The sequence below is a fragment of the Magnolia sinica genome, chromosome 10 (genome assembly GCF_029962835.1).
Source record: "Magnolia sinica isolate HGM2019 chromosome 10, MsV1, whole genome shotgun sequence".
NCBI lineage: Eukaryota > Viridiplantae > Streptophyta > Magnoliopsida > Magnoliales > Magnoliaceae > Magnolia > Magnolia sinica.
In genome coordinates, this window is record NC_080582.1 from 18,313,498 (window position 1) to 18,385,586 (window position 72,089).

General features: G+C 41.8%; 3 protein-coding genes across 8 annotated transcripts in view; 2 read left to right on the top strand and 1 right to left on the bottom strand.

Annotated features, from left to right (window-relative positions):
* LOC131258110 (disease resistance RPP8-like protein 3) overlaps positions 1 to 2,457 on the top strand; it is a 6,115-nt gene extending 3,658 nt beyond the window's left edge. For 2 of the 6 annotated variants that reach the window (XM_058259182.1, XM_058259176.1), the window contains exon 2: positions 1,376 to 1,961. The gene's annotated coding sequence lies outside the window, so the exon portion shown is untranslated. Of the gene's footprint in view, positions 1 to 1,375; positions 1,962 to 2,250 lie in introns of those variants that run through there. The other 4 variants (XM_058259179.1, XM_058259178.1, XM_058259177.1 and 1 more) reach the window with 4 other exon arrangements.
* A 9,279-nt stretch (positions 2,458 to 11,736) lies between these two features.
* On the top strand, positions 11,737 to 13,560 carry LOC131217412 (pentatricopeptide repeat-containing protein At2g22410, mitochondrial-like). Its single transcript, XM_058212332.1, has one exon. It carries the CDS (start codon positions 11,737 to 11,739, stop codon positions 13,558 to 13,560), a length of 1,824 nt encoding a protein of 607 aa, XP_058068315.1.
* Positions 13,561 to 29,245: 15,685 nt separating this feature from the next.
* On the bottom strand, positions 29,246 to 30,157 carry LOC131217413 (uncharacterized). Its single transcript, XM_058212334.1, has one exon. The coding sequence runs from the start codon at positions 30,155 to 30,157 to the stop codon at positions 29,246 to 29,248; it is 912 nt and encodes a 303-aa protein (XP_058068317.1).
* Positions 30,158 to 72,089: the final 41,932 nt, after the last annotated feature.

Here is a 72,089-nt window from a genome sequence, read left to right on the forward strand (position 1 = left end):
AACTACTGTATCACCCTTCTAGTTGACCCTTCTTTAGTGGATCATTGTATAAATTCACATTGATTTGACAATTTTATATGTTTGGTCAGTAACTTTTCCTTTTTAAATGTGGATTGTAGACCATTTTTTTGTTTGAAGGCCATTCATCGGATGGTCAGCATCATATTATCAGTTCAATTTTTTAACAATGTTCAGTCACAATAGGGCCTACCAAAAGGATTGTTGGACAATCAAGCATGCAACACTGTGGCTTATGTACTTCTATTTTGCTGATTAGTTGCTTTAGTATGAATAGTTGCAGATCATTTTTAGGCTTAAACAAAATATTTAATTTGCAGTCTCTTGATTGTATGGGTGATGCTACTGGGCATGTTTGAGGCAATTGATAAGAAAATTCACACATATGCATGATCAAGCTGCTCATCAGGTAGAGGCCACTATATAACTTCCCTTGCGCAAAATTCAGGCCATCTGATATGCCATACATGTATGTTAAATGCTGACCATCCATTTCATTTCCATACAATTGGCTCACCTAATTTGTGTCCAAGCTGATTCTTGGATCAAGGCATAAGCTGTGGGTGAGGTTTTCTTAGCCCACATGTGTGGAGAATTTCCCAACCAAATGGAGCCACATGCACCAATGTGGCATATGGTGTGAGATAAGAGCTTTCCATCAAGTGGACCACACTTTTTAGAACTTCTGGCTCAAAAAATGTGTTTCACTGCTTTTGTTTGTTTGTCTCTTGTTTTAGAACTTCTGGCTTAAAAATTAAGTCTTTCTTTTTGTTTTGTTTTAATAAAGCATCACCTTTCAAAATAAAAATAAAAATTAAGTGTTTCATTCCTCAGGTGGACCACCCTTTACAAAACAAATGGATATTCAGAAAAAGCAGTATTAACCATCCATTTCCTTTCTATATTGTGCCCAACTTTATAAGTGAAAACTCTGATTCTTGCACGCAAATCATCTGATGGAAAGCTGGGATCTCACACACATTTCATATTGGCATGTGCAGTTGCATGTGGATGGTCACAAATCCACGTGTGCAGACTTTACTCTGTTTTAGGTTTACTTCATATGGTTTTTGACTTGTTTGATCCCATAATATAGTTGGCATTGCAGCATGTATTATGTTCAATGTTTTTGGACTTGTTTGTATTCAATCCATGCTTTAAAGCCATAGTGGATGAATATAGTAATTTCACATCCTGAGGTTGAAATTGATTCATGTTGGTAATATTCCTACAATTTTAAATGTTCTCTATTTGTTATGACCCAAGAAAATCTAATTTGGGAGTACCTTGCCATCCAATCTTTGGCCATCTTTGTCACAGGCAATTGATGTATTATTTTTGGAACTGTCTTTTGTAGGACATTGATCGACAGAAAAGGAGCTTCAATTTGTAAGATTTTTGGAGCATCTTCCATCTATGACAGAGCCTATCAAATCAAAGCTTGGATCTCATAACTAATAGCCCCACCTGTAATGCTCGTCAAGATGCTTTGACCGAAGGCACTAGGAACTTATGCTTCCTGTTTTATCCATGATTAGTTTTTAAAGTTAGGTATATGCTTCGACTTTTTTTATATGTATAGATTTAAGCAACCAAATTCTAGTATATAACTTTTTAGTTTTAATCACAGATTTGATTTCGAGATATATTTCTCGCAGCAGAGATTGTGATGACCTACACGTGCAAAGTGACTAGACATGAAGAATGGTGGAATGGTGACTGGATGGTGACAAGATGTTTTGATGATATTTTTTAATTGTAACTTGAGGATTTATGTATTCTTTGTTATAGATCTTTCAAAAGGTACCAAGTGCTAATATTCATTATATGTTTTGTACTTCAATTCGCACAAACACTTCATTTAACATTCGATTTATTTCATTGTATGCATTTTCTGCTTGTAATATGTTAGTTGCAAATTGAAATAGGAAGCAATTTCTTTACAGTGCAGGCCTAGCAGGGCTTCCATATTTTTTCTTTTTTTTCCTTTTCTTTATATAGCATAATACTCTGCATAACTAATGAGTTTCTACAGTGAGCCCAGATTTTCATTTTTGCACAATTGGGCCCCTTGGCTCAAGGATATTTATCGTTGATATGATGGCAAATGTTCCTAGTCATTGTTTCTATGGCCTTCTCTTCATTGAATGTAGGGTGTTGTAACATATCTTTCTTAATTAATTGTCTATCTGCTGGCATCTAATTGAAGGATTATGTGTTTGGTTTCAGAAGAACAAGGTGGGGCTGTGTTTTGTCTCTGCTTGGGGATATTTGGGTTTGGATTCAGAAAGCTGATGGGTTGTTAGATTGGATTCAGTGAGGAATCAGCTTTGGTGTTGTCAAATGGCTCAGGTAGATGTCAGATGTCTAGGGTGCTGAGTTGATCCACCTGGATGTTGGCAGCTCTATCTGCTGCGTGTGTGAGCAAGTTGTGGGCTGGTGGGTATGACGAGAGGCAGCCGCTGTGCTATTTTGCCTGCTCTGGCTGTTGTTTGCAAGGCTGGTGGCAATTGGTGGCAGTGTGGCTAGTGTGTTTTGTTGACATTGAATGCCTAAAAAAAGCGAGCATTATACCAAAATCGTCATTTAGGAACGGTTTTAAACCGTTCCTAAATGCTTTAGGAACGGTTTAATACCGTTCCTAAATGAGGTGTCGCAGAAAATCAGGAACGGTTCAGAACCGTTTTGGGTGATGTTTTAGGAACGGTTTTAAACCGTTCTGGTGCCAACGGTCACATTTCAGGCAATTTTAGAAACGGTTTTGAATGCTTATTAATGTTACCGACGGTAAGATTTTAGGATGGAGTTTTAATAACAATTTTAAACCCCTTTATTCATTGTATGAGAGAGAGAGTGGGGTATGCAATCTACTTGTATTATATGACAGATAATTACACAAATAGAAGAAAAAGACAATAGAATGATTCACACACATAATAATCTTCTAACTACAGAGACTGTAGTAGCAACTAATAACTGTCTTTGTAGCTAACCAATCAATATAAAATCCACCAGCCACATCCATCCAACTGTCCACCGATCTACTTCAACGTCCTGTCCCTCCATCAATATACCCCACCCAAGATAAGTATAAAATACAACATACAAGATCTGCCATTCCCAATTTTTTTAATTCCATTTATGTCCTTCTCTGCTCCTGGAATCTTCTCAGTACCCTTCCAAGGAAACATCAAATGCATCCTTCATACCGGCCAACCCCTCTTTGAGGGCGGCGTACACAAACTTCGGTATATACTCGATTATCTTATCTTTCATCCTCTTCACTCTTTCCTCTCCCAGCCCTTCCAAAACGGCTCGAATTGAGGTTCTGTTGTTCACAGCCCTTCTATCACCTCACGGCTGTACCTATAAACGTGTTGAAGGAAACTAAACGTGTCAAAAGCACATATGGACATATATCTAACCATAAGGAAATTAGATTTGTGTGCTTTACTTATAAAGGCTGTTCTCTGATAACTCTGGGCTCTTCAACTCTGGCATCACTCCTTCCATCAACAAAGAGATAGACATGACTTTATTTTTAGATGCTAATTAAAAGAAACTGAAAGGAAGAGATGGAAGAAGAGAAGCATACCTTCACCTTGCTATGATCTTGTAAACAGGCTCCCCGTAGAGAAACTTAAAATCCAAGGATAGCAAGCGTTTCTCTAGGATCATACAGTAGTGGTGATTGTCCAAGATCATGCGCAACACGAACCCCTATAGTTTCTGGATTAAATATAAAGAATAACATTCCAGGCCTTTGATGCAGTAGGAATTGTCCAAGATCTCTGCTTAAGAAATGGACACTGAAAAGCTTCTGCAAGTCCCTTTCGCCTTTCATATCTATGCCGACCAGTTTTCTCACATTAATTCTGGCACCATCTAAACCAACAAGTATATGGCAGTGGATGTTTCTCTGTCGCTTTTTCCCTTAAGAAAGGAAGCACCTACCATGACACCATGAGCAGTGCGATCAATTGATATGCATTCATGACCCATCAAAATCTCCCTTTCCCATGTGGAACCTTTGTTTGGGACTTGTGACCCATCACAGGTATAAACATGAAAGTTTAGTTTTTCTAGCTGCTTGAGCAGCAATCTGGTAAGCTTGTGCTATGAGAAGTGTGCAACAGAAACTGGGCTGACTACTCGTTCAAAATCTGCAGAAGAGGAATGCAGCAGGGTGAGTTTCTCAACCATCCATCTTTAACAACCACGTTCAGGAAATAGCTTAAATGCTATGAGCTTGCTATGGCCACTCAGTGGAGTAGAAGTCCAACTTTCCCCTCCTCTGGAACAAAAGTCACACCAATCTGGTCATTAGGTGGCACATGTCATGTTGAATGTGGACCTACTTGATTCTTTTTAAGCGTCCATTGTTAACAATGTGTGGCCAGACCACTTGATTTTTTTTTTCACAGCAAATCTCTCTTATATAGATACATGAAAATTGGCAACAACAATGCAGTGTTAGCCAAACTGGTAGAGTTATGTGTTTGCACAAAGAATCCTTGTTATCCATAGTAGTAAAGTCTTTGTAATTTGTTGTTACGTGTTTCTTCTTTCAGAAAATTAGTTGCATGCTTTCATTAACATATAATATTTTTGAGTATTTTGATTCACGAAGACCTTCCAAAGTTCAATCAAGCATTGATGTTCTGTATTCTCAAATTAGAGTGAACCAAATATAGAAACATCTGTTAATTGATAATTGACAGAAAAAAAAAAAAAAAAAAAGAGTATCATTGTTGTTGTTTAAGTAATCAAGAGAATGTAGCCCATATAAACCAAAATAAGAACTAGTAGTCTTGCTTACCAGTCGTGCAACCACTGGCATAAAGGAAGAGAACAACCTAGATGGCAACATACATAGCAGGGGTGTTTGAAGATTTCAAATATGATTTGGTTGAAGCACAAGGTGCTGGCAAAGCAGCAAGAAATCGGTCCTTGTAGCTGAAAATCAACATTATTATTCAATTACATTCAGATGAAAGATTACAAAAAATTGCATACATCACAGCAGGCTGACAGGCAAGCATGAGTGATTTATGTTTGTTCACATCTTATATAAGGGTGAACTCCCTCACATAGACAATGAGAACACCAAAAAATAATAATAATAAATAAATAAATAAATAAAACAAGGAGATATCCAAGAGGTGAATCATCACACATGTGCCAACATGACACATTTATGTGACATCCTTCATCAGGTTGATCCCACCAATAACATTCCAGGCACAAAATAATGCTGGTCTACTTATTGATGGGCCATGGAATCTAGACTGCTAGTCATTTTCTTTCAGATGGTCCATATTCACCACATGCAGTGGCTAACCACTAACCAGATAAGTGGACCAACATGACTTTAGGTCAGCACCCTGTTTTACATAGGCCACTTCAAGCATTGGCAATCCAGCATGCTAAGAGCCCGAATCCATCGATCCATTATCGAATCAAACAGCTAAATAAATGGTTGCAAGACTAATATTCTTCTGAGATTTATATGTAAATGCCTAAATTGACTCACAATGCAACTTATTGCTTGTACCTGAAAGTACTAACAAAAGAATGGCAGTAAAAGCAGATAAAAATAGATCAAATCATCAACTTGAAACATCTATTTGACATGCCTCACCTTGGATTGCTAATCATTCTAAAGAAATGCTTTTGTCACACGATGATAAACATATACAAACATTTTCCAGACATTTAAAATTATTTTCATGTACCTGAAATCTAAATCTTTGACAGAGGCATGGGCATCAGGCTGATCAAGAAGGACTTCCATACTAGCCACTTGAAAACTCTTAAATGACCATCCTACATTCAACAAAGCTGAAGCGTAACATACCACATTGAAGATTAATCACATTCAACTTAATCTATGCATTCAGACTAAAAATAATGGGATGATGATTTTGCATACACATGCACACAACCAGCTTGCTACATGCTTAAATGCAAGATTGGACATAAAAATAAACTGGCCAAAGACCCACTTATCACGAACAGGCCCTTCTTAACCATGAACTTTTTGATAGTATCACCTTTTAAACATGGAGATGTTCTGACAAACTGGGCCATAAAGTTCAGATGTGACAATCATCACCACAGACAAATCAAAGAAAAACATGAAAAGATGGCATCTTTACAACAAATTCCAGGGAAAAAAGAACTCTAATGGCAGACATGCTAATGTACAATGTTTTGGTGACTAGACATGTGACATACAAAACCATCATCAATGATCCAACGTAGATTGTCCTGATTATAACACTGAAGCACAATGAAAGATAATTGAATACATACTGATATGTTTTTGGGCAAGGAATTGAACCCATTTTTTGAAGCTTTAAGCAGGTATTGCAATTAGCTTCAAGACTTCTGTGAATATGACAGAGAAAAGCAAAGAATAGTAAATCATGAAGGTCATTACCAACATGATGTGAAAGCAATTGTATTTCATAAACACCTACCCTTTGATTGATTCCAATCAACAAGCCTTCGCATATCCACTTTCTCATTATCCTATAAATGTTATCATTAACAAACTATTACTGATTTTCTACTAAAAAGAAACAAAAAAAAAAAGAAAAAAGAAAAAAAAAGAGAAGAAGATTGAGAAAGAAATCATATTGTATGGCATATAAACATCAAGACAGAGCCTAGGAAGGTTTCAACGGTAGGAATTCCTTTTCCCACTATTTCATCTTGTATGGCCCACTATTTCAATGGTAGGAATTCCTTTTCCCACCAGCCACTTGCGTCAGGGGCCGTAGCCAATCCGTTTCCCATACCTGCTCGTCTCTGGGGACGCGGATTTCCTGCGAAAGGCCTTCGCAGAAGTTCCTGCGCTGGGATGCAAGGTGGGGAAATCCAACCCATCCATCCAATTTTCGAGCTCATTTTAGGACATGTGATAAAAAATTAGGAGGATCCAAAACTCAACTGGGCCATACAAGATGAAATAGTGCAAAAAGGAATTCCTACCGTTGAAACCTTCCTAGGCTCCGTCTTGATGTTTATATGTCATCCAAACTGTTTTCTACTATTTGTTGATTTGAGCAGGAATTCAGTTGTATTCTATTAATTTTCTGTTGTAGGTTGTTGGGTTAGTTGTCTTAGTAACTAATCAAAGATCTTTAGCAACTAATCATTATGATTAGTTAAGAGGCTGAGATTAGTGGGATTAGTTAAAGAATTACAAGAATTGTAGGACTTCTTTCCCCGCATTGAGATCAGTTTTGGAATTTTCTAATAGAAAATGACAGAGTTAGAGAAAGAAAGATAAAACTCTTAATCCTTCTTATATTTGAAAGGTGTGAATTGTCAAATCACAATCCAAAACCCCAAAAACTCCTTAAATCCCCTTCCCTTCTCCTCTTCTCTGTGGGATTAATATTCTAGTTTCCTATCGGTTTAAGTTTATTCGGGATTTTATTACATACAAAAGCTTGTATATGATCCAATCTAATTTATAATATACTAACTAACGAGTCATTAATGTTTTTAACCTAAAATGCATTTCTACTTTGATTGGAAATAAAATTTAATGAGGATGAAATTCATTCCAACTAAAGAAGAAATGTATTCCAACCATAGATGAACCTTGTCCCAGCTCCAATTGAAGCATGTATAAGCAGCAAGCGAACTTGCTTGTCCCACTATAACATACATAGCTCAGAGGATACAAAAAATCAAGAAAGGATTGGAGAGATTGCAATTACCAGGCTATTGCAGTTGATGCATCTCTGATTCAGAGGAAGTTTCATCAAACGTTTGATAATCTTCTCATTCTGCTCCTCTTCCTTCCTACTGCTCATTTTCTGCAATGGAATTGAAGAATCCGACCGAAAAAAAAAAAAACCCAGAGATTTCATATTTTCAGGCCGGTGATCAATGGATTGGACAGTTGTGCTCAAAATCTGAGATTTCTAAGGGGATTTAGGGTTCAGATTCGAATGCAGGGTTTGAGAGCGAGAGAGAATGTGTGATCAAATGAGAGAGGAAATTAGAAAAAATCAACATTCTGAGTAAAAACAGGACGAAACCTCTCGCATTCGCCTTTCAAAATGAGATTTCTCACGGAAACAGGCAAAAACCGAGCAATGCAGTTACAAAATCCTAAAAATCGCTCCACAAGGTAACCTCAAAGAAAGAAAAACCGCGAGATTCGAAGTTCCAAAAAGCAGAAAACGTTGAGAAAATCGTCAGTAAGAAGCTTCTAGACTTCTCATCTCAGATAAGAAGATCTTTTTTTTCTTTTTGTTTTTTCCAAACGAACCCTGAACAAGCATTTATTGCAAGATTCATACAATCACAAAGATGAAAACCCAACAAACACCACATATCTAACTCAAAATGCGATCAATCACAAATATATTGGAAAATCCCTAATCTCAACAAAAGAAAGAAAAAAAAAACATTTGTAAACCATCAGATTCCGCCATAGACCAATCGCAACAAAAAGCCTAACCTGACCACGCCCAACACTGCTGTCGCCGAAACCCTAACCGGATTAACGGAACCGGTGGTGGGTGATGATGATCATTTGGGGGTAACGATGGGGGGCGTGCCAACGGGAGGGATTTCTTCCGCTTTTAGACGGTAGAGATTGAAGGATCTGAGCCTTTCTAAAACGGAGGAGGTGCGGGCAAGCTGGGGTTTGGGGTTCTTTTCTTCCTTTTGGGAGGAAGGGAAGGAAATGGTGCTGATGACGACATTGATGAGGATGAAGAGAACGGTAGGGATGAACCAGCTGTGCATGGAATCCCAGATGGACGGCAGTGATTCTTCAAGCATTATTATTATTTTTTTAAAATTTCTAGATGCTGGAGATGATTTTTCCTTTTCTTCTTTTGCTCTGGAGAAGAAGAAAGGGGTCTGAGACAACTGCTGTTGCAGAGATCCTTTTTCTCCTGACCTAATCAACTTGGTGGCCGTACGAATGTTTCAAACGGTGGTCACCCAATCCCCTCATTTCCTTCCGTGAGGCCCACTTGAATTTTCGATCCAACTCAATCTTATCCTAATGTTCTAAAATGATCTCTCAAAACAAATGCACGGTATAGATCTCTCACAAACATCATGGTGGGCCTGATCTTAATTAAGTGTTTAGAAATGTGCCCCATCTCTGTACTTGAGTACGGTTCGAAACCGTTTTGCATCAGAAAGGGCTTAAAACCGTTTCTGAACCAAAACTATAGCCGTTCCAGAACAGCAATTTTGGTGTAGTGGAGAGAAGCTCTTAGATTTGCTTCCTACTCTGCTGTGTAGAGGGAAGCTCTACTGCCCTCTGTTGTTTTACATGTTTGGGAGTTGATTTTGTTTGTCAGGAGTCCTAAAGGTGGTGAGTTGAAGAGTGGTTGCAACTGGTTTGGCAGGGCCTGGTTGGATATTGTCATGATACTGAGGTCGGTCCTTGTTGAATGTGATAGTGCTAATGACAAGCAGTCCAGTGGAATTCTGATGTATGCCCCTCAAGTTTCTGGTCTCTTCCTTGCAGGAGCTGTGCTGTTCAGGCAGCCAGTCCAGATTCTGTTTGAGAGTTTTGCTAGTCAAGGCCTGTTGTAGGTGGGCACTCTTTCACCATCAGTCCTCTGGGACTGTCCACTGGGGAAGGCTTTGTTAGTTGTTGGGCTAGCAGCATCTGATGTAGGGGTAGCTGCTTTGGGAGATTCAGCCAGCTCTTTTTGTTTCTACTAGTAGCTGTATGTTAGCTTGTTGGAAGTGGGATTTTGGTTGTGTTCTTGTTAATGGTTTTAGGCTGGCCTGATTTCAGTTCTTTTTTTTCTTTCTTTTTTCTGGTGAAGCGGGGTCGTGCTGGTGGCCTATGATAGGTGGTTGGTTAGTGTTTTATTGTGGCTCTGGGTTGTTTTTGTTCTTATTCTGTGGTTGTGAATTTGTGAAATTATACAATCTTCTTTTCTTTCATGGAGCCCACCCGAAGGGTTGTACATCCTTTGTTTTTCACACACACACCCCCCTCTAAATTTGTGAATGAGATCAACACCATTAAAGACAGATTTGAGAATCATCAGAGGTAACCAACACTTTAGATGGGTTCCCTGGGAAAACTGTTCAAACATGAATTAGATGGCATACATAAAAATATGCAGTGTTTTACATTCTAGAATAAGACAAATGGGAATCAGTCATGCAGGGAGTAAAAATCTAACAAGTCCTGATGAACAGTTAGTTTGTCGGAAAGGGCTGAATGTGGGTTAATTGAGATGAATAGAATACCTAGAAACCGGTAATCTTCTTTGGATGTGCCTCCTTGGTTTGAATGTCTATTTGCACTCTCTGAAGAAGCTTACAATCAGAGTCATGACTTGGGTATTGTTAAAAGTAGATTGCTCCAGACATCAGTACTCAAACAGCCACAAACAAGTACATAGAAAACTGATAAAAATAAAAGAAATGGAAATGTCACTTACAGAAAATACAATATGAATAGCAAATAATCTCGCGGTGTATTTTCAAATTCATATAATCCCTGCAGAGAAACCAACAAAAGTTGCATCAGGTCAGACTATGCAGAAAAACAAAGGCACCCAAAGAAAACAAGCAGGGAAACCAAATTCCCTGACATATCCCCTTCTGATCTGCTGCATTCCATACAGGCAGGACCCTCCTTTCATTGATCGAGACCGTTCATCCGGTGGACCATGTTGTGAATGGGGCTACATGCAAGAAAAAAAAAATCCACCAGTAATTAATTAAATGTTTGTTTTTAGGTGAATTGTGGATCAGTGCCACTGAGGTGCACATTTGATGAAATCGAAAGGAAACAACCAGTAGTGTAGGGTCCCACCTTAAACCCCACAAGACTGTAGAAAAAGTATACCAAGCACCTTGACATTCAAGGCCGCAAAAGAAGTAATTAGAGATTTCGAATTCTCAAATCAGTAATTAGGAATTTTAAGTCTCAAATCGGGCAATTAGGGATTTCGAATTCTCAAATCAACAATTAGAGATTTCGATTTTCAAATGAGAAATTACTGATTTCAATTCCCAAATTGGTAATTCGGGATTTGGATTCCCAAATCAAGCGATGAGGATTTCAACACCCAAATGTCTATCCATTTTTTCAACTCATCTTAGGGCAAAATGGGGCAGATCAAAATCTCAGGTGGACCACACCACAGGAAATAGTGGTGAAAAACAGCTACCTCTAGAAACTTCTTGGGATCCACAAAAGTTTCGTATCAAGTTGATGTTTGTGTTGTCTCTTCATCTAATCCTGTGACCTTATCAACTAGTCGGATGGCAAATAAATGTTACAGTGGGCCCTAGGGAGTTTTTAATGGTGGACGTTCAATCAACAATGTTTTCTTGTGGTGTGGTCCGCCTGAGATTTGGATCTACCTCATTGTTAACCTCATGCCGTTAAATGATATGAAAAAAATGGATGGACGGCGTGGATAAAACACATAAATCATGGTTGGGCCCACAGCACCGACCAGTTCCGAATCCGAGTCCCCTTTTATCGACGCAGCAGCCCCCACCGCCCTTTTCTCGACGAAGAGAGAGAGAGAGAGAGAGATGGGAGGAGCTGCTGTATAGAGATGAAATTCGAATTTTTCGACCGTTAGCCTGTAAAGTGAAATCCACCCCTCCCTCCTTTGAATGCTCTTCCACTCCAAACCCAACCTTCTTCAATACCTCACCTTTGCATCTCTTAAACAATGCACTCAAATTCATGCACAGATGATCATAACTGGGAGGGCTCGCCGCCCACCCGCAATCTCTCATCTATTGAGATCGCTCGTGGATCTCGACACCTGCAATCTTCCCTACGCCCTCGCCATCTTTCGTCAGATTCCGGGACCCACCTCCTTCTTATGGAATACCATCATCAGGGACTGTTCAAGACACGGCGCCCCGCAAGAATCCATCTCTCTTTATCTCGAAATGTGCCGGAACAGCGTGGTTCCAGACAACTACACCTTCCAGTTCTTGTTCAAGGCATGCGCTCTGTGTTTTTCGTTCAGAGCAGGGCAGGCGATCCACGGCAATTATATTAAGGTAGTTGATGTATCTGATGTTTTCGTGGGGAATTCTCTGATTCATATGTACTCGGAGTTTGGATGGGTTGATGTCGCCCGACGAGTTTTTGATGAAATGGGTCAGAAGAATGTGGTGTCGTGGACAGTGATGGTTGGTGGTTATGTGAAAATTGGAGACATGGGTGAGGCTCGGAGGGTCTTTGATGAAATGCCTGAGAGAAATGTGGTTTCTTGGACTAGCATGATTGCAGGTTATTCTCAGAATGATCTCGCAGAAGAAGCTGTTGGGTTTTTTAAAAGGATAGTGGTGGATGGTGTTAAACCGGATGCTGTCGCGATGATTTCGGTGCTTTCCGCTTGCACGCGATTAGGGGATTTGGATTTGGGCAAATGGGTTCATCAATTTGTTGATAGAGAGAGGATCAACATTACTCAAAAATTGGGTGTTGCTTTGATTGATATGTACACGGAGTGTGGAGATGTAAATGCTGCACGTCAGGTTTTTGATAGAATGGTTTGGAAGATTGTAGCTGCTTGGAATGCCATGATCGATGGTTACTGTAAATTAGGTGATTTTGAAAGCGCTCGTCTGCTTTATAATCAAATGGGCCAGCGTGATCTCATCACGTTCAATTCGATGATCACTGGCTACATTCAAAGCAGTAGCTTCATGGAGGCCTTATTATTGTTCGCAGAGTTGTGGGTTTTGGATTTGAAGCCCGATAAGTTCACAATGGTGGGTCTACTCATTACTTGTGGAAACTTGGGCGCACTCAATCAGGGAAAGTGTTTGCATACATTAATTTTGGAAAGTCTGATTGAGTCAGATGTTTTTCTCGGGACGGCACTTGTAGACATGTATGCAAAGTGTGGGAGTATAGATCAAGCCATATTGGTCTTTAATAGAATGCATGAGAAGGATGTGTTAGCTTGGACCGCGATGATTTCAGGCCTGGCAATGCATGGTGATGGGAAATCGGCTCTCGCCCACTTTTCGATGATGCAAAAGGAAGGGATTCAGCCTAACAGAGTGACATATATTGGTGTTCTAAATGGCTGCAGCCATTCGGGCCTCGTTCAAGAAGGTTGGCAGCATTTCAGTGAGATGACATCTTTATACAACATAGAGCCTGAGGTTGAGCACTATGGATGCATGGTTGATCTTCTCGGCCGTGCTGGTTACCTAGAGGAAGCAGATGAGCTCATCCAAAACATGCAGATGGAACCAAATGCCGTTATATGGGGGTCATTGTTAGGTGCTAGTAGAGTTTATAACAATGTCACTTTTGCTGAAAAGGCAGCAAAACATCTTCTTGTTCTAGAGCCTCATAAGGATGCTGTGTATGTACTCTTATACAATGTATATGCGAGTTCTGGAAGATGGGCCAATGCCACCCAGATCAGGGGCATGATGGAAGAGAAGGGGATAAAAAAGATAGCTGGGTGTAGTTCCATTGTGGTGGATGGGAAAATACATGAATTCACTGCAGGCGATAGATCGCATTCCCAATTCGAGGAAATCTGATTGATGATCGGTGAAATGGCAAAGCAATTGAAGTTGGCAGGCCATGAGCCAGGTACGTCGGAAATCTCACTGGATATTGACGAGGAGGAAAAGGAAGATGCTTTGTTTAATCACAGCGAAAAGATGGCTATTGCTTTTGGGATCATGAGATTAGGGGCCAATCTGCCTATTCATGTACTTAAGAATCTGCGAGTGTGCAGAGATTGCCACTCTGCAATCAAGTTAATTGCCAAGATTTGGAATAGAGAGATAGTAGTTAGAGACCGGAGTCGCTTCCACCATTTTGGAGATGTGTGTATTTCGTGCAAGGATTTTTGGTGAAATCTAACTGAAAGGATTCTTAAGATTGCAATAGCTTACAATTTTTAACTCATAGTGGAACATTCATTGTGGTAGAACATTATTCATCTCTAGTATATGTAATGCGAGCAAAAGAGGACCACTTGCCCACACAATTAGTCTTCTGGGAGTTGGAACTATGAGATTTAATAAGGCATTAGAAGAGATTTACAGCATAGTTGAGAGTATTTAGAGAATTTTAAACTCGGCATGCTTATCAACCAACAATTCGGATGTTACTACCCGTGTTGTGTCACCAAGGGTGATGATTTTACGCACTCTCATGCATCACTCGCATTTGGAATTTTTTTACTTTTTATTTTTTTAAATGTACGTGCATGCACCCTCTCTCTCCCTTCCCTATGTGTAGCCATGTTGCCCACACCCCTTCTCCCCCTTCCCTGTGTGTAGCCATGTTGCCCACACCCCTTCTTTCTCTTGGTGTAGTTCGCATCCCTTCTCTTTGCTCATAGCCCACACCGCTCTTCATGTAGCCTGAATTCTTCCCTCAATTACATGTTGAAAAAGAAATGAGCAAATGAAAGAGGCGAAACAAAATAAAACATAACTTAAAGATAGGCTTGAGGCACATTACAATGTCGCTATCTTTAAGGCAATATTTGCACCCTGCCAATGTTTAAACTAGTTTGTGAGATGATTGTAGCAAATCCGCTTCTAGGATACTATAATATTCCTCTCCGGAACCGGAGAAATTTGGGCTTCAGCCTGCGAAACCAAAAACTGCAATTCTAACACACTCCTACAATGTGCACCTCTTCTCTATATTTTGGAATTTATACCCAGACTTTTTTACTCTTTTGCAATTTACACCCTTGATTTATATAATATCTACAAAAAATTTTGAAAACGAATTAAAACAAGAAAATGATGGAGAGAGGTGATTGTTATAGCGTTGGAATGACCCACATTTTTTTAAAAATAAAATATAGAAAGACACTTTTGAGTCACTTTCATGAAAAGTCACATGGAGTCTTTTCATTTAATTACAACTTTCAACATACAATTTGAATTCAAATTGTTCCATTTCATCAAAAGCCACCAAGATCAACAGTCACTATGGTTGGATTTTATTTTATTTTGGAAAAAATACAACAATTTCCCATTATTTTTCAAAATTAAGAGGCAGAGTATGTGAGTAAAATAAATGTGCAGGAGAAGGTATCTTTTAGACTTGAACCATCACTTAATATAGACACATCAAAGTTGCATCAAGTCACTTAATATAGACACATCAAAGTTGCATCAAATCCTTAGTGATTGTGGTCTTAAACTAAATATTATATGTGACACAACCAAATATGTCACACACATATTTCAAGTAATAGTGTGTTCTAAAATTGGTAGCACATGAACGGTGCTCAATTACGAATTCATGAGTTCATGAGAGCTACCAAAACTCTCGAACATCGGGAAACAACCTCAATTCCAATCACGATATAAGAGAGCCCTTATAAATGCCCTTATAATAATAGCACTATTAAAAGAATTGACTAAGAGTAAATGTTCATCCTCATTTTTATCATTACTTATACTAGCACTATAGATACATCTAAGGAGGAGAGAGCTACCTAGTGGGGTTGGCTAATAGTGAAGTGTGATCTGATAGTGGGTGTACTAACAAGCTAACAATAAAAATAAAAATAAAAATAAAAATAAAAATAAAATCTAAGGAGAGAGCTAAGAGTTCTTGGTGCGCCACTTCACCTACTTCATATGAGGTACTTTGCCTATTGAACCTATTAATTTAGGTTATGTTTCCCTTATCTAGTATCTATGATGTTAACTTAGGTCTCATTTCTCTTTATGTTTTACTGACAACATCTCTTATCAGTCTCTTCATGAGTGGGTTGACTAGATTATATATGGATTGTGGGTTCACGAGATTATATATGGATTACACATTTTGAATTGTTATAACTCCATCACCAAGCATCTACCATACAAAACTATCTTAAACTGATTTCTCAAGATTTTCCATTATAAGTCTGATTATATGCCATTGACAATATTAAACTATCACAATAGATAGAGATAGGACCAATGACGGTATTTCCAATAATAGGTTTTGCAACAATTATGTTTCTTTGCTACTAGCCACGAAAGCTATTACTTTATATTTCATGGTAGAATAAGATATTCAATGCTTCTTGAGTTCTTAAGAAATGCCGACTCTTCCAAGTATAAAAACTCATTCCCTGGTAAACTTGGATTCATTAGAAACCACGATTCACCTTACATCATATTCTTCAAGCCCACTAGGTAACTAAAAAAGTGTAAGGCATAATTAATAATTTCTTCAAGTATCAAAGTAATGTACAAATAACATTTAAAATTATCTAAACTTAGATTGTTGGTAAACTTACTTAAGTTACTTATTGCAAAAGCAATATTAAGTCTTATAGATATCATGACACACATAAAAATACTAATCACCTTGGAATACTCTAATTGAAATATACTACGGTCTTAGTTTATAAGTAACTTAATGTTAGAACAAAAAGAAGTAGAAAAACTTTTTGAGTATCTTTCAATATAATGTAACGGAGATGGTCGTACTGTTCTCATTCCTTATTAGCTTAATACTTAAAACTGCATTTGCTTCACCCATATCCTTCATGTCAAAATTAAATAATAAGAATCATTTGTTGTCTTTTGTTACTTTTAAACATGTGTTAAAGATTGGCATACCGTCTGCATGTATGTATTTACTTTTTCATTATTAGAAAATTTTAAATGGATGTTAGAGCAACTAAAACTTAAATAGTTGATATCCTGATTACTGAAGTATAATTATCGAAGAAGTTAACACATTCTCTTAATGTAAATCTTTTAGCCACTAGTCTAGTCTTAAACCTTTTTGTTGTTTCAATGTCTTAATTTTCTTTTGAATAACTATTTATAACTAATTTGTTTTAATCTTGAAGGTAGATTCATTAGTTTCTATGTCCCATTATATCCATCTCAACTTTTACAACATCCTTCTAAAAAGAAACATCCTAATGTCTAAGGGCATCATTTTGATTTTCCTTATTATATTTCCTTTTTCTCCTTCTATTAGCAGAAGGTAGAAGTCAAGTCCGAATAATGTACCTACTTTGATTCTCTTATCAATTTTACGTTGATGTAGGATAGAATGATCTAATCAAATACAATGCCATGAAATTAGAAGACAGAATAACTAGAGTAATGGAACGAAAAAATAAAGCATGTATGAGGTAGGAATATGCGACAGGAAATGCAATCAATCCCTTAAACGATCAATATGAAAACATTCCCGTATTGTCATTGGGAGTGTTTTTCGTTGCATCCTCTCTAACAAGTATTGCACCTGAGTTACCCGTACCATGTATTTTTATTCAATGCTTGGTCAAATAGTGTGTGGTTTGAGGGTCTGCCAACAATCCTGTCACCTGGTTTTCCATGCCATGAATAGGTCATGGCCCAATCTTCCTATTGGAAAATCGTAGCCAGTGATTGTTCTTCTCGAATGTGGGTTAGTTGCCAAACTGTTCATTTGCTCCCCAAGGCAATTAAGGTAATCCAGAGACACTAGTCAATTCATTGCTCCCCATATCGTATGATCAGTGTTTGCAATCTTGATATTATCGATATCACAGTTCACAGATACAAACCCAGCTTTAATATCAGAAATTCCTAATATTGCCAATATTGTTGCAAGATATTGGCATGCATAGACGATATAGTAATATTTATAAGTTACCATCGGTTAATATGTAAGTGGTATCAATACCAGTGATATCAGCAATAACAGACCCTTCCCTTGGAAATTTTAAAAAAATAAAAATAACAAAAAACCCCTAAAAGTTCTCTCTTTTTTTCCCTCATATCTTTCACTTCTAATTCGTTCCTAGCGTAAATCTCTCCAAACCCTTCTAATTTTTTGGAGGAAAACCAATTTATTTGTGTAAAATCACGATTGGACAGGATTTGAGATAGCCAATTTTGAAATGGTGAGATTTTTTATTTATTTTTATTTTTTTTTCACTTAGAATGATTAGAAATAAGACGAAAAACTATTATTTTGTATGTTTTCATGCAAAATCATGGATTCGAAGCTATGATTTGGGGATCTTGAAATTTTGATTTTTTTTTTTTTTTTAATTTCACCTTTTTGAATTGTAATTAAATTACAGAAAAGTTAATTTGAACATGTTGGAGGTTGATCTACAAATTCATCGAAGTTTAGGAATTTTCTAAAAAAAATATTTTTTAATTAAAAAATAAATTATTTTTTTCAAAAAATCCAATTTAATTAGCGGTTAATTAGCTTTAGCTCACAATTATTTAGGAGTGTTGGTTCATATTAATATCAACTATACTCATAATGTATGAATTTTGAAAATTTTGGAAAATTTTCAAAAAATTCGAAATCTAAAATTCCCTAAATTTGACCCATTTAAATTGCAATTTAGGCAATAGAAAAAGGTAAACAAGACATGTTGGAACTTGACCTATAAATTCATAGAGGTTTGGTATTTTTTAAATATTTTTTATTAAAAATAAATATATATTTTTTATTTATTAAAATCTAGTCAAATCAACTGTTAATTATCTTTGATATCTACGAATTTAGTACATCGAATATGTTAACAACCTACTTAATATTGTTTTTCAGATAGAAAATGTTAGGAGGAAAAGGGGGACAACTCAATATTAGTTGATAGCACGGGACCCCGCTTGTTGATATTAGCCTTAGCTCACAAGTAATTAGGAGTGTTGGTTCATATTTATATCAACTATATTCTTAATGTATGAATTTTGAAAAATTTGGAAAATTTTGAAAAAATTCGAAATCTGAAATTCCCTAAATTTGACTGATTTAAATTGCAATTTAGGCAACGGAAAAAAGCAAATGAGACATGTTGGAAGTTGACCTATAAATTCATAGAGGTTTGGTATTTTTTAAATATTTTTCATTAAAAATAAATAATTTTTTTTATTTATTAAAATCTACTTGAATCAACTGTTAATTAGCCTTGATATCTATGAATTTAGTACATCGAATATGTTAACAACCTACTTAATGTTGTTTTACCGATAGAAAATGTTAGGAGGAAAAGGGAGACAACTCAATATTAGTTGATAGCACGGGACCCTGCTTGTTGATAATCGAATCAGGTCTTAGTGCAATTATTTTGGACACGAAGGGTGTCCTGCGTGATTAGTTGGATAGCATCGAAATGTTGTTGATTATTCAAATGTTCTGAAGGAGGCGAGAGCAAAGATGAAGGTGGTTTTGAAAAGGAAAAAAAAAAAAAGAAGTGAGATTAAAGATGACTATATTGCATATGAGAGGGAGTTTAGAAAGGAGTAAGCACAAACTACGTGAGACCTTGAGGATATATAGGAGGTTGACGAGTATGAGGATGATCCCGACAACATACGCGTTGTTGGGTGTCATTACAAAAGACTATGTTGTAGACTTTATGCTATGTTGGATTCATTATTGGAACTGTCCATGCATGGAAAATAAGGTCCACCAGAGCCTGCATAGTAAGTGGTCCAATGTCTTTTGAATATTATCTCTAATGCAGGGGTATTTTCCCATGGGGCTCGAGTGGGGTCACCTATGGGATGCAGGGGCACAGTCGGGGTGGGTGGGGCCCACGGGGGAGGTCTCGTATTCGAGACTTCTCACCAGGGGTGATTAATGTGTATTTCACACCGAGCTCGAGTAGGGTAGCCCGTGGGATGCGGGGACACACTCGGGGTATGTGCCCAGGTGATGTATGAGATAAAGGGATTAATTCGTCATACTCTAACAGTTCAAGCTTTTAGAGCAAGTGATTAATTGTCCTACATCAAATTGGTATTAGAGCGGGGGAGGTCTCGTGTTCGAGACTGCTCACCGGGAGTGATTAATGCAGAGGCATTTTCACACTAGGCCTGAGTAGGGTCCCCTGTGGGATGCAGGGGCACACTCGGAGTGGGTGGGGCTCACGGGCGAGGTCTCGTGTTCGAGACTCCTCACCAGGGATGATTAATGCGCATTTCATTAATTTTATTTTTTTTTGAGTGGTGATTGTAGACTTTATTTTACTAGTGTTACTTTAGTACTTAAAGTTGTTATTTTAATTATATTATTTGATGCTTAGCTGTTTGATTTTGTGTTAATTTACTAGTTGTAGGTGTTAACTTAATACAACCCAATCTAACATGACTCCTTCAAATTGCATTGGGATTGAGTGTTCAGTATACCTTAGGCCGCTTGGATTGGGTTAAGCTCCGGGCTAACTCCTCTTGTAGCCGCGTTGGGCTTGGCTTGACCTTCAACTTAACTCAACGCACGCAGATTGCACCCCTAGTGTCTACCAAGAATATTGCCTACCACGAAAATTAGGTCAATTGTCTGTTCTAGATAACTTTTAAGTAGCTGGTCATTTCCTAATCAACCATATTTCTAATAGGTATGACCATCCTGGTAAGCGGATGGGATGGATTTTGGTCGAAGTGTTCATGGTGGGCCAGTATCAGATAAACAACCTGAATTCTATATAAATATACCAAGTTGCCACATGTGTTGCAAAGGTTCATAAACACTTGCTTCTCAGTCCTGCCGTGCATCTGTAACGGCTTCTCCTACCTTATGGATGTTATTTTGCTTTCTTAATTCCTTACATGTCCATCTCTACTATAAACAATATTCAAGTATTGTTTAGCCCATTTTACCCTTGCAATTGGTTAAGAGGGAGGGGCATAACTTTTCAATTTTGAAAAGGGAAATAGGATGTGTTTGGACTCTTGACTGTGGGCACTTTTGTCATTTAAATCCTTCCAACAGCCTGCTCCAACATTCCTCCAGTTTTTGTGTAGCGTAGGCACATGTGACAGCGTGGACCCCAAGCAACACAGCTTTGTAGAGTCCATGGTAATAACTTCGTACTTCTGCTACACTGACTCATGTTATGACATCATTTAAAAGAAAGATGAAGATCCAAAACATTGGAAAAGGCACGTGACCTTCTCTCTCCTTTTTCTTTATCGCCTGTTCTTTCCATGTGTGTTGCACATGTCTGACACTGTGTAAAGCTCTAAAATTGTCCAATTTCGGAGAATGTGGACTGTCCATGGCAATTGCCATCAAATAAACTTGGTAAATTTCATAACAATGATCTCTGTTGATAATAAAATCCAGATTACCCTCCACTTTGCACGGAGCACCTCCGAGGAACCCTGGCCCTGGACAAAGGGTTAGCAAAGGAGACCCTGGTTAAGCCGAGGGACCCTCCGATGCCTAAGTCAGGTTAAGGGAATCTAGGTCTAAGTTGAAGTGTAGGGGGAGAGAGTAAGATATTGTATACCTGTAACAATGGGGTCTCATGGTATTTATACCTAACCATCGGATGGTTTGAGTCCTTTAATCTCGACAAGATTTGCTCAATCAATGGGATTTTCAGATCGTGGAGATATTGCACGTAGTCCAGGGATCGTGTAGCGTATCCGTGGGCGAGGTTATCGGTCACGTCTGCTTAAGGCAATTTCTTATATTAGCGTTTGAGATGTCCACATTCCGTCATGGCGTTGGCTCAGGACATCTTTCTTTGGACGAAGATGAGGACGAGGATGAGGCCTCGATTCGGATGTTCTTCTTCAGATGACGATGAGGACGAGGATGAGCCCCCGGCTCGGAAGTCCTTCTTCAGATGAAGATGAGGATGAGGATGAGCCCCTGGCTCAGATGTCCTTCTTCAGATGAAGATGAAGACAAGGACGAGGCCCCAGCCAAGCCATTTCATCGGTGGAAGCTCACCTTGCCCGACCTAGGGTCGTCATCTTGAAATTTGATTGCGCTTGACATGATGTTCTTTTTCTAAGGTCTTATTGTCGATTTGTTAGACGCGTATTGTGTCATGAGTCCGAGTCGAGCGTCGATCTAGACGGAGTGCGACTTAGCTTCATTTATCTGTTAAGCATATTGGAGGTCTTCCTTCTCCTCAGTAGTGTTCATTATTTCAGATACTCTGGTGTGTCCGACCGAGTTAAAAAGATGTCGGTTCTCGAAATTGTAAGGTGCTCAGATCTTCCAATAACAGAAGCCCCCTACTCTTCGAGTTCGGATACGGGCTCGGAGAGCAAACATGTATGGAAGATCAGCAGTTTCCGCTATCACACCCTTTACGCATGCGTTTATTATTATGACTCTTGTGTTGAAGAAACGTGTCCTCGGATCTTTCCATCCGTGGGTCAATCCCCAGCTAATTCATGGTGACGGTTAAGATTTCGAATAATTGCTCGACCTATGGCTAACTGACACGTAGGTCCTGGGAGGTGCCCTAGCGATGCTTCCCCTGCTCAAGCGCCGAGCTCGTCGCTCAATGTCAGAACCGCTCAGCCTGGCAAAGCTCAAGCCAATAATCAGCAGCCACGTATGCTTCGAGGTCGACTCGCGATGATTCGGCTGCGGCTATCAATGCCTAACCATTAATGCAGAGATTTTCCCTTGGCTATATAATCTTCAGCGTTTCAGAAATGCTTCTCATCTCTACATTTCGAATTTCTGTAACTGTTGATTCCCTGAGGAGGCGATTTCCAGCAGAAGCGATTTCGGCCATCTTGAGGTTTCCGGCAGGGTGATTCCTACCGATTAGGGATTTTTTAATGGAAGCGATTTTTGGTAGTCGTTCGGTGAGCATATTTCCTCCCTTCTTTCAGCATCACTTCTTTTTCATTTGCTTCTACGAGATGTCGTCTGATATGGACGTGGTCCAAGACGGTTATGATGACTCTGAGCCAGGAAGCTTGGATGACAAGAGGGGGGCATCTGAAGGCACCTTCAAAGTTGTGCCTTTATAACCTCCGCCCCGAAGAAACAAGGAGGTAGGGGCTCGGACTCGCCGGGTAGGTAAGAAGAAGGCCACCCGAGCCTCTAAAGAAGGGCCTACCGAGATGCCCGCGAGCGGACGAGCCTCGGAGGATGTCCCTGGAGGCTCCGTGCTGACTGAGTCCTAGATGGAGTGGATCCGTTCGAAGTTTGAGATCCCAAACTCCGTTCAGATAAGGGCACCCGAGCCCCTTGATGCCGCCGGCGCACCTGCTGAATGGAAGGTTGCCATCTTTCTCTATGCACTACAATGTGGGCTACGACTCCCCATGCACCTTTTCATTCGCGCCCTGACTGCTCACTTGGGACTGGCTCTTGGTCAGTTTACCCCCAACGCTTGGAGGGTTCTTATCTCTTCCTTCATCATCTGACGTCAACTTGGAAACCCCGAGCTGACACCAGAGGAATTAATAAGCTTGTACCTGGTCAAGCACGGCAGCCACGAGCCATGGTACTACTTCGCGACTCGAGGCAGTAAGGGGTCAGGGCTGGTCATAAATCTCCTGTCTTCTAACAAAGACTAGAAGAATAAATGGTTCTGGGTTTCGGGCGAATGGGAGGCACCGGCGGCGGAGCTTGGAACCTTGGCGACTCGGGTTCCCACCCAATTCGCTACACCAGGTCGGGTATTACACACACTTTCTTTTTTTATACACCTCTCCTTTCTATTGTAATCGGACTAAGGTTTTTCTCTTATTTTTGTAGATTTTTTGAGAGGTTCGCCTCTCCTTACCTCGGACCAGAAAAATCAAGTCGCCAAGGCTAGTGCACGATCAGGAGAACTTCGCTCCTTGTTAGACCTGATCACGGCCACTAATCTCCATTGGTCCAGGCTGTGCAAATCTGAACCGCTCCCCACCTCCTTTAGTAAGTCTTTTTGTAGCTCCTTTGAAAGGATTGGATCTCTTAGTTTGGTTGCTGATCTATTATTTTTTTACGTAGGTATGGCTGAGGCAGCCAGGTCCCAGAAGAGGAAGGCCGCCCCGACTGTCGATGAGATGCTAAGGGCCTAACCCTGAACAAAGACGACCGTTCGGAGAAGGTAGGTGGCACCTCAATGCGAGGGGCCCTCGACCCCAGTTTCTTTTACTGTAGCTCCAGCTGTAGCTTCAATTTTTGTTGCTGCAGTTTCGGCTGCAGCGTTTATTGCTGCTGAGGTCACTGCTATCAATGTTGCGGCTTCAACCTCCGCTATCGCCCCTCACACTACCGAAGTACCCCCAGTAGCCCCCGAGGTCTGCATAGTTGTTCCCTCCTCATCCGAACATGAAAAAAGCCGTTCAGATGGCTAATGTTATGCTCTCCCCCCTCCCCCCCGAGATTGGGAATGATCTCGGCAATGAGGGTCAAGCCTCGGCAAGCAGCAGGACTGGGGCCGAGGGGGCGGCTGAGTCAGCTCTAATGTGGACCAGCAGAGAGAGGTTTGAGCTGAGTTACCATATGTCCTGCTCGGTCCGCTGGGCTTCCAAGCATGCTCCTGAGGAGGAGATAGCTGGCCTTCTCACCAAATCGGACGAATCTTTCATCAACGACTTAGCTTCCGTCTTTTATCGGGTATTTCTGTCAACTTTTCTTATCTTTTAGCATTTACTACTTCCGAATGCTCATTATTTTGTTTTCATCCAGTCCGTCCCAAGGCTCCTTTTGACTTGGGAGAGATTGAGGGAGCTTGCGAAGAAAGACGCTGAGGTAGGGGCTCTTAGGTGTGAGATGGGAACCTTGAGGGATGAGGCCATGTTCCTCTAGATGGAGCTGGCTAAACTGTGTCAACAACTGGATGACGGAAAGGCTCGTGAGCTCTAGCTGAAGGGGGTCATGAGTGATCTCGAGGCTAGTTGCGGTGCTGCTGCCACTGAGCTAACCCAGGCTAGGGCCTCGCTTGCCAAGGAGAATACTCGATTGGGGGAAGTCCTGGAGCGGACCAGAGTGGAGGCTGCAGAAGAATAGAGATGAGTTGACTCAAGGGCGAAGGAGGCTTAGCGAGCCAAGGACGAGGTCTCCTAGGCTGCGGCGGTGGCCGCTGTAGTGGACTCCTTCAAGGCTTCAGAGGAGAGAGCCGCTGAAGCTACTAATTTTTACAATTGTGGCTTCGATGCTTATATTGAAGCGGTCCAGGATCTGTACCCGGACCTTAATCTTGAGTCTCTGCTGCCTGAAGATGCAGGGGAGAAGCCTCTGAAGATATCCGCCCAGATCAGGCCTCTGGCCCTCACGCTCCTCCTCCTCTGACCGCGTAGTTTGGAATATTTTCATTTTTATGGCTTTTTGAACTTATCTTTTTGATGAATGATTTGTAGATATTATTTTTTGATCCTTTGGAAAGGGTGTGTGGATGATGATTTTTCCTTATATGTTAATTCGTAGTCAATTCTTGAATGTTGATTGTTGACCGTTGATTGCCGAACTGGCCTGTTGACAGGTCGGTTTGGTTTGGGGGATTGCTGAGCCTATCCTTTGACGGCTTGGCTCATTTCAATGCCTCTTTGTAGAACTTTGAATCTTCATAATATTGTCATTGTTTGGTCTGGACCCCTAAGGGATCAGCCTCTCCCACGATTGGTGAGCAACTTCTTAATTTATCCATCAATCGGACGACAAACCAACTCCTCTGTAGGGGAGTCGGGTCATCTATTGGCTTTTCCCTCGATCATGAGGAGATGCCCTGTAGAATTTTCATGGGATAACGTACTAACTCCTTTTTAAGGGATCAGCTCGTTAAGTCCACCTCTGCATATGAGAGGGAACTTTTACTTAGTAGATAATCCATTCGTGTAGATGGGAAGAGATGTATTTCATTGAGAGGCTTAAAGGCTAGTCACTCAGAAGCGTACATTTATTGAGAGCCTTAAAGGCTTGTCACTCGAAGGCGTACATTTATTGAGAGCCTAAGGCCATTCCTTTAAGGATAGTAGACTTTCAGATGCTCGGCATTCCATGGGTGGGGTAGTTAACGGCTCTCGAGATCTTCTAAATGATAGGAGCCTAGTTTGGTCGATCGGACCACACAGTAAGGCTCTTCCTAGTTAGGCCCGAGCGCCCAAGCCCCCAGTTCTGCAGTGTTCTGGAAGACTCGGCAAAGGACTAAGTCCCCTGGATGGAACCGCCTGGTCTTGACTTTAGAATTGTAGAACTTTGACACCTGTTGATGTCGAGCGACGGCCCGGAGTTTAGAAATATCTCTGGCTTCTTCTAGTAGATCTAGGTTTGCTGCAATCTGCTCGGTATTTTGGTTCTCCTGATAGTTTCTGACCCATGTTGTAGGGAGACCGATCTCGACAGGTATCATTGCCGTAGGAAAGTGAGAACAAAGTTTCTCCAGTGGACAATTGAGTCGTAGTCCTGTAAGCCCAAAGGATGAATGGGAGCTCCTCGGCCCAATTTCCCTTTGCTTTTTCTAACTTTGTTTTGAGGTGCTATTTGATGACCTTGTTAACTACTTCTACCTGTCCATTGGATTGTAGATGCCGAGGCGAAGAATATGCGTTTGTGATACCGAGCCCCTGACACATGCCTCGGAACTTTTCGTTGTCAAACTGCCTGCCATTATCAGACACAATGGTACACAGAATCCCGAATCGGTAGATGATGTTTTTCCAGACGAAGTTAATCACCTTTTATTCTGTAATTTTTACGACGGGCTCGGCCTCAGCCCACTTGGTGAAGTAGTCAACTACGACGATGGCAAACCTAACTTACCCCTTTCCTGTGAGCAAGGGGCCAATGATATCAATCCCCTACTAAGTAAACGGCCACAGACCACTTATGGGAGTCATTTCTTCTGCGGGTTACCTCAGCACAGCTGCATAACATTGGCATTTGTCGCACTTTTGCACGTATTTCTTCGAATCTTCCCTGAGGGTTGGCCAAAAATATCCTTGTCGGAGTATCTTTAGGGCCAAGGCTCGGCCGCCAGAATGGTTCCCATAGATTCCTTCATGAATCTCCTGAATCACATAATCTGCCTCGTCGGGTCGGAGGCACATGAGGTAGGGCTAAGAATGCCCTTTCTTATATAGCGTACCGTCCAAGACAATGTACCATGCCACTCTGACCCTCAAGCGCCTTGCTTCCAACCTATCCGAGAGGACTTCACCAGATGTGAGGTACCTATAAATCGGGTCCATCCAGCTCGGAGTATCATCTACTGGGTTGACTGGTTTCTTCTCCATCTGCTTGATGCTCAGGTGTTCTATGAACTCCATGGAAATGATTCGCGAGATCTTCCCTTCCATGGCCGAGGCTAGCTTCGTTAAGGCATCGGCCCATGAATTTTCTACTCTAGGGATTTGATGGGTGGTGCAACTCCAAAATCTTTCAATCAATTTTCTTGCATCGTCTAGATAAGCAATCATTCTTCTTTCCTTGGCTTCATACTCAGTGGAGATGTGGTTCACTACTAGCTGGGAATTGCATTGGACCTGAACAGACTGGACCCCCAAACTTGCTGCCAGTTTGAGTCCAGCGAGCAGAGCCTCGTATTCCACCTCATTGTTAGAGGCCTTGAATTCAAGTCTGATCGCGTACTAGATGGGCGTGGAATTAGGTGCAATTAGGATAATCCCTGCTCCAGCATGTTTGGCATTAAACAACCCATCCACATAAAGAACACATCCCAGTTCTGATGTCGCCTTTTGATCATTTGGGGGAACAGGTGAAGGAGTCATCTCGACTTCACTACTGATCTCTTCTTCACTCGAAATGGTGAATTTTGCAATGAAGTCGGCCACGACTTGACCCTTAATTGTTGTCCACGAACGAAACTGGATGTCAAACTCACCAAGTTCGATGGCCCACTTGGTTAGCTGACTTGAAACTTTGGGCCTCTGGAGAACTTGTTTAAGAGGAGAATCAGTCAACATCACGACAGAATGAGCTTGAAAGTAAGGGGCGTAACCTCCGAGCTGAGACGAGGAGACTGAGTGCTAGCTTCTCCAGAGGTAGATATCTCGTCTCAGCGAGCACCATGGCCTTACTGACATAATAGACGGGGTGTTGTTTGCCTCCCACCTCTCTAATCAGGGCCGAGCTGACGGCCGAGGTCGATACTGCGAGGTACAGGAACAGGGGCTCACCTTCTTCGGGTTTGGACAACTTGGGTGGTGAGCCCAAGTACTGTTTCAGTTGCTGGAAGGCTTGGTCGCATTCCGACGTCTATTCTACCTTCTTATGACCCTTCAACTGTTGAAAGAAGGGGATACATTTATCTGTGACTCTGGAAATGAAACGTCTGAGTGCGGCTACTCGTCCTGTAAGACATTGTATTTCCTTGACAGTCCGAGGCGAACTCATGTCGAGGAGTACTTTGATCTTGTCGGGGTTTGCTTCAATGCCTCTCTGGTTGACCTGAAACCTGAGGAGTTTACCAGAGCCAACTCCGAAGGCACACTTCGCGGGATTCAGCTTCATTTGATATTCTTGGAGGATGGCGAAAGTTTCTCCGAGATCTGTTAGGTGGTCGGATGCCTTAACGTTTTTTTACGAGCATGTCGTCGACATACACTTCCATCGTATGTCCAATTTACTTGGCGAACATTTGATTCACCAATCTCTGATATGTGGCCCCAGCATTTTTCAAGCCAAACGGCATGACCCGGTAACAGTATAGTCCCTTGTCCATGACGAAGGTAGTCTTCTATCTGTCTGGAGGGTGCATCACAATCTGGTTATATCCGGAGTAAGTGTCTAGGAAGAAAAGTAGTTCGTATCCTGCTATGCTGTCTACCAGCTGATCAATTTGAGGTAATGGGAAGCTATCCTTCAGACACGCCTTATTCAGATCCGAGTAGTCTACGCAGACCCACCATTTTCCGTTAGCTTTCTTGACAAGGACCACATTCGCAATCCAGTCAGGATAGTGTACCTCCTCTATAAAGCCGACATCGAGTAGGATGGAGACTTCGTCGACTATGGCTTCGTATCGCTCAACATCGAACGGTCTCCTCTTTTGCTTAACGGGTCTGTGATCCGGGTCCACATTCAACCTGTGAACCATGACATCCGGAGAGATTCCAGGCATATCTCTGTGGTACCATGCGAAGACATCCCTGTGCTTTCGTAGGAAGGCTAGCATCTCGGACCGCTGCTCAGGGTTTAACGATGCTCCGAGCTGAACAGTCCTGCTCGAGCTTACCTCGTCGAGCGGTACTTTCTCCAAGTCTTCCACGAATGAACCCTCCGCAGGTCCTCTAGGGTCTAGCATGTTGACGGTGAGTGCTTGCTTCACCGACCCTTTCTTGACTACTATAGCATAACATCTCCGAGCTTCGCGCTGGTCACCTCGGAGGTAACCTATCCCACCCTCGGCGGGGAATTTCATTATCAGATAATAGGTGGAGACAACTGCCCTCATTGCATTGAGAGAAGGTTTACCCAGGATGACGTTATCTATCGATGACACATTGACAACGAGAAAGTCCACCATGAGGGTGACTTGGTGTTGTCCTTCTCCCGCAGTCACAGGGAGGGAGATGGCTCCCACGGAGATCACTCTTTCTCCGATAAAGCCATGCAGGGGGTCTTCACAGGTCTGAAATGGGACCTTAGAACCCCTATTCTTTCAAAAGCCTCGAAGTAAATTACATCTGCTGAACTTTCGGTGTCGATCAGGATGCGGTACACCTTGTAGTTGGCTATAGTCATAGTAACCACTAGGGCGTCGTCGTGGGGATGCTGGATCCCACATGCATCATCTTCTGAGAAGGTCATGCTACACGAACTGACACAAAGTTCTTTGTTCAAATGGATGTTGTGTTCCGGATCGGACCTCCGACAGTAGGCTTTCCGAGCCCTGTTCGAATCTCCTCCTCTAGATGAGCCCCCAAAAATGGTGCGAATTTCGGTTGGATCTTCCGTGGTGTTATTTGGCTCTTCTTTCCGAGAGGTTCTTTCTTCCTTGGTATATCGGCGCAGATGCCCCTTTCGAATAAGGGCTTTAATCTCATCTTTGAGATCCACACAATCAGCTATGTTGTGACCGTGATCCCGATGGAAGTGGCAGTATTTGTATTTGTCTCGATGATCTGGGTCGGCCCTTATACAAACAGGCCAATTCAGAAGTTTGTGCCCTTTGATGTCCAATAGAATTTTCTCATCCGACGTGTTTAGGGGGGTGTAGGAATGAAATTTACCCTCCGATTTTCTGCTCGGACGACGATCGTGAGGGACACGGTCATCTAGTCCTTTGCTGGATGGCTGAGGTTCTTCGTTCCTTGGTCTCTTCCCCTTGCCTATCGGTTCTGTCACTTGAACATTTTTGCGGGCGTTAGAGAATTCCTTGGCGTTAGTATACTTCTGAGCCCTGGCGACAAGGTCTGTTAACGTCTTCGGTGGATTCTTTCCAATGGAGAAAGTGAATTTTCCTTCTTTTAGGCCGCTGAATACGTCAACGAGCGTCATCTTATCGATGTAATCTTCTACCTGCAATGCTTCCTCATTGAAGCGAACAATGTAGTCCTTCAACGACTCCTTATTCTCTTGCTTGATGGTGTTAGGTGAGTATTGGGTTTCCGACTTCTCTTACCGCTTATGAATTAGATAAGGAATAATTGACTCAGATCCGCGAAGAAACCAACGGAATTGGGCTTGAGCTGATGGTACCAACTCCGAGCGGATCCCGTGAGGGTGATCAAAAATCCCCTACACATCATCGCGTCCATTGCCATCTGGATTTGCATCCGTGAACGGTAAGCTTCCACATGCTCGGATGGGTCACCGGATCCAGAGTACTGGATGACGGGAGGTATCCAAAACCTCTATGGCATCACCTCGTCCATGATTGTAGAGGTGAAAGGAGGATCGGTCTCTTCCATCATTGCTTAAACAGCCGCGGGAACCGATGAGGGTGGTTGCTTCTTTTCTAGTGTTAGAATCTTGTTGTTGAGCTCCGCGAACCGTGTTTCCCAAGGATCTTTATTCTCAGCTACTATTTCCTGAGTGTTTTCTATTTTGGGAGTCCTCCTTCCGCTCCTCCGTTCCAGCTCGTGGCGGAGATCCGTCGGTGCCAGGGCCAAGGTGACCAAGGCATTTGTCGGAGCTTGAGTTGCTGTGTTTCGAGCCAAAACTCGAACTTGGGTTGGGGGAGGATTCTGACCAGAAGCCGGTGCCCGAGGGGGTTGACGCGGGGGCCCCTAAGGTCTTGTACTCCTCGGTGCGGAATGACCTTCCACAACCAGACCAATCGACTCAGGAACAAGGTTTTTTTGAGCAAGATGTGGTTGTGGCTCCTGTCATTGTTGCTTCATCTGGTTGATCTCATTGTGCAAGGCTTGTATGTCGCCTTGCATCGCGAGGTACTTGCTTGCCCAATTGCGCCCTAGGGCCGATTCGGGGTGAAGTAATGAAGAAGAACGAGTTTGTTTTGATTCCACAGCTACTAATTTCTTCTTTCTTCTTGCCATAATGCTTAAGAACAGGAACCTAACCTTTCATATTAGATTCCCACAGACGGTGCCAAAAATGTTGATGATAAAATCCGAATCACCCTCCAGTACTCCGCACGGCGTACCTCCGAGGAACCCTGACCCTGCACAAAGGGTTAGCAAAAGAGACCCTAGCTAAGCTGGGGGACCCTCCGATGCCTAAGTCAGGTGAAGGGAATCTGGGTCTAAGTTGAAGTGTAGGGGGAGAGTGCAAGATGTTGCGTACATGTAGCAATGGGGTCTCACTATATTTATACCGAACCATCGGAGGGTTTAAGTCCGTTAATCTCAGCACGATTTGCTCAATCAATGGGATTTTCAGATCGTGGAGATGTTACACGCAGTCCAGGGATCATGTAGCGTATCTGTGGGTGAGGTTATCAAGCATGTCTGCTTAAGGCAGTTTCTTAGTTTAGCGTTTGAGATGTCCACATTCCGTCCCGGCCTTGGCTTGGGACATCTTTCTTTGGACGAAGATGAGGACAAGGACGAGGCCTCAGCTCAAATGTCCTTCTTCAGATGAAGATGAGGACGAGGACGAGCCCCTGGCTCAGATGTCCTTCTTCAGATGAAGATGAGGATGAGGACAAGCCCTCAGCTCGGATGTCCTTCTTCAGATAAAGATGAAGATGAGGACGAGGCCCCGGCCAAGCCGTTTCATTGGTGGAAGCTCACCTTGCCCGGCCTAGGGTCATCATCTTGAAATTCGATCGCGCTTGATGTGATGTTCTCTTTCTAAGGCCTTACCATCGATTTGTTAGACGCGTATTGCGTCATGAGTCAGAGCTGAGTGTCGATCTAGACGGAGTGTGACTTAGCTTCATTTATCTGTTAAGCATACTGGAGGTCTTCCTTCTCCTTAGTAGTGTTCATTATTTCGGATACTCTGGTGTGTCCGACCGGATTAAAAAGATGTTGGTTCTCGGAATTGTAAGGGGCTCGGATCTTCCCATAACAATCCCAATTCTAGAGGTGCTAGGGCGTAGGGCAATGTATATGCTCTAGCCGAGTATCAAAATAATTCCTCTCCAAGAATATGGGAGGGCAGTTTTGAGAGGGAAGAGTTATTCGATACTCGGGCTGCATATGAGTCTTTATACTCAGGCACCTGGAGATGGCACACGTGGAACATGTCCACTCAAGTAAAACCCACTAAAATATAACACCCACCGTCTCTAAGTTACAATTTATTTCCAATAAACGGACGGTGAGATTGATGATACCCAATGAGTCGGCTTACTTGATAGTTGGGCCAAGATGCGCATTCCTACAATTAGATAGAATTGGGACCGATCTGATGGATCTGACCCGATCCAACGGATCCAAACCGATCTGATTCGAATCAAAGGTCAAGATCGAGCCAGATCGAGTTGGCCCAGTCATATCCGACCGTTCATCAGATCGAGTTCAGATCAATGTCAATCCGGACCGATCCGATCCGATTGAATCTGATCTGGAATCCAATCCAATTCGATCCGAATGAGGTCTATTAATAAGTATATATACCTCATTTTTTGTTTAATACCATAAAATGATCTTAAAAAATAGATGGATGGCATAGATGAAATAAATACATCATGGTGGGGTCCACATAACACCAACTACGAGCCATTGGATGGTGGTAGGGGCGTAGTCAACCCGTTGTCTCAGCACATGGCTCTAGGTGTGCATCGAGCACTGAGATGTGACAGTTTGATGTAAGGAGAAGCGGACTCGTAGCGAGTAACTCACAATGGTTAACATGTTAGGTAAACTCTGTGAGGCCCACCATGATATATTTATTTTATCTGCTCCGCCAATCCATTTTAATAGATAAATTTAGGTGTTGAACCCAAAAATAAAGAATATACAATGTTGAAATGGACCACACCAAAGGAAACAGTTGAATTAAACGTCTACCATTAAAAAATTCTTGAAGGCCACAGAAGTTTTGGATCAAGCTTATATTTTTTTCCCCCTTCATCCATGTATGCATGATGTAATGAATACTTTGGATGACAATAAACATCACTGTGGGGCCTATCAAGGTTTCAACGGTGGAAATCATTATCCCCACTGTTTCCTATGGTATGATCCACTTGATCTTTGTATATGCTTCAAGTTTGGGCTCAACCCCTTAAATTAGATGAAAAAATGAATGTACGGAGTGGTTAGAGTACGTACATTCAAGGTGGGCCCAACTGAGTTTACTCAGTACGATAGGAGCCTTCTGCTGCAATCCGATTTCCTGAGGCAGGATTTCTTGAGGCAGAAGATAAAGAAGAGGCGGATTGGCAGCGGCAGGTGTACCACGCACAGTTATGATGTATTGACATCAGCAAGTTCTGTGGGTCCCATCATGAGTTGTGTGTTATATCCAAACCGTCCATCCATTTGGCCTGCTCGTCTTAACACTTGAAACGAAAAATAAGACAGATATAAAGATCAAGTGGACCACACTGCAAAAAGCAGTGAGGGTTGAACGTTTACCATTGAAACTCTTTTAGGGGTCACAAGTTTCGGATCAATATGAAATTTGTTTTTCCACTTCATCCATGTAGTTGTGACCTCATTAATAGATTGGATGGAAAATAAACGTTATGGTGGGCCCTAAGAATTTAATGGTAAAAATCATATTTTTTATTTTTTAAAAATTTTTAGAAGATGGATCCGAACAGTGCCCAACCCAATCTGAATCGGTTTTTTTGACAGAGTCAGACTCAGTTCGGATCAGGCCAACCATGCAACAAATCGGATCGAGTTAGAGGACCCGGCCTTGATGCTTGATCGGATCGAGTTCGGTCCATACATTGAAAATTTCGGACTGAATTGAATTGTACCCAATCCGGTCCGACTCGACTCGATGCCCACCTCTACCTGCAATAAGAAGCTAAGTTGGGCCCTTCGTGATGTTTGTGAGAAATTCATCTCATTCATCTGTTTTGCCAGCTCATGTTAAGGCATGAGCCCAAAAATGAGGCAGATCTAAATCTCAAGTGGGCAGCATGACAGAAAACATGGGTAGGAAAATGCGTACCATTGAATAGAGTTATACACAAGTTGAACAGAGTCGAGCTTGGCACAACTCGACTCACCTTGGCCACTAGCTGACCTAGCTCTAACTTGGCTCAGCTCGGTCTTCAAGCTTGATTGGCCAGCTCGGCTCAACTCGGTCCTCGAGCTTGACTGGCTAGCTCGGGCCAGTTCGAGCTTGTGCAACATTTTCTCAAACACATAGAGTACACCTCCAATTTCTTATAGTATGCAAAACAACAACAGCAGTTTACAGGTATTTCATCAAACACTTAGTAGCTAGCATCAAAATCAATATACAGTGATAGTTTTATCATGTAATGCTTCTTTTTTTTTTGTAGTGATTTGTTTCATATCCATACCTTCCTCGCCACCAACCGATTCTGCAGAGAATGTATGCACTTGAACCAACACTTGATTGAGCCATTTCATTAAACACTTGGCAAGCAACATCAATATCAAAATAAACGAGAGTCATTGAGCTGGTTTGATTCGAGTTAAGGTTCGATCTAAGTTGATTCGAGCTCGGTCAAGCTCGAACTCAGCTCGAATTTTTTTTCAAGCTTCAAAAATCAGCTCGACTCGACTCAAACTCAATTTCAAACCGAGTCGAATCGAGCTTTTTCGAGTCATGATGTTTTCATGCCATCCTAACGATTTACGAGGTCATTCCTACTGGGATGAGCTGAAAGCATAAAATTATTAGCGTGGTTCAAAACTTCCGCGGCCGCAAAAATGTTTCAACAATGGACATTCAATCCTCCATGTTTCTAATTATAAAGTCCACTTGAGTTTTGGATTGGCCTAAATTTTTAGCAGATGTCTTGACATAATCTGACAAAATTGATGAATGAATAGAATTTCTCGCAAACACCATGTTAGCCCCACATAGCTTCTGACCACAGGAACTTGGGAGGCAATCGGCGTCCTTTGGGACAAAGCATCTTGACGACGGATGCTCGTGGATTAATTGAGTCGGGGTAACGGCTTAGTGAGTGAGTCCCTCAACATGGGACCCACGTTGTTGCCGTATGTGATCTCAATTGGACCACACCACTGAAAAAAGTGGTCATTCACCACTTAAACTTAAAACTTCTTGTGGGCTACAAAAGTTTTGGATGACACTGACATTTATATTTTTCCTTCATCCAGGTCCGTCCATGTGACCTTATCAACAGGTTGTATGGCAAATAAATATTATGGTGTGCCCTAGGAACCTTTTAATGACAGGCGTTCAATGATCATAATTTCTTGTGGGACTAGAAATTTGGATCTGCTTGATTTTTGGAACTATGCCCTAAATGAGCTGGAAAAAATAGACTGAGTGGATATATAACACATACATCAAGGCAAGCCCAACGGTTGACTGACCCACTAAGCTGTTACCCAGACTCACCTAATCTGTGCCGCGGACTACACCTTGCGGTGGCCCCATCTTATGCAAAATGCCCTCTTCATTTGATACCCGAACGGTAGAGCTAGCATTTCTCTTCATTTAGCGTGGGCAGCATCAACGATACATGCATATCATGTTTTTCTGACTCGGTGATCTTGAGTCAGGTTAGGACTCGAGCGAGTCAGGGCTGACTCATCCGAGTACGTCCAAATCGCTGACATCGTGGGGTGACTCAGGGTATCAAACCAGATCAGACTGACCCGGACTCAACCGAGTCCAAGTAGTCTTGGACGACTGACATCAAAGTCGGACGAGTCGTCAATCTATGTACTTTGGGGGACCAACTTTTGGAACGACTTGGATCTTACGACAAGTTATGGACGCGTGTCAATCATCTGTTTGCATGTACACCCGTGTATCACTACTCGGTTTGACTGTAATCTCTTAAAAAATAAGAAAGAAAAGATAAAGCTGGTGATTCACTGGACCACTTGAGAAAAGGTATTACTGGTAGGAGGATTGGCATGTGCAATACATGTGAAGAAAGCAGCGAAGAAAAAGGTTCTGGATGGGAGTGGATTAGGCATTAGTGTTACCCGAGTAACATGTTAGTGGTTGTTGCCATGAACAGGGGCCCACCTTATGTGTGTGTTGTGCATTTCCATCAGTTTTTCCATCTCATTTTAGGGCATAATCGTAAAAATGAAACTGATCTAAATCTCTGAATGGACTGCACCACATGAAAAAATGGTCATTGAACACCCACCATTAAAAACTTCCCAGGGCCAACTATAATGTTCATTTGCCATCCGATCACATTGACATGAATAGAATTGGGCATCGAGTCAAGTTGGACCAAGTTAGGGTTGACCCGACTCTCGATCCGATTTTGAAATATACCTTACTCGAACTCAACCCAACTCAGTACGGAGTCCAGCTTGCCTAACCCGATATGAGTCAAGGTTTGGCTTGGACTAATCCGAACCAAGTTCAGGTGCAATGGGTAACCACAGGCTGAAATAGCAACCCAAAACCTATATGCACCTGTTGATTTAGGGTTTTTTTTTTCCTCATATGTATGAGTCGGGTTTCAGATTGAGTCGAGTTAGAACCGAGTTAGATTTCGGGTCAAGTCGAGTTAGTAGGTGACCCGAACTCGACTCGGTTTGAGTTTGGATTAGACAAAGTCTACTCGGTTCGGATCAAAACACCCACTCAGTTCAAATCAAGTCGGGTCTAAATGAGTGGGACGAGTCAAGTCTGCTGAGTCAAGTCGTCCTATGCCCAACTCTAGATGTGAATGAAGGGAAAACACAAATATCTACTTGATACAAAACTTTCATGGCCCTCAAGGAATTTTTTAATGCTCGATATTCAATCCCTCTTATGTGACCCACTTGCGATTTGAATATGCTTCATTTTTTAGTACCATGACCTTAAATGAGATGGAAAAACTTAAGGAAAGCCAGGATATACAACACATATATCAAGGTGGGCCTCATATTTAAGGTAGTGTTTAAGGTAACACACACAAACTTGTTACTTGGGTTACACCTAATATACTCCCATATAGCTGTGTGTAACATGTAGACATAGAAAGAGAAAAATATTCACAATAACTTTTATGATAAGCGACTTAACTACTTCTTATCCTTAACTACTTTTTATCGGGTATCTTAGCCCATTCAAATTTTAAATTAATCTCATTTTAGAAATGTTTTAAAATGAGCTATTGTAATAATGTACCGAGTGAATTTCACAAAGTCATTATGATAAGTTTCAAAGGCCCATTATTTCATGGGCTTCTTAATATAACATTATCTATGCAGGCTACACATAAAGAAGGTCATATATAAAGAAGAGTTCTTTGAGAGAATTAGCCAAACTCTGCTTAAATTATACAACATAGAGATATAAGCAAGCATACTAATGAGATACACGCAAGAAATCATGCCACTTGCTAAATTTAAAAGGGTGGGTCCAGATCCAGGCAACGTGCAACCATAATAGATTTGGTGCGATCTTATATATTGACATTTGTGACATAGGTGGCGTAACCACTTTCAAATGTATTTTGTGTGTTCTCATCCTTGACAAGAGAATGTGGCCCAATCAAATGTCACCATGTGAGAAGCCACAGCCTCACCTAACCGGCTTCATACACAGTATATAGCTGTACACGAGCTGAACCGAGTCGAGCTTGGCTCAGCTTGACTCGGCTAGCAAGCTATTCCAATTTGAACTTGGCTTGGCTCGAACGTCGAGCCTAATTGGCTAGCTTGGCTCGGCTCGGCTCAGTCGGTAGCTCGAGCTAGGTTGAGCCGAGTTCAAGCTGAGCTTGAGCTTGATCTTTCGAGCCGAATTCGGGTTCTAGTTAAGATTTTAGAATTTTAATATATATAATATGTATAACTTATAATTTATTTAAATATAAATATTTACAAAATATTTATATTAAGTGAATCTGATCCAAGGCGAATTGATTCGAACCAAGTCAAGTTCTGAGTCGAGCTCGGTCTAGCTCAACTTGGCTCAAACTCAATTTTGAGCCGAGTCGAATTGAACTTTCCGAATTGAGTATAGCGAGTTAACCAAGCTAACCCGATTCATGTACAGCTCTAATACACGGTTCTTCACGAGTTCACGAGGTCAGGGCCTCACCTAACCGACTGCGCATACATAGTTGCTAAAAAACAAAAAGGAAAAACTTTAATACTCTGGCAGACCTGGGTAAATAATAAACAGACTCTTAAAGATTACATACATGGCATGTGAGTCAAATGAAACCGTCTGGCCTGTTTGGATGTTTCATGAACGTAACTTGCACTCGTTTGATCATCTAACCATGAAAACAGGTAGACATTTACTGAAGAGTTAAAAATAAAGGAACAAAAATTCCATACCACGTGTGCAATTTTGAAGTGCCTGCGTATCAAGCCTCCACTACCTGAGCACGCATCTCCCCTTTGAGTGCGGATCCGGTGTTTCCTGGAGTCACGAACTCCCTGACTCCAGCGTTTTCATTGGTCCACGTCACTGTAAGTGCCACGTCACTAGTTTTTTTAAATATATTTAAAAAAAATACATTTAATGAGAAGTATAATGGAGACGTTAGACATGGACGTGGATTGGCTAGTCCCCCCACCAGTAGCTCCTGGGCTGGTGCCTTAACATTGGTGCATCAGAGTGGGTCCCATCACGCCCATCGAGGTAAGTGAAATGACATTAACAAACGGCGTTATAGCCCGTTTCACCCAGTATCTGCTCAAGATGGGAAAAAACATCTGAATTCTCTCCTGCCTCTCCCTCTCTCAAATCCTACAAAAACCCAAATTCTCTCCCACTCTCCCTCTCTCAAATCCAACAAAAACTAGCATGTCTCTGTTGCATCTCACGGTGTGCTAACCCCAATGCATGAATTGAAGCTCAAATCCAAAGCCTCTCTCAAGCACACCATAGGAGCCCTCCATTGTTCGACAGAAATCCAAACACTCCACATCAGGTCTGTCTGATTCTCTCTCTCTCTCTCTCTCTCTCTCTCTCTCAATTTTATTTGCAACAGCCTAGGAATTTTGGGGATTTGGAGATTTCTCATTTTCGAATGTAGATTTGGTTATTTTTCAGCTTCGTATGTGGATTTTTAGGATTTGGGGATTTTTCAACTTCGGAAGTAGATTTTAAAATTTGGGGATTTTCCAACCTGAATGTGGAAATTGATTTGGGGAATTTTGCATCTTCTTCTTCTTCTTCTTTTTCTTTTTCTTTTTTTTCTTGTTTTCCTTTTTCTTTTTCAAATTGAATGTTGAGGGCTAGTCAAAGTGGCACTCATTGGCCCTGCCTGAAACCCTCTTTTGTATAGCCTTGTTCCCGAGATGAAATGAAATATTCATTTGTCTGAAAAAAGAAAAGAAAAGAAAAAAAAGAAGCGGCACCTACCTGATGAGTAGTCCGGATTTTGAGGCTTGGGAGCATAATGTTATCATGAAATTCAAGTAGGGAAGGGGTTTAACCATGTGACATGTTGGTGGGAAGGAGAAGGTTGCATTTTTCTTTTTCTTTTTCCACCCCTCCCTCCCACTTCTCCCTCTATAAATAAATGAATAGGTATAAAAATGTTTAGGCTTGCTTGTTCCCACAATGCAATCATTTAGAATTCCCCATATATGTAGGTCACATGGCAAAACTTTTGTCTCAGTCCATGAGACTCAATATAGAGGTCGGTTAGAAATGTTAAAATTCCATATGAGTAGTTCTTTTAGATGGTTAACATCTTTGGTCGTTGAGATTCCTTCAATGTGGTCCATGTATGGGGCGAGGTTTTGGAATCATCTGGATCATCATATGGTGGGCCAGTAAGGAAAGCCTCAGCATTTCTGAAATACGTAAGTTATTTCATTTTTTGTTAGAAGATGGAAACACCAAATGGGCTTTGGATTAGGGATGGCACAAAATCTGAAGTTGATATGTTATAGCTTTAAAAGGTTATAGAGCTTTTGTTTTCATGGGTTGGGTTGAAATCAAATATAAATTATGTTTCTCATAATGTGTAGGAAAGGGGAAAGTGAAGAGGATGGTTTAGGGCATGAGGTTCCTGCACCTACTCCTAATGGTAAAGAAGGAATTGACTTGCCATTGTTTTTTTTTTTTTCAAGAATAGGATTTCACTTCTTTCAATCTCATATATATATATATATATATATATATATATATATATATATATATATATATATATATATATATATGAATAGGAATCTTTCTTTCTTACAGGTTTGCTCATTTGGTGATCACAACCATCGCAAGTTCTTTTTTCTTTTCTTTTCTTTTCTTTTTTTCTTTTTTTTTTCTTTTTACAAGTCTGTTCATCTAGTAGTTGTTATTATATTCATGAGTTTGCCATTTTGCTGTTGCAGGCCATTTAAAAGAGGTACTGGAATGTCGTAACATGATGTAAAATGTGAGAATTCAACCCAGTAAGATGAAGATCTTTTTTTTTTTTTGTCGGAATATATATATAACAAGATGAATGCTTTTTTACTTTGAAGGTTGATTGGTAAAATGGATGGTAATTCATTGAAGAGCCAAGCATTTGATGAACCACGTCGAAGGTTAGATTTTGACACTGAAATAAATGTTCAAAAAGCAAGCCAACAAATAGATGACCAAGAAGCAAGTCAACATGTATTGGTCAATGTAGATGAGAATTTAAATGAAGAGCCAGGACTAGGTATGGAGTTTACTTCTGACGAGAGTGCATTTCAGTTTTACAATCGGTATGCTAAGAATACAAGGTTCAGTGCTCGAAGGGGATGGGTAAAGAAAGCAGATGATGATACCACCATACTTAAGAGAAGATTTTGTTGTTCTAAAGAAGGTAAAAAAATATGGCAAAAAACAAGATGAGCCTCCAAAGTTTAGCCGTCCGATTATAAGAACTAATTGCCTAGCATCCATGATGATTAAGCTTCAGATGAATGGAAAATATAGTGTGACTAGTTTGTTGCAAAGCATAACCACAAAGCTATCGCACCAACAAAGGTACACATGTTTAGGTCACATAGAGGCATGGCAGATGCTAAAAAAGATGAAGCAAACAATGTTGATGGCTGGGGAATAAAACTCAGAGCGGCTATAGAATATTTTAGTAGACGATCTGGAGGTCGAGAGAATCTGGGTTTCCAACCCATTGGCTACAAAAATTACTTGCGGAAAAAGCTAGCGAATGAAAGTGATGGAAAGGGGTGATGCAGGGGACGTTTTACAATACTTTCAAAAAATGCAAGTGGATAATCCATCTTTTTTTTATGCAATAAAAGTGGATGAAGATGATCAGATCACGAATATATTCTGGGCAGATGTGATTTCAATAATGGACTATAATGTTTTTGGAGACGTGGTTTGCTTTAATATCACGTACAAAATAAATAGTTATGGATGACCATTTGCCCCATTTATTGGGGTGAATCATCATAAACAAAATATAATATTTGGTGGGGCTTTGCTATACAATGAAACGATTGAATCTTTCAAGTGGTTGTTAGAAATGTTTTTGAGTGCCGTGTCTGGAAAACAACCAATGATAATCCTTACCAACCAAAATGTTGTAATGGCAAATGCAATAGCCTCAGTGATGCCAGGAACATATCATCGCTTATGTATTTAGCATATCTACCAGAATGCTGCCAAACACCTTAGTCATGTATTTAAAGGTTCAATAAGTTTCGAACATGATTTGAATAGATGCATATATGATTATGAGTATGAGGAAGAGTTTCTAACTGCATGAAATACCATGATTTTGATGTATAATTTAATGGATAACAAGTGGTTACAAAATCTATTTAAGGAAAAAGAAAAATGAGCTTTTAGTTTATGAAAGAAATACATTTTGTGCAGACATGAAAAGCACACAACGGAGTGAAAGCGTTAATAATTTGTTGAAAAATTATCGGAACTCTAAATATGATCTTTTGCATTTCTTCACCCATTATGAATGGGTAGTGGCTAGTCGATGATACAAGGAATCCATGACTGATTTCAAAATGAGGCAAAGTACCCTAGTAAATATGTTTCTCGATGTAAAGATTTTAAATGAAATGACAAAGGTGTACACTCCAGAGGTATTTGAAATATTTCAAGAAGAGTATAAGAAACATCTTAGTTATTTAATTTCTAAATGTGGTGAATTTGGCATGGTTGCAGAGTATCATGTATATAATGATAAAGATGAAAGACGTATTGTTAAATTCGACTCTTTAGATGGTACAATGATGTGTAGTTGCAAGAAATTTGAGTTTGTGAGGATCTTATGTAGTCATGAATTGAAAGTTTTAGATTTTTATAATATAAAAGAAGTTGATCCTGAGTATATTATGAAAAGATGGAGAAGAGATGCAAAAGAAGGTTTTGGTAGAGATCATACCAGGGTACCAACAAAAGGCGAGCATAACATTGTTTCAGATGAGCGGTACAAATATTTGTGTAGCAAGCTTCATAGAATTGTAGCAATGGCTGAGGAACATGATGAGTTGTTCAAATTTGCTGATAATACACAAATGAATTCCACAATGAAATGATGGAACGTATGAAAGGGACGAAGGAACCTCCACTAAGATTGTCTAAATCTGTTGATAAAAACGTAAAGATTGAACACGCACACCATGAGCCGACCAAAAGTGAAGATACTAGATGTGCACACTCTAGATGAAATGAAAACGTTGATACTAAAGGTGCATGCCATGAGACAACTGAAAGCATAGATATAGAAATAACACACCCTGAGCCCATTGAAAAAGAAGTTACTTTTGTTAATAGCCAGAGTTCACAAACTGTAAGTGGGATTAAAGTAAAGCCTCGAGTTGGGGGCAACTGTCGTGTGTATCAAAATCCGCTGGATAAAGTACAAAAGAAAAAATCTCAAACTGAATCCGTTTAGCCACAAGCAAATCAAGAGAGACAAGAAACTGCTCAAACACCAAACATAATGCACCCTACTTCATTTTAACCTTCAAATTATTCAATTCCATCTCCTGAACTGAGTCATCTTAATCAGGTATCAATGAGAACTTATTTACTAAATCTTGTCATGTCACATGTATATGTTTTTTAAATTCTTGATTTTTTTTCCTCCATCAGGGTACACATATTGCTGTCATGAGTTCCTTAGAAGTACCGATAGGATCCCATGTAGGATCCGGTCATCATATGGTGATTGGCTACACTCCTGCCTCTAGTGGGTCCATAAATGCACCATTGGTTCAATTTTGATACCAAGCACCTCATTTTAGCATGTTTCAACAAAATCTCTTCAACATTGGACGATAGGTAAAAGTGCGATTTAATTTTGCATATTTCTAATATTAGAGTAACATTCATAGGAGTTGACATTCATGTAAGTTGTGCTCATTAAAGTTTTCATTATTGTGTTTTTGCTATGCTAAACTTCAATTGGTGCCAGTCTGAGTCATTTTAGGATACCTAAGACTGGCCCTAGTGGATCAATGAGTGGCCCTTTGGTTGCTTGTGGCTACCAACCAAGTACAAACTTGTACAAGCAAATTCCCTTAAGCAACCCGCAATTGGCACATTTATGTGAAGATACATCTATAAAAAGTATTGCATTTTAGCAGTTAAAACTGTCAATCTCTATCATTCATAGTATTGAATGAACTTTTTAATTTTCGATACAGTGAGACATCTTATTCATTGAAATTTGAAATCCCTGTATGCAGTTATCATCAGCACCATGTGATAAGAGTCAACTGTTAAGGTGTGAGGAAACAACCTACGTTTGAATAAATAGATTTTCTTTCCTCAAAGTTGAGTGTATGTTCTAACTCTTCTTACAAAAGCCAAAAGATTGCAACTTGATTGGTGGAATCTTTTTACTTTCTTTTCTCTTAATTGAATGAAAGAAAAAGAAGAAGAAATTTTGTGTTTTGTGTGCAAAAGTTTATGATATTAAGGTAGGAAGGGATTGATGCACCATCCATATCCTTCATGGGAATTTTTGAGCTGGAAAGGATCTGATTTTCACAAGCATGTTTTCTCCACTTATGTGGAATTTTGAGATGGGAAATCAAAAGAGATGTTGATTTCGGCTTCTTTGGTGGGAACTCCCATAATGGTATTCAAATGTTCAAGGCATCCATCTGATGGACTACTGCAAAAAATAAAAATAAAAAAATCAAGGTGGTCCATTTAGAAGGTGAGCTGTGATATAAATAGGTTGGCAAGTTACAAAATTTTAGCTGATTTTAGTGAGCACCCATTTTTCCACCTACTTTGCTTATGCTATCCTTACTAATAACAAAAAGCCACATGAAATTATTGAGTCAGAATTTTGTCAATAAATTTGGAGTCAATTTTGTTGTTGAAATTAGTACCATCTGTGCTCATAATAAGACCTTTGTTGTCAAATTTGTCATAGTTGTCAACAATGTGGGGTCAAAACTTCCATAAGACCTTTGTTGTCAAATTTGTCAACAACGCAAAGTCAAAATTTGTTCCTAAATTTCATCAAAAATGTGAAGTTAAATTTCTACATAACAAAATGTCGATGCTTGTTTTTCAATAAGACCTTCCAATATTTTCCATTTTAGCCATACAATAATCATTCAAAAATCTTATTGATGGATAACGAACAAAGTGTAATATTTTGTTCATGATATATCTAATTGAGAAATCATAGTTTGAATTACTTGTATTCATGTATGTAATGTTTTAGTAAATTCTAACTGCTTGTGTATTATCCATTATACTTTACCAATTTGTAACTACTTTTCTACTCTATTTGCATAGAATGCCTTTTATCTGATGATTTTTTCTTGTTGACAATGTTGCAGGTAAATTCTACATGTCTGAAATTATGGTACAAGATGTGTATGAGAAGATTACATTGCTCTTTAGCACTTTTGGGTTTTTAAGCTGCATGTAGCTTCATAGCAGGAAGCAGTTGTAGCCCTCATGGCTCTCCATATAAGACATGATGTGGTTTTCAACAACAGCCCCTATATGTAGCAGCAGAAGCAACATGTTCTTTTCAAATCAATGTGGCCTTTTACTCCCTGCGGTTGTCCTGTGGCTGATGTTGTGTAAGTTTTGGATAGGAGCTACCCTAGTCGTTTTGTCTTGGGCAATTGTGGGTTTGGTGTGGTCTTATTATGGTGTGCAGCTGGTTTCTACGGATAGTAGTTGGTGGGTGTCATTGAAGATTTAGATCAGCTTTGAGGTGCTAGATTGGTAGCTTGTTATGTAGGTCTGTTTTAATTTTTTTAATTTTTTTAGCCATGCATAGTTTTTTGTTTTGTTTTGTTTTGTTTTTATATCTTTTATTTTATTTTTTGTTTTTTATTTATTTTTATTTATTTATTTATTTTTGTACAAGTGCTCTAAATGATAGGTGTGATTGCTGCCCTTTTTGTTGGCATCCGCCTGAATAGTTGTACAGAGCATTTCCACTCAATAATCTTGGGTGGTGTGCTTCCCACCTTTAGAAAAAGAAGAAGAAAGAATGGGTATATATCAATCTGGGCAGGATTTGGATTTTGAATATGTGATTTAGATGTGGATTGAATATGTAATTGAATGATTAACAGGTTGAATGTGGATTGCATGTGTAACTGAATGTAAATGCAGTTGAATTAGATGCCGAAGCAAATAGATTTGGATTATTGCCCATTTTGTTTCATTGATATGATATTTGGGTTTTGTTGTCTTTAATGAGCCCCATGATGCAAGCATTCTTGAATGTTGTCCATATGCACTAGAGATCTAACCTTTTTAACATATCTCATTTTTTGTTCTTAAAAAAATAAAATTAAATTAATTACAATTCAGTTGCCTTAGCCTTGACAATATGACGAGCACATTGAAATATGTTTATACCTGCTCCTTTGTCTGAGTTTTGGCAAACAATCAAGTCCTTTTTGTTGCTTTAGCCTTGTTAATATGATGAACGCATTGAAATATGTAAGCTTCCTAGATGTTTATTTGAAGGTAAGCAGTATTGTTACACAAGCTATGGGTATGTTCTCTCAATAAAAGGGGCCGAACTGCTCACCATATTTTGCAAGAACATTGGAATGCATTCATTATTCAAGTATGCCCTACATCAACCTTGATAGTCACTGTAAAATATAAAACACTTTTAATATGTTGCACTCTCTTCCTTAAGCTATTATTCTGGGACCATGTTTGAAATTTTCATTGATTTGGAGAATATTTGTGTGTGTGCAATCCACAATAGGCCTAACATATTTGACAGTCTGTATCTTCTATCAGTCCTATTTATTAATGTACATATTTAAACAAGTGATTCCCGAGAATTGAATGACAAATGTCATTCCATCATCTGAAGGTTTGTTTTCTTTGGCTTGTATAGATTTATGTCATATTAACAAAGTTCAACTGGTGTGCTCCTCTACCTTTCCTTGAAAAAAAGGAAGACCAGCAACTAAAGTCTAAAATTGCAAAAACCTTATTCCGAGTCCTTAAGAACTACTCCACAACTAATAAAATCAAGTTTCTTATCATGAGAGATGAACATAAAATCTTCAAACAATTCTCCATATCCATTGAAATTTGATTGACAATCATTCCAGGCATCCAGATTGATATGGGACAAGCTAACCACAAAATATTACAACTTCAGATTTTACCAAAAGGTTGCATTTGCTTGAATTTTACATAAGATAAAATTTTCCATTAACCATAATAAATAAATCTTTTCTCAATCAACAACATAAATAAATTAATTATACTACTGCTAGCAAACCATGGACCTCAAAAGTGCACCCCAAAAACCAATATTTCTAAAGCCAAAATTACATTTATAGATTGTAGTTATGATGACATTGATCCAAGCTATTGGACGGGTTGGAATATATCCACTTGTTTTGGGGCTATATCCTGTGATCCAAACTATTGATCAAGAATCCAAAATACAAGTGGAGTAAATAAACAAAATGTAGTGGGCATCCGAGAAAATGGAACTTCCATTTCTATAATCAATCTCTGATGGCACACTCTTTCATTAAAAAAAAGTTCACATATGTAGTTTATAAAAAAAAAAAAGCATTCACCAAGCTTGAATTTGTGGATCATCACTTGTTGCATATATATTCCCAAATAAATAAAAAATAAAAAATCTTCATCTTATTGGGTTGAATTCTCACTTTTTGCATCATGTTAAGACGTTCCAGTGCCTCTTTCAAATGACCTGCAACAGCAAAATAGTAAACTCATGAATATAATAACAACTAAAAAAAAAGCATTCACCAAGCTTGAATTTGTAGATCATCGCTTGTTACATATATATTCCCACAAAAAAAAAAAAAAAAAAAAAGATCTTCACCTTGTTGGGTAGACTTCCCACTTTTTGCATCATGTTAAGACGTTCCAGTGCCTCTTTCAAATGACCTGCAATAGCAAAATAGTAGACTCATGAATATAATAACAATTACTGGATGAGCAGACTTGTAAAAAGAAAAAAAAAGAACTTGAGATGGTTGTGATCATCAAATGAGAAAACCTGTAAGAAAGAAAGATTCTCATTCATATATATATATATATATATATATATATATATATATATATATATATATATATATATATATATATATATATATATATATATATATATATATTGTAAGACCCATATCCTATTTCGTACCATCTTGTAGACTTCAACGATCCTCCCCGTCGAATTTCGGCAACCCTCGACCTGTAATCAACATTTGCCCGCAATCCTAAGTTACAGCCCATAGATGTAACTCAGCTCGACTCGAAACTTATATCCTAGCGACCGCTTCGTCACCGCGGTTCTAACGCCATGCCTCGTGCACTGATCCGATACCTGGGCCAGAAGATGTGGGCCCGCGTTAATTTTAAGGAAAACACCGCACGTGTGAATTCTGAGAGAATCTCTACGATCTATCTCATCAATCAATTAATCTAGTCAAGTATACACCATACCACAAGTACAAGCAACCCATCCCTTTCCCATTCCCAAAGTCAACTCTCTCTCTCTCTCTCCACCCATCCCTTTCCCATTTCCAAAGTCAACTCTCTCTCTCTCTCCACCCATCCCTTTCTTATAACTCCATCACTCCACCCATCACCCCTCACTGCATCTCTTTTCATTCCATCACTCCCCTCTCTCTAATATTCTCTCTCTTCACTCCCAAGCAACAAAAAAAATCTAATGTTCAAGCCTTCCAAGAGCTACCCAAGTGTGGCCCATTTTCCTATCCTCTCATCTCCCATCTCAACTAGTCATTCATCATTAACCTCCATCAAAATTGAAGGCAAGGAGCATAGGAGCCCAAAGAGCTATAGAAGGAGGCCACAAGTGGGTGATCCACCGTTGATCCTTATTTCAGGGCCCACTTATTGTGGGACCCACTTGATGTATGCATTGTATAAGGGAGGACCCAATAGTGGCGGGGTCCCTCCCCTTCACGTCTCTCTCTCTCTCTCTCTCTCTCTCTCTCTCTCTCTCTCTCTCTCTCTCTCTCTCTCTCTCCCCCTTAGGATGGAGTGGGCCCCACTAATATGTGTTTTATCCACACCGTCAATCAGGAATGATGGGGTCCCACCATGAAGAGCATCCGCATCCAGGCCGTCCAGGGCCTGGACGCTGGACATGTATTTTATAATATATCTGATATTATATATATATATAATTTAATATATATATATATATATTAATATAATATATATATATATATAATGATATGAGGTGGGCCACGTGGGGACCCACCAGATTGGAGACGAATTGGCTAGGTGAGCCTCACGCCAGCTACTTAGTTGTTGGCTAGCGTCAACACTATGTGGGCCCCCTTTTGTTTACGGTAAGGGTGGGATCCCAAACATCCGTCCTTTTGCTAGACGGTGGGACACAGCCACATGTGTGGGGTCCCCACCATCTAGCTAGGACGTGGCCCTCACCCTGTTGGATGCGGTACATCCAACCATCCATCCATCTGTCACGCTGGCCACTGGCCACGCTCGTGGACCCCACCTGCATATATGTGTTTCATCTACACCATCCATTTGGACGGTGCCAGGTATGGCCCCACCATGATGTATGTACTGTATCTACATAGTTCAACCGATTGATGCATGTGCTGCATCTATACCACCCATCAATGGGCCCCATGACACCAGTAATTCTGTGGGGCTCGCTAGTGTATGTGTTATATCTAAACTGTCCATCCATTTGGCAAACTCGTCTCAAGGCTTGAGACTGAAAATAAGACAGATCTAGTATCATGTGGACCACACTGCAGAAAGCAGTGGGATTGAACGTCTACCACTGCACCCTCTTTGAGTTACACAAGTTTTAAACCAATATGATATTTGTTTTCCTCACTATTCAGGTCTCTATGACCTTATGAACAGACTAGATGGGAAATAAATGCTATGGTGGGCCCTCTAAATTTTTAACACTGGGAATTATTACCACCACTATTATTTGTGGTATGGTCCAGATGATCCTTTGGATATGATTCATTTTTTTTATAATGCTCTAAAATGATCTCTAGCAATAGGTGAATGGTGTGGCTGGTTTGGGCCTATTTGATTCAGCTCATTTGAATCGGCCCATTTGATTCGGCCCTTTTGATTCGTCTCATTGAATCGACCTAATTGATTCAGCCCATTGAATCGGCCCATTTGATCGGCCCATTTGATTCGGCCCGTTTGATCGGCCCATTTGATTCGGCCCATTTGAACCAGCCCATTTGATTGGCCCATTTGATGCAATTGAGGTCCATGATGATGTATATTAGTCCCTTATGCGAGGCCGTGGGCCCACTGTATGTTTGGCCCTATGTGGGCCACTTATTGAGAGCAATGTTGGTTAAATGACCACATTGGTGGCAATGATGGTTGAACGTCCACATTGTGACCTTCCCTTAGGCCTTGTTAAGCCCATCCTCATCATTCTCTAGTGGGTTAACCTAAATGATTGAGCCCCATTGATATTGCTTGATCCATTATCGGTCGTCCATCTATGGATCCTACCTTGCGTCAAGGTTGATTATCAATGCCGATTATCGATACCGACTAGTGATGCTGATTATGAGTTTGTGAGAGCATAGCATCATGATACATGCTCATACGCATCATCTATATGTTCGTTATGAGATGTGATTGGCCATTACATATACTATAACGTAGGTGGTTTATGGAACTCCTTGATAAGCGGAGTTATTCCACATGAGCACACGGTATGCGCAAGATTGATGCATGATTGGACTATGTGATTCATGTACTTTGCATTTGTATGATTGTGATTACTGTATGCCCTAGCAACATCAGGGCTGTAGACTCCACAGGCATATCGTGGATGACCGGATTAGATACCGAAAATATTGTTTCTATCATCGGAGCACCATAGATGTCCTTAGGTGAAAATTCTTAAACCCGATGGTACCAGAGGATGACTCCAACGTCGAGACCGAGTGAAAACATGAGCGCCCGAGTGCTGAATACCAGGAGGCCGCGTATCCCATTGTGTCGTGGTCGGTTGGAAAGGGGTGATCTCCTTACCCGCTCGAGGATAGGGGGCATTGCTAGGTTGAGTATGACCAGCTCCTAAATGGGTCCGCTATCGATGTGTCGGATAGGTATTGGCAGACTATTGTCTAGGCGGATAGTGAGGTTTCTTATGTTCACTTGGACTGCGTGCCTGGGAAAGGGGCAATGTCATTTAGAGTGTACTAAACCCTGGTGATTATCCAGAGTGAGAACAATACTGATATTGATACTCTAGTGATGAGCTCCAGTGACATGTGGATTCGGATGAGGATTGGTATGCTTGAGTTGCATCTCGGATCGCATGGCCTTAGTATGGCCGGTATCATTCTTGCCTTGCATCCTATGGTCTTGACATGGCTAATAACATTCATGTCTTGCATCGTATAGCTTTGTTACGGTTGATTGCATTCATGGTCTTACCAGTACATTCAGCATTTCTCCGACATTATATTTTGAGCACGCTTATATTGCGCGCACACTTTCACCATCCTCTAAGCTTTTCATAAGCTTATGCATGATTGATGCATGCAGGTAACATTAAGACGCCGCAACAGCGTTGAGATTGGAGTGTGCAGCGGACTTCTGGAGCTTCCGATTTTGTTATTGTATTTCCCTTTATGTGCACTGTACCTATTGTATCTTAAAAGTTTTTTTTATCATAGTGGATTTTGTGATGGTTCTTGGTTATTGTTCATGGGTTATGCTTATGGTTATGCTCATTACAGAATAAATACATGTTGATAAATCCTCCTTGTAGGATCCCAGGATCGAAATCCGGTATATGAGTGCCGGGAACCGAGAATGGGGTACTATGAAGGCTGTTGGCGCCGGATTCAGCAATCGAAAATTTTGTGAGCCCGGTTTCGGAGTTTGGGGTGTGACATATATATATACATACATACATACATATATATATATATATATATATATATATATATATATATATATATGAGATTGAAAGAAGTGAAATCCAATTTTTTTCAAACAAAATAATGGCTAGTCAATTCCTTCTTTACCATTAGGAGCAGGGGCAGGAACCTCACCGATGCTCTTCCCCCAACGGTTAACAGTCTATAACTCCTCTGAACGAGACGGTAACCATTGAACTACCTGTCAAACTAGTCATTTAAGGAGTCTTTAATATATACCTTGAATCCAGTCTCGTTTTCTTCTCTTCTCTGAATTCATTTGTTTTGGAGTTCCATTTCTATCCTCTCTCAAAAGGTATGGTTTCTTTAAAAAATCTTTCTTTTTTATTTTATTTCATTTTTCTTTAATTCAATTTCTCTTGTTAAATACAAATCCTAGATAATCTCTTACTAATCTCATAATTAACATCATCAATTAAAGTTTTCTTCTTGTTTCTGCCAAAAAATCAATCTACATTGTTAGGCATTTGATCAAATTGGGTGGAATCCTAACCCTTCATGATAGCCACATGTGCGGGCAATCTCCGCTCTTCATCCAGTGGGTCTAACACATGTACCTGGCAAATAAAAAATAAAAAAATGAAAAAACCAGATAGACCATACATATACAGCAAATAGGCAGTTATAAAATGCTGACTGACGGTCCACATTCAATGGACGATCAAGGTGGGGTGCGCCCGCCGCGCGGCCCACACAAAGAACAGTCTTGATCTACTCCATGTGCTATACTCATCAGAGCAAGCTCATTGTACATCATTGAAAATTTAGATTGCTTTTAGAACTTTTCTAATATGTAGAATTTTCCATTCATTTGGATTTCTCAGCCACATATCACTAGTAATGTTACGGCTGGCATTTTGGTCACCACACATTGCATTTGTAACATTCCTTCCACAACTGAATTGGATCAGATATATATCAGCTCTCATTGTCGAAAATCAACATTCCTTTTTGCCTGATGTCAATTTCCAATTCTAGTAAGACCTTATCCAACCGATGTGTCTGCAGCTGGGCCCGGCCGCTCTTGAGGGGTCACCATGCTGATGTTCTTGAGCTGTGGTAAATGCATTTCGGCTCCAAGAATGATAAGGTACAATCATTCTTGTTTGTTTCTTTAATAAACTTATTCTGTTTAAGGTCGATCACAAATTGCAAATTGTTTGGATTTTCTTTGCTGAATGGACACCCATATTGGCATTTGGGGAGGCATGTTAAACCATTAATGGATTGAGCCGAACATCGCTTTCAACCCCAACTCAGCATTCGTTGCATTACCAGTCGAAGTTGTAATGCAGTATAGCTGCTAATTTGGGTGGAAACACGCTGTGCCCCTTCTGCCACCCAAAGGTCATCCAAACAGGCCCATCAAAAACTTGTAGGACTTGGTAGCTATTTCACGAGTCTGATGCACTTGAATTTTCAGTTTTCAAGACATTCTTAGTCGATCTTCGGCTCACAGAATTACACCAATAAGAAAACTTTGAAAAGTTGGCTTTTCGTCGCCAAAAGGGTGGGCTAGTTTTCAAGCATATTCAAGTCTAATGACAAATTTGGTCTCTAAACAGATGGTAATCTATGTTTGGCCGAGCCCTCCATTATTCGTCGAATATGGATGTGAAGTCGAACCATGCATCCCTAATGCTTATAGACTCCTTGCTCCTTACCAAGTCTAGATTAGTCATCCCACTGAATGTGGAAATTCCCTAAATCAATTTCCACATTCGAGTTGGAAAATCCCCAAATTCTAAAATCTATTTCCGAAGTTGAAAAATCCCCAAATCTTAAAAATCCACATACGAAGCTGAAAAATGACCAAATCCACATTAAAAAAATGAGAAATCTCCAAATCCCCAAAATTCTCAGGCTGTTTCAAATAAGATTGAGAGAGAGAGAGAGAGAGAGAGAGAGAGAATCAGACAGACCTGATGTGGAGTGTTTGGGTTTCTCTCGAATAATGGAGGGCTCCTATGGTGTGCTTGAGAGAGGCTTTGGATTCGAGCTCCGATTCATGCATTGGGGTTAGCACGCCATGAGATGCAACAAAGACATGATAGTTTTTGTTGGATTTGAGAGAGGGAGAGCAAGAGAGAATTTGGGTTTTTGTTGGATTTGAAAGAGGGAGAGGCAGGAGAGAATTCAAATGTTTTTTCCCGTCTAGAGCAAATACTCAGGTGAAACGGGCTGTAATGTCGTTTATTAATGTCATTTCACTTACCTCGATGGGTTTGATGGGACCCACTCTAACGCACTAATGTTAAGGCGCCAGTTATGAGCACCAGCCTAGGAGCTACTAGTGGGGGGACCAGCCAATCCACGTTCAATAGACACGGGGATGCGGATTTCCTGCCAAAGCCTTTTGCAGTAAGTTCTTGTGCAAGGATTTTGGATGGGGCTCACTGCGAAGTTTGTGATAAATCCAAGCTGTTTATCCATTTTTACATATCATTTTAGGACATTATACCAAAACTAAGGTGTATACAAAACTCAAATGGGCCACATGAGAAGAAACAGTGGGGATTTAGTGACCACCATCGAAATATTTATATGGCCACAAAAGTTTTGTATCGGTCTAATTTTTTGATGTTTTCACTTCATCCCAGTAAAAATGACCTCATAAACGGTTTGGATGGCATATAAACATCAAGACACCTAGGAAGGTTTCAACGGTAGGAATTTCTTTCTCCACTGTTTTATCTTGTATGGCCCAGTTGACTTTTCGATCATCCTATTTTTTTGTTACATGTCCTAAAATGAGCTCTTAAAATAGATGAATGGATTGGATTTCTTATAAACATCATGGTGGACCCCACCTTACATCCCAACACTGGAACTTCCTGCAAAAGGTATTCCCCAGTAAATCTCCGTTCGTCAGAAAGTTTCCATTGGAAACGGATTGGCTACTCCCCTACCACTTGGTGTTATGTGGGCCCACCATGATGTATGTGTTTCATCCATGCCGTCCATCTATTTTTCTAGATAATTTTATGGTATAAGACCAAAAATAAGGTATAACCCAATCTCAAGTGGACCACATTACATGAAGCAGTGTTGAATGACATTGACCATTAAAAGCTTTTTGGGGGCCATAAAAGTTTTGGATCAAGCTTATCTTTGTTTTTCCCTTCATGGGTCTTTATGACCAAATCAATAGTAGTACGAAGTATCACAGGCTATGGAGTCCATCACAAGGGAATTCTATCCAAACCAGTCTATACTTAAATTTGGATAGTCAAACATAATGTGGTAAATTCCCGATCTTAGGTTAGTTACGTGCCCAACCGAAATCCAGCCATGTGATGGTACACGTAACAATAGTTACGCACCACCAACCGAGTAGATAGTGAATGAATAAATGAATGGATATGCAATTCCTGCTCAAAAGTCCACATATCAAGACGGTTGCTCTTTGGAGAAATCACGGGTCTATTACACTCGACACTGACTGCCTCCTCCCGTACAACCTAGCGAGCGGAATAGACCTCACTATCCGCCCGACCAATAGTCTACCAATACCTACCCGGCTCATCGATAATGAACCCATTTGAGAGCTGGTCAAATCAGCCTATCTTACTACCTCCTCACTCGGGCGGATAAGGCCACACCCTCTTCTAACCGACCACGACACGGTGGGAGACACGGCCTCATGGTATAGGCATCGACACTCATATTTCACTCGGTCTAGATGTTGGAGCATCTCCTGGTACCAAGGAGGTTCAAATTTTCACCCAAGGACATCCTACATGCCCACGTGCTAGAACCAAACATTTTTGATGTCCCATCAGGCCATCCACGATGTGTCTGTTTAATCTGGCTACTGATGTCACTAGGGCATACAATGATCAAGTCACATATATGCGAGATGCATGAGTCACACTATCCATTCATGCAGTAATCGTGCGCGTATAGCACGATAATGTGGGCACTCTGTCTCATAAGGAGTTCCTTAAGGCTTGAGACTAATGAGGTAGATTTGCCTATCAAGTGGAGTATGCATATGATGCGATGGGCAGGAATCATGGAGATATACTAAGCATTTTATATGGTGATGAACTATCCTCACAACAAAGATGGTCCTTGATGGCCTGCACATAACAAGTACGGGCCTATCAATGGGCCGTAGAGAGAAGTACAATGCGGATATTTAACCAACATTATCCTTACAATGTGGACGTCAAACCAACATTGCTTCCGAGGCATGGCCCGCCATAAAGGTCAACACATAAACCACGGTGGAAGCACATTACAATGGGCCTCAACCCATGTGCCCTATACACATCACAGTGGGTTTCAACCCACTGGCCTTTATACATCACAATGGGTCTCAACCCATGGGCCCTAATACATCACAATGGGCCTCAACCCATGGGCCCTAGAATACATCAAAATGGGCCTAATCAAATGGTCCTCATATATGTCAAGGTGGCCTTAACAACGGGCCTTATACACATGACGATGGGCCTCAATAACGGGCCCTCATACACATCAAGGTGGGCCTCAATAACGAGCCCTCATACATCACAATGGGCCTCAACTTAAGGGCCCTTATACGTCACAATGGGCCTCAACCCATGGGCCCTAATACATCACAATGGGCCTTGCCAAATGGTTGGACGGTTTGGATACAACACATGCATCACGGTGGGTCCCATGAGGATCGACGACATAGATGAAGTACATACCTCATGGTGGAGTCCATACTAATGGAAGGTGTGGATTACAAAACATACATCAGTGGTTCCATGTGGGGCCCACCATAACATGTATCTACCATCCAATCTATTTAATAAGGTCACACACACCAAAAATAAATAATAAATAAATATTATATTTATCAAGACTTGTGGAACTAGGGAGGTTCCAAGGGCAGACGTTCAATCCTCCACTGCCTTTTGCTGTGTGGTCCACTTGATAGGCAAATCTACCTCATTAGTCTCAAGCCTTAAGGCTAGCCCGCCATCAAAATGGACGGTTTGGATGGAACCCATACATCAAAGGTGGGGTCCACTAACCGTCCAGCGGCCATGGCTGGACGACATGTATAAAACACGTACACAGTGGGGGTTCCACCGTCCGTGGATGGTGTGGTGTATAACACATACATTCATGTGGGTCCAACCGTTCACTGCCTATGGACGGTATGAATAAAACACAAGCATCATTGTGGGTCCCACGTGGGGCCCACCATAACGTTTGTTTCCCATCTAATCTGTTAAGGAGGCCACACATACCTGGATGAAAGGAAAAACAAATTTCATATGATCTAAGACTTCTGTGAAAAACCCCAAATGGGTTTCAATGGCAGATATTCAATCAACACTATTTCCTGTGATGTGGGCCACATGAGTTCCCGATGGAGCTGAGATTTGAAGGGGGCCCACTTCAAGAAGGGGCCCACTAAATCAATGGCTTGGATAACAAACATACATCATGGTGGGGCCCACAGCTGAGGCCGTGGGTCCCTGCCGTCCGCCTACCCAACGCAGCAGACGCTACCTATATATATTATTTTTGAAATCCCGTTTTCTTGCTGTTTTTCATGCGTGGGGCCCGCATCGTCGAATCCACCCTGGCCATTGGTTTCCATGGCCCGAGACGGACCAAACAAGCCCAATATCTGGTACCTCTCGGTGTATAGAAATGGTAGGGCGGTTTTCAACGGTAGAAACCATTGTTTTATATGTTATGGCCCGCTAGAAGATCGGATAGACTTCATTTTTCAGCTCAATGCCTAAAATGAGTTGGGAAATGGATGGATGGAGTGGATTTGATCATTGCATTAAGGTGGGGCTTGTAAGAGTGGCCCTTCTCAAAGGGCTTTGAATCAAGCAAATATTTATATTTTCATTCCACGTCCACCATCCGTGGACACTGGACGGTTTGGGCTTAACACATATACAAGGTAGGCCTAGCTCAGGTGGGCCACCAAATGCATAGTTGGTATGGATAAGACATACACCAAGGTGGGGTCCATCCAAGTAGGCCACACAATCACATCATCACACACATTAGGAAAAAAAAAAGAAAGAGAGGGAGAGAGAGAGAGAGATGGGACGCGTGTGATGGAGGGACCCCAGCACTATGGGCCCTCCCTTTCAAGCATCCAATCATACATCAGGTGGGTCCCAATATATGTGGGTCCACCAAATAAAAAATTAACGATGGAGATTACTTCTCCACTAAGATGGAAGGTCTAGATGACCTCGTTTCAAGCTAGAAGGTAAACATCATGGTGGGGTCTATGGAGAATAGCCCCATCATGGAATGATCATGATAATCAAGGTGGGCCATTGGCCACATCTTAGGGTCCAAAGTGACATCCATACCATCGATCGGTAGGCCTCACTTGGCCCATCATAAAAATATGAAAACTAGCCTATAGAAGCACCCACCATTCAATTTTCTCGGTCCGTTGGAACGCTGATCTCCTTGTGTCTCACTTTGATGGTGGAAGATGAGAAATGAATGGCTAAGATGAAGTTTTTTGGGATGGGAAGGTGGGCCACCAAAATCACTTTTCTCTCTTGGAATGCATGGACGTGTATATTTTTTTTGTTGCTTAGGATTGTGTTTGTGAAATGAGAGAGAGAAGGGATGGTTGTAAGGGTGATGGATGTGAGGTGAGTGATGGGTGAGGTGATGTTATACTTGACATGTATGGGTGTGTAAGAAAGAGGGTGAGAAATAGTTGACTTGGTGATTTCTTGACTTGAGGAGAAAGAAAGCTTTGATTGATTGATTGATGGGACATGATGTAGAGATTCTCTTGGAATTGCAAACGCGCGGTGTTTTTCCTCAAACTGAACACGGGCCCACATCTCTCGGCCAGGGTATCGGATCGGTATGCGAGACGCGGCGTTGGAAGTGCGACGATGGTGCAGTCACAATGGTACAAGTCTCGGATTAAGCCAACTCAAATCTATAGGATACGACTTAAGGTTGCGTGCAAACATCGATCATAGGTCGCAGGTTGCCGAAATTCATCGAGAAGGATCGTGGGATTGTAAGGAACAATATGAACTAGGATACGGGTCTTACAGCTCTCCTCACCTAATAAAAATTTCGTCCTCAAAATTTAAAACACGACACAACCAATACAGATCTCAACCAAGGGAGAGAAATCCTATCCAAACACAACATGCCAACATAATCAAACACTTAAGAGATGGAGATAATGCCTGCGAACCTCAACCTCCTACTCCCAAGATGCCTCATCAACACTACGATGATCCAACTGGACCTCGGATCCTAATCAGAAATGATCAAAACTGAAATACTATGTAGCTCACAATCTCAACGGTAGGGAGCTATATCAGAAAATCTCTAAGTTATTCGAACCCGGGGAGCTAACCATTCTAAGTTCTCAACAATCATAGAGTGAAAGGGTAGCTATCTGCAAATATGTGATGTTATCTTCAAGTATTCCCAAGTTATGCTCTGACACCAACTTTTGTCACGCCCTAAACCTGAAAATCGGATTCACAGGAATCCCGATCGCCGAACCCGGTGCCGACAGCCTCCGTATTATCCTATTCTCGACCCCCGGCGTACATACGCCAGATTCCGATCTTGGGATCCTACAATGAGGATTTTCCAATGTACATTTGTCTCATAAGAAGCATAACCACACGTATACCCAAATCATAAAGGCAACATCATCATCACATATCCACTAATATAATCATTGAATACAATGCTGAAAGGAAAATACATATATCGAAATCAAAGCTCCAGAGGACAGCTACACGCTCCAAGCTCAACGCTGCTGCAACCTAACGCCACCTGCACGCATCTATCATACATAAGCTTACAAAAGCTTAGAGGGTGGTAAAAGTATGTGTACAAGATAAGTGTCGAGTATACCATAAAGCGCATAAATCATACATCATCGGAATAAGTTGAAATACTGATAAGATCATGAATCATACGATATCAGATTGAGAAGAAATATACTGGTAAGTCCATGAGTGTTATCAGTCATACAAAGGCTATGCGATGCAAAACATAATAAGACAATAATAATTACTGAGGATGCAATATAATATGCAAATCCTGACGAGCCACGAATACCATCAACCTTATCTAGGCCATATAAGTACAAAAACATAGTAACCCAAAATGCTAAGTACTGCGGATGCAATGTGATATGTGGTGTAAATGAAATGACCATGCTGGAATGTGAAGTTGGGATGGTAGTAGGAAGTATCACAGGCTATGGGGTCCATCATAAGGGACTTCTATCCAAACCAATCTCATACCTAAATTTGGATAGGCAAACACAATGTGGTAAATTTCTGATCTTAGGTTAGTCAAGCACCCAACCGAAATCCTGGCCATGCGATGGTACACGTAACAATAGTTACGCACCACCCACCCGAGTAGATAGTAAATGAATGAATGAATGGATATGCAATTCCTGCTCAATAAGTCCACATATCAGTACGATTGCTCTCTAAAAAAATCACCGGGGTCTATTACACTCGACACCGACTGCCTTCTCCCTAACTGCATAGCCCAACGAGCGGAATAGACCTCACTATATGCCTGACCAATAGTCTGCCAATACCTATCCGGCTTGTCGATAGCGGACCCATTTACGAGCTGGTCATACTCAGCCTAGCTTATAGCCCCCTCACTCGGGCAGATAAGGACACACCCCCTTCCAACCGACCACGACACAATTGGAGACACGGCCTCATGGTATAGGCACCGACGCTCATATTTCACTCGGTATAGACGTTGGAGCATCTCCTTGTACCAAGGAGGTTTTGAGATTTTTATCCAAGGACATCCTACGTGCCCACAGTGCTAGAACTAAGCATTTTCAGTTTCCCATCTGGCCATCCACGATGTGTCTATGAACGGCCCTGAGATCGCTAGGGCGTACAATAATCAAGTCACATATATGCAAGATGCATAAGTCACACTATCCAGTCATGCAGCAATCCTGCTCGTATGGCATGATAATGTGGGCACTCTGTCTCATAAGGAGTCCCATAAATAGTCTGCCCAATGGCGTATGCTATGATCAAACATTCCTCATATCAGGCATATATATGATGCTTATGGGCCGGAATCATGGAGTTATACTAAGCATTTTATATGGTGATGAACTATCCTCACAACAAAGATGGGCCTTGATGGCCTACACACAACAAGTACGGGCCTATCAATGGACCCTAGGGAGAAGTACAATGCGAATATTTAACCAACATTATCCTTACAATGTAGACGTCAAACCAACATTGCTCCCAAGGCATGGCCCGCTATAAAGGTCAACACATAAACCACGGTGGAATCACATCACAATGGGCCTCAACCCATGGGCTCCAAGTACATCACAATGGGCCTCAACCCATGGGCCCTATACACATCACAGTGGGTCTCAACCCACAAGCCTTTATACATCACAATGGGTCTCAACCCATGGGCCCTAATACATCACAATGGACCTCAACCCATGAGCCCTAAAATACATGAAAATGGGCCTAATCACATGGTCCTCATATATGTCAAGGTGGCCTCAACAACGGGTCTCTTACAAATGACGGTGGGCCGCAATAATGGGCCCTCATACACATGACGGTGGGCCTCAATAACGAGCCCTCATACACATCAAGGTGGGCCTCAATAACGAGCCCTCATACACATCAAGGGGGGCCTCAATAACGAGCCCTTATGCATATTAAGGTGGGCCTCGATAACAGGCCTTAAATACATCACAATGGGCCTCAACCCATGGACCTTAAATACATCACAATGGGCCTCAATCCATGGGCCCTTATACGTCACAATGGGACTCAACCCATGGGCCCTAATACATCACAATGGGCCTTGCCAAATGGTTTGACGGTTTGGATACAACACATGCATCATGGTGGGTCCCATAGGGATGGACGACATAGTTGAAGTACATACCTCATGGTAGAGTCCACACTAATGGAAGGTGTGGATTACAAAACATACATCAGTGGTCCCATGTGGGGCCCACCATAACATGTATCTACCATCCAATCTATTTAATAAGGTCACACAAACTAAAAATAAATAATAAATAAATATTATATTTATCAAGACTTGTGGAACAAGGGAGGTTCCAAAGGCAGACGTTCAATCCTCCACTGCCTTTTGCTGTGTGGTCCACTTGATAGGCAAATCTACCTCATTAGTCTCAAGCCTTAAGGCTAGCCTGCCATCAGGATGGATGGTTTGGATGGAACCCATACATCAAAGGCGGGGTCCACTGACCGTCCAGCGGCCATGACTGGACACGTACACAGTGGGGGTTCCACCATCCGTGGATGGTGTGGTGTATAACACATACATTCATGTGGATCCAACCATCCACTGCTTGTGGATGGTATGAATAAAACACATACATCATTGTGTGTCACGCCCCAAACTTGAAAACCGGGCTCACAAAATTTTCGATCGCCAAATCCGGTGCTGACAGCCTCCGTAGTACCCCATTCTCGGCTCTCAACGTATATACGCCGGATTCCGATCTTGGAATCCTACAAGGAGGATTTTTTCAATGTACATTTATCTCGTAATGAGCATAACCATAAGATTACCCAAATCACAAAGGCAACATCATCATCATATATCCACTAATATAATCAGTTGAGTACAATGCTGGAAGGAAATACATAAAAACCAAGCTCCAGAAGACCGCCGCTCGCTCCAAGCTCAACATTACTGCAACCTAACATCACCTGCACGCATTTATCGTGCATAAGCTTATAAAAAGCTTAGAGGGTGGTGTAAGTGTGTGCACAAGGTAAGTGCCAAGTATTCCATATCAGAGTAATCAAACTAAGCGGAAGTACTGACAAGTCTATGGATCATACAATATCAGGGTACACAACACAAATCAACTATGCAAATGAGGAGTTAAAGCGAGCTAAGTATATAATGTCGAGAGTGCTGGTAATCCATAAATTTTATAATGTCGAAATAAGCAGAAATACTGATAAGAGCATGAATTATCATAGTAAACAGAATATTGACAAGATCATAAATCATACGATAACAGATTAAGCAAAAATACGGACAAGTCCATGAGTCAATCAATGTCAGAATATGCAATGTAGAACAACTATGCAAATAAGGAATCATAGATAGCCAAATATCAGATACAGAGGATGCAATACAATATACATTCCTGATGAGTAACACAAATAGCATCAGCCGTACCTAGACCATATAAATGCAGAGACACAATAATCCAAAATGTCGTATAACGCGAATGTCATGCAATATGCTGTGCGAATGGGATGACCATACTGAGGTGTGAAGTCGGGATGATAGTACGTAGTATCGCAGGTTATGGGGTATATCACAAAGGACTTCTATCCAAACCAGTCCCATACCTAAATTTAGATAGTCAGACCCAATGTGGTAAACTCCTGATCTCAGGTCAGTCGCGCGCCCAACCGAAATCCTGGCCATGCGAAGGTATACAACAATTAGTTGCACACCATCAACCCGAGTGGATAGTGAATGAAATGAATGTATGAGTATGCGACTCCTACTCAATAAGTCCACATATCAGTATGGTTCCTCTCTGAGATCATCACCGGGGTTTAGTACACTCCAAATGGCACTGCCGCTCTCCTAGCCGCACAGTCCAAGTGAGCATAAGAAACCTCACTATCCGCCTGACCAATAGTCTGCCAATACCTATCCGGCACGTCGATAGCAGACCCATTCACGAGCTGGTCAAACTCAGCCTAGTATTGCCCCCTACCCTCGGGTGGGTAAGGCCACACCCCCTCCCAACCGACCACGACACAGTGGGAGACGCGGCCTCCTGGTATTCGGCACTCAGGCATGCATGTATCCACTCGGTCTCGACGTTGGGGCCTCTCCTGGCCTCGGAGGTTTAGGAATTTTCACCCAGGGACATCTATAGTGCCCGTATGCTAGAACCAAATATTTCTGGTGTCCCATCTGGCCATCCACGATATGCCTGTGGAGGCTACGGCCCTGATGTCGCTAGGGCACACAATGCAAGATGCATGAGTCATACAATCCAGTCATGCATCAATCGTATGCATACCGTGTACTCATGTGAGATAACCTCCGCCTATCTGGGAGTCTCGTAACAACCTGCCCAATGATATATGCAATGGTCAACCACATCTCATAACAAACATGCAGATGATGCGTATGGGCATGTATCATGATGCTATGCTGTCACATACTCATAACCGGTATCAACAACTGGCATCGACAATCGACCTTGACAATGTGGACATTTAACCAACATTGCCCCCAAGGAATGGCCCACATAGGGCCAAACATATAATGGGTCCACGGCCTCACGCAAAGGCCTGATATACAACACAGTGGGCCTTACTCAAGGGACACATGTACACAACAGGCGGGCCCTGCTCAAGGGCCTAACATACATCACAATGGGCTTCATATCCCGGTCCTCGAATGCATCCCGCATAGGCCTCATATACATCATTTAGGTCTTAAACACGGCCTGGATACACATCTCAACGGTCATCAAATACGGGCCGCGTATACATTGCATTGGGCCTCAATAATCGGCCTCGATATTCGGGCTTAATACCCGGAATCGACACTCGGGATCGGCCTCGATAATTGGTACCGATAATCAACATGTATAAACAAGGCAGGGGTCCACAGATGGATAACTATTCAACAATAATGTAAAGAAATCGGTCTCGATACTCAGCCTCGACAATCGGGATCAATCGATAATCAGAATCGACAAATCGGTCATAACAATCAGATCGATCGATAATCAAATCGGCAAATCGGTCATGATAATCGAGATCGATCGATAATCAGAGTTGGTAAATCGGTCACGACAATCGGATCGATCAAAAATCAGAATCGGCAATTGGTCACGACAATCAGAGCGATCGATAATCAAATCGGCAAATCGGTCACAATAATCGGATCGATCGATAATCAAATCAGCAAATCGGTCATGACAATCGGAATCGATCAATAATCAGAGTCGCCAAATCAGTCACGACAATCGGGGTCGATCGATAATCAGAGTCGGCAAATCGGTCACGACAATCGGATCGATCAATAATCAGAATCGGCAATTGGTCACGACAATCAGATCGATCGATAATCAAATCGGCAAATCGGTCACAATAATCGGATCGATTGATAATCAAATCAGCAAATCGGTCATGACAATCGGAATCGATCAATAATCAGAGTCGGCAAATCGGTCACGACAATCAGGGTCGATCGATAATCAGAGTCGGCAAATCGGTCTCCACGCAAAGCGGGGTCCCTGGATGAACGACCGATGAATCAAGTGATATCAATGGGGCCCAATCATTTGGATTAACCCACTAGAGGATGGCGAGAATGGGCCTAACAAGGCCTAAGGGAATGTCACAATGTGGACGTTAAACCATCATTGCCTATCAATGTGGCCATTTAACCAACATTGCTCCCAAGTAGTGGCCCACATAAGGGATTCATACACAACGTCATGGTCACACATACATCGCATCGTGTTTCATATAAGGGCCCCGAATGTACCACAATGGACCACGCTCATGGGCCTTAGATACATTGCATCAGGCCGTATCACATGAGCCTTAAATTCACAACAGGTGGGCCCTGCACCTGGGCCTCAAATATATAACAGTGTGGGCCCTACACATGGGTCTCATACATCACATGGGCCTTATACATCACATCGGGCCTTATAATATGGGCCTCATAAACAACACATCGGCCGCATCACATGAGCCTCAAACACATTACAATGGGCCTCATCCCTTGGGCCCAATATACATTAAGGTGGGCCTTAATGGATGGGCCACAAATGCATTAAGGTGGGCCTCATACACATGGCCCTCAAATGCTCAATAGGTGGGCCCCGCATAGGCAACAAATGGGCCTGATGGGGCAGCCCATGGTTCAAAAAAAAATCAGGTGGACAGTGTGTACACACTACACACACATGACGGTGGGCCGCATAATGCAATGAGTGGGCAACATGAATGTACGATATATATTCAGCAGGGTGGGCCACCACTGGACAGTCAGCCCCCCTGTTGCTGGCTTGGTTTGAGCGCCCAAACGGTTAGACAGCCTGGATGAAGAACATACCTATGGTGGGCCACAAAATGGATGACTGGCGAGGATGAAACACATGCTTCACTATCGACTCACACAGCGCTGAAAACGGTGGTCCCCACTGAAGTACATAATTCATGGTGAGCACATATGATCTACATTGATAAAACACACGCATCATTGCCAGGGCCCACCATCCAGTCCCTGCTGGACGGTGCCAGGAAAATGCATAAATCATGGTGGGCTCCACCACCTGGACAGCCAGATTGATGGACGGTTGAGAAACACATACATCACTGGGCCCACACCACCCGTCTAGATGGACGAGTGTGGATACAGAACAGATGCATCAAGGTGGGTCCCACCTGCCACACGTGTCACACGTGTGGGGTGGGCCCACTTCTCAAATGAAAGGACAGCGTGTATAAAAGACCTACATTAAGGTGGCTCACAGAGCTGCTGACGTCATTGCAGCTATTAGCTGCTGGCCATTTGGACGGCCCTGATAAGACACGTGCATGGGGTCCCACCGTCCCCAAGCAGATGGACGGCTAAAATGTATGGCACGTACATCAAGGTGGGTCCCACCTGTCCACACGTACAGTACACGTGGGTGGGCCCCACACAACCTGAAAACAGATGGATGGTGCATGTGAACACCGTGGGATCCACCGTCCTGGACAAGGATGGAGTGGATATACAGCAAATACATCACGGTGGTTCCCACCAACTTGCTGACGTTAATACGTCTGCTATATAGCTGATGTTACGTGCATCAGCCAATCGGTTTTCCCCTAAGTGGGGTCCACTGCACGGTGGACTAATATATACATCAGTGTAGCCCCACCGTCCAAACAGCTGGACGGTGTGGATCTGGCCCATATCCGGTGGGATCCACGGATCTTACTACACCAAATAGCAGCTATAAAACTGCTGGTGGGCCAGCTAGTAAATGGACGGTTGGATTGTGCTGGCCCATGCAACGTGAATGACTTACGCACATCAATGGTGGGTCCACATGTGTGGACCACCACAGCTTTGAGGATAAAGCTGATATTTGTTTTTTTTTTTTTTCATTAGGCTGATTGGACAGTTCCAGCAATGCTGGACCATCCAGCTAGCTGCTGGATGTAGCAAGATGGGCCCCACAGGCGGTTGGATCCGATGGACCACACTCCATCGTGAAGAAATAAACAGAGAGAGAGAGAGAGAGGGAGAGAGAGAGATGAGATCGGAAGAGCGGAGGGACCCCGCCACTATGGGTCCCTCTTACAAATCATACATTGAGATGGGTCCCACCATATGTAGGCCCTCTAATCATCAAAATCATACAAAAATCACCCACCTGTCCTTCTTCTAGGCTCCATGGACTCCTTAGCTCATTGTCTTCAACTTTAATGGAGGAAGATGAGGATTGAATGGTTAAGATGGGTAGTAGGGAGTGGGCCACACAAAGCTCCTCTCATGGAGCTCTCTTGCTTGGACGTTGGGATACTCTTGGGAGGAAATGAGAAATGAGAGAGAGAGAGGTGTGATGTAGTAAATTGAGGGTATGGTGTTAGTTAACTTGTTGGTGAGAGAGGAATGGGATGAGTAAGGGTGTTGTTGACTTTATGTGAGAGAGGGATGGGTAGGGTATGGGATGTTGTACTTGACATGTGGGGTGATTGATGGGATTGATTGATGGGACATTCTCTAGGGATTTGCAACGCGCGGCATTTTTTTCTCGAACTGAATGCGGGCCCACATCTTCAGGTCTGGGTATCGCCTCAACGCATGAGACGCGGCGTTGGAACCGCGGCGACGGCGCGGTCGCAATAATACAAGTTTCAAGTCGAGCCGACTCTGTTATGCAGGACTCGGCTTAGAATCGCGCGCAAACATCGAATACAGGTCGAGGATCGCTGAAATTTGATCGAGAGGACCACGGAAGCCTACAGAACGGTACGGTTTAGGACACGGGCCTTACATTGTGGGTCCCACGTGGGGCCAACCTTCACGTTTGTTTCCCATCCAATCTATTGAGGAGGCCACACATTCCTGGATGAAAGGAAAAACAAATTTCATATGATCCAAGACTTCTGTGAAAAACTCCAAATGGGTTTCAATGGTAGACATTCAATCAACACTGTTTCCTGTGATTTAGGCCACCTGAGTTCTCGATGGAGCTGAGATTTGGAGGGGATCCACTTCGAGAAGGGTCCCACCAAATCAACGGCTTGGATAACAAACATACATCATGGTGGGGCCCACGGCTGGGGCCAGCCATGGCTGTGCCTGGTCCACATACATCTCTCTGCGCCATATATATATATATATATATATATATATATATATATAATCCCATTTTCTTGCGGTTTTTCATGCGTGGTGCCCGCATCGGTCGAATCCACCCCGGCCACTGGTTTCCATGGCTCGAGTCGGACCAAACAAGCCCAATATCTGATATCTTTCGGTGTATAGAAATGGCAGGGTGGTTTTCAATGGTAGAAACCACTGTTTTATATGCTATGGTCCATTAGAAGATCGGATGGACTTCATTTTTCGGCTCAACGCCTAAAATGAGTTGGGAAATAGGATGGATGGAGTGGATTTGATCATTGCATCAAGGTGGGGCCCGTAAGAGTGGCCCTTCCCAAAGGGCTTTGAATCAAGTAAATATTTATATTTTCATTCCACGTCCAGCGTCTTTAGGCTTAACACATGTACAAGGTGGGCCTGACTCAAGTGGGCCACCAAATGCATGGTTGGTGTGGATAAGACATACACGAAGGTGGGGTCCATCTAAGGAGGCCACACAATCACATCATCACACACATTAGGAAAAAAAAGAAAAAGAGAGGGAGACAGAAAGAGAGAGAGAGATGGGACATGTGTGATGGAGGGACCCCGACACTATGGGCCCTCCCTTTCAAGCATCTAATCATACATCGAGTGGGTCCCAATACATGTGGGCCCACCAAATCAAAAATCAACAGTGGAGATTACTTCTCCACCAAGATGGAAGGTCTAAATGACCTCATTTTAAGCTAGAAGGTAAACATCATGGTGGGGTCCTTGGAGAATGGCCCTATCATGGAATGATCATGATAATCAAGGTGGGCCATTGGCCACATCTTAGGGTCCAAAGTGAGATCCATACCATCGATCGGTAGGCCTCACTTGGCCCATCATAAAAATATGAAAACTAACCTATAGAAGCACCCACCGTTTGATCTTCTTGGTCCGTTGGAACACCGATCTCCTTGTGTCTCACTTTGATGGTGGAAGATGAGAAATGAATGGATAGGATGAAGGTTTTTGGGATGGGAAGGTGGGTTACCAAAATCACTTTTCTCTCTTGGAATGCATGGACGTGTATATTTTTTTGTTACTTTGGATTGTGTTTGTGAAATGAGAGAGAGAAGGGACGGTTGTAAGAGTGATGGATGTGAGGTGAGTGATGGGTAAGGTGATGTTGTACTTGACATGTATGGGTGTGTAAGAGAGAGGGTGAGAAAGAGTTGACTTGGTGGTTGCTTGACTTGAGGAGAAAGAAAGCTTTGATTGATTGATTGATTGATTGATGGGACATGATGTAGAGATTCTCTTGGAATTGCAAACGCACTGTGTTTTTCCTCAAATTGAACGCGGGCCCACATCTCTCGGCTAGGGTATCAGATCGGTATGTAAGATGCGGTATTAGAATTGCAGCGATGGTGCGGTCGCAATGATACAAGTCTCGGATTAAGCTGACTCAAATCTATAGGATACGACTTAGGGTCGCGCGCAAACATTGATCATAGGTTGCAGGTTGCCGGAATTCATCTGGAAGGATCGCGGGATTGTATGGAACAATTCGGACTAGGATACGGGTCTTGCACCTAAGATACAAGGCGAAGCCTTTAAGGAGGCCAATGCACTTTTGGGACCCTCAATGGGTCTCCCTGAAGCTGCCTAATGCCGACCGAACTCATAGGTTGGCAATAAAGCATAGACCAATAAGGTCTATGGCCCAAGGCCTTATGCCCGACCCAAGTCCGACCTATCTCCTAGGTCGGCCAGAGGTCGGCCACCAATCAGTGATAGACCAATTATGGATTGATCCATATCCTAACTAATAACCAATGAAGGCTCAGCCTTCTACAACCGACCAATCGCCGAACTCCAACCAAACGTTTGCCTCATTCAAAGCCGAGCCAAGGAGTTGGCTCGATATCGAAGATCTTCTAAGAATCGTGGAAGATAACTCTTGATCCTAAGAATCCAGGAGATCGAAGACCTCTGGATCAACTAGGATAACAATAGATCTCCTCCAAGGAAGGATATCCCAGAACCGTAGGATCTCATCTCCCCTATAAATAGGGGACATCTAATGGTGAAAGTTACACACATACATACACACTCTCCCTCACCCCAAAAAAGCCACGATCAATTAATTAGACCCAGATTCTAGGCCTGACTTAGGCATCGGAGGGTCCCCTGTACAAGCTAGGGTCTCCTTTGTCCTCTTCCTGTGCAGGTATCAAGTAGCAACAAAGGGGTGAGCCGGAAACTACAAAGTAGCCTATTTGGGGGATCCAAATACGATGGACGGTTAAATGACATGCTAAAAATAGGAAGACTTGATGGTTGATATTCTAGTCATATATCTAGGTGATCGTTGTAACACCCCGTACCATAGGTACATGGGCATTACCTTTTAAAAATCTACATCAACTCAAATCAGATTGGATTAATCAACTGACTTGAACACGATACATGTAGGATGGAGATTCTGGTCGAAATTAAGGCTATCCATCTAGGTCTCCAGGAGCTGGAACACGCCCTACAACATTCAAGAGGGTAAGGTTACCTGAACACTCTAAATTAAAGCATTTATGATAATAAATACCGCTACAACACACTTATTCCCAACATTTGAGGATTTGTTAGTGACAAATCGAACCCTCATCACAACCAGTACCTTATATTAACCATTGAAAATATGTATCAGACCCATTGGATCGACAGGTCACTTCATATGGGCCAATGATAACCTAAAGAATGGTGTAACGGCCCACCTGGGCCTCACCATCAGCTCGAAGCAGGCTGGGATCCCTGTGTAGGGTCCCCAAATGCGAATGGATGGAGGGGATTACGGTACTAACGTCATAGCAGGCCCCATGCGGTGCGTGCGTGCACCCCATATGCATGTGCACGACGTACACCAAAGTAATGGGCTCGGTCAAATTGGCTTTGACCGGGCTCCTCTCAACATTTGAAATAAATTTCCCTCCCGCCAAAACAGGGGCCCGAGTAACCGATCTTTGAGCCCCTAAGTGGCCCACCATGATCATTTTCTGAACCATCCGGTCTGTTCAAAGTCTCCATGGGGCCCAACTTAATAGAACCCTATAGCCATTTAAGCCCTCATAAACAGATGAAGAAGATGGGCTACCACCGTCCAATACCCTGCACGTGGAAGGCGTCTGAGAGGTGGGGCCATGATGGGATTGTCTGCATGACTCATGATCGATCCGATCGTGTGATCACATCCGTCCATTTCCCTGTGGAAAGCACGCTTCTCCTGTTGCCAAAAATGGCCAAACCAGGCCTGTGGAAGAAAAGAGAGAGAGAAAAGCTTTCCTCTCTGGGAAAGACAAGGGCTGGTGAAGTCTCAGCCGTCCGATCGAAGGGGCGTTCTCAGCCGTTCCCTTCTCCCTCTCCCCCTATATATAAATGACCCTGTAGACCTAGGGATTCACACTAGGAGAAAGAGAAAGAGACAAGGAAAGAGAGTGTAGGGAGGGAGAAACAGAGAGCTGAGAGCGTGAGAGGGTGAGAGAGACAGACCCGGTGCCGCACTGCATCGACCCGACCCATGCAGGTTGAGACGAGTCAGTGCAGTCCGGTCGAGTCCAGTCGTGAGAGAGAGAGAATAGGTTGGTGCTGGTTACCCTGTTGCAACTCCACCAGTCGAGTCGGTAGTAGCCATCCGGACCAGGTAACACACCACCTTCCCTTTTCTTTCTTCCAACTGTTTATACTCTAGTATGGTAGGATCGGTCCGCAAGCTGAAAACAGCCAACTAATGGCCATCTTTCAGACTGAGAACAGACCCAAATCATAGCCAGAGATAAGCTGAAAGCAACCAACTACTGACTATTTTTCAGATTGAAAGATGGCCGGAGCTTCATTTTGAGCTCTCTGTAGAGCTTCGAAACAAGCTCAGAGGGCAAGCCAATCAATGGCTACAGAACGGACTGAAGAAACAGTGAGTTGGGTCTCTGTTTCGGTCAAAGATGAGCCAACCAATGGCTCTATGCCAAGCTGAAAACTGACCCAATTGCAGCACCTGTCTTGAGCTGTGACCCGGCCAAAATGATGGCCGTATGTCCGGCCAAAACCAAGGAGGTTGGAGGCTCTGTTTTGAGCTGTAAGATGGCCAATAAATGGCTGTGATTTAGGCTGAGAAACAGGGCTTTATCCAA

Excerpts from the sequence above, each read along its gene's own strand:
- LOC131217413 (XM_058212334.1), bottom strand. The coding sequence starts at position 30,157 with ATGACGCTCGTTGACGTATTCAGCGGCCTAAAAGAAGGAAAATTCACT.
- LOC131217412 (XM_058212332.1), top strand. The coding sequence starts at position 11,737 with ATGATCATAACTGGGAGGGCTCGCCGCCCACCCGCAATCTCTCATCTA.